The sequence below is a fragment of the Oxyura jamaicensis genome, chromosome 7, assembly GCF_011077185.1.
Source record: "Oxyura jamaicensis isolate SHBP4307 breed ruddy duck chromosome 7, BPBGC_Ojam_1.0, whole genome shotgun sequence".
Taxonomy (NCBI): Eukaryota; Metazoa; Chordata; class Aves; order Anseriformes; family Anatidae; genus Oxyura; species Oxyura jamaicensis.
The window spans coordinates 468,515-540,413 of NC_048899.1; the positions used below are offsets into that span (position 1 = coordinate 468,515).

The 71,899-nt window shown below is 39.1% G+C and overlaps 3 protein-coding genes and 1 long non-coding RNA gene across 4 annotated transcripts; 1 reads left to right on the plus strand and 3 right to left on the minus strand.

Annotated features, from left to right (window-relative positions):
• Nucleotides 1–10,256: 10,256 nt before the first annotated feature.
• Nucleotides 10,257–16,841, minus strand: MAIP1 (matrix AAA peptidase interacting protein 1). The gene is made up of 5 exons (XM_035331149.1): nucleotides 16,485–16,841; nucleotides 15,138–15,209; nucleotides 13,295–13,421; nucleotides 12,212–12,362; nucleotides 10,257–10,400 (listed from the first exon to the last, which is right to left on the minus strand). The coding sequence occupies exons 1-5, from the start codon at nucleotides 16,827–16,829 to the stop codon at nucleotides 10,322–10,324; spliced, it is 774 nt and encodes a 257-aa protein (XP_035187040.1). The 5' UTR covers nucleotides 16,830–16,841; the 3' UTR covers nucleotides 10,257–10,321.
• TYW5 (tRNA-yW synthesizing protein 5) lies at nucleotides 16,797–25,468 on the plus strand. The gene is made up of 8 exons (XM_035331148.1): nucleotides 16,797–17,064; nucleotides 17,733–17,887; nucleotides 20,579–20,648; nucleotides 21,499–21,543; nucleotides 22,050–22,187; nucleotides 22,804–22,891; nucleotides 23,415–23,531; nucleotides 25,073–25,468. Exons 1-8 carry the CDS (start codon nucleotides 16,828–16,830, stop codon nucleotides 25,327–25,329), a joined length of 1,107 nt encoding a protein of 368 aa, XP_035187039.1. The 5' UTR covers nucleotides 16,797–16,827; the 3' UTR covers nucleotides 25,330–25,468.
• Nucleotides 25,469–31,850: 6,382 nt separating this feature from the next.
• Nucleotides 31,851–45,736, minus strand: LOC118169673. The gene is made up of 3 exons (XR_004752223.1): nucleotides 45,724–45,736; nucleotides 38,413–38,423; nucleotides 31,851–34,809 (listed from the first exon to the last, which is right to left on the minus strand). It is a non-coding gene; the product is annotated as an uncharacterized LOC118169673 (long non-coding RNA).
• On the minus strand, nucleotides 32,327–37,058 carry C7H2orf69 (chromosome 7 C2orf69 homolog). The gene is made up of 2 exons (XM_035331145.1): nucleotides 36,733–37,058; nucleotides 32,327–35,873 (listed from the first exon to the last, which is right to left on the minus strand). Exons 1-2 carry the CDS (start codon nucleotides 37,030–37,032, stop codon nucleotides 35,037–35,039), a joined length of 1,137 nt encoding a protein of 378 aa, XP_035187036.1. The 5' UTR covers nucleotides 37,033–37,058; the 3' UTR covers nucleotides 32,327–35,036.
• Nucleotides 45,737–71,899: the final 26,163 nt, after the last annotated feature.

Sequence of the window (71,899 nt, forward strand, 5' to 3'; positions counted from 1 at the left end):
AAAAGTTTGGTTCAGAACTTATAAATATGATGAACCTTTGAAATAAGCTATCAAAGAAGAGAGCTTGCAAGAGAATGAGAGCAGTATTCTTCTATTTTGCCAAGTAGTATAGTACACAATTCTATCCCTAAACCAAAATACTGTGTTACAGTAATTCAAGATTTGCCCCTTTACATCAGTGTCCTGCATATACGTCCTGCCCACCACCTTGACTGCCAACAACTCTGAATTTGGCCCTCTGCACATCCCAGAGGGCTGTTAAATAGGAAAGAGAATTATAATGTAGAAAAATAGGCCACTGATACTTAAGTCTTTAATCAATATTAGAGCAGGAAGCTTTAGTCTGGTATATAGTTCAGCAAACTATTTGAAGCACAAACATTGGGCAATTTGATTCATGAAGAGGGCTGGCTCGGAGCCCTCTGCTGCTCTCAAAAAAACACAGCATACAACTGCTCTGGGCAGCCAGGCTGTGGCCACGTACCACCTTAGAGGACATTTTAGTGTTCCAAGACCATGCAAAGGTAGAATGGGTCTGGTTTCATGGGAAGCTGAACTTTGAACTGCACTCAGAAACAAGAGGTAAGTCATTGTTCCTGGTCTGTGACAAATCCACATGCACAGTAAGACCGGAGAACATGTTCCAAGCAGTTCTTAAAACATACCAAACTGGGAAACAGACTCACAAAAGCAATCTGAAACTAGAATTATAAACCCTTCAATCTGAGAACCCCTCTGGTCAGGGGCAGGAGTGTGTGTATGGAACAAAACACCAACATTTCTAGACATCTGCAAAACTTAGCTCAAAACTATGCAAACCATGGTAATTCTTCTGAATATTTGGTAGGACACCTTATATTGTTGAGTGCTCAGGCTCCTCAGTGAACTGTAGCCCATTCTAAAGCATGACAAAATCAAAGGGAGGCATTTATAAGACTGAATGGGTATTGAGTCATGTCCAATGTGAGCTGACTTTAGCAGTGCAACTGCGTAATACCATTCACTAAGTCACTGAAAAACCCTACACGCTCATGCCTTTGGAAAAAGTCACATGACTTTGCCTTAACTTTTACAAGGAGAGTCCACAGTTAACATTTTGAAAGGGTATAAGCAATTTAGAAATCCAAAATGCTTTGTTTTACAAGTCTGATTACTATATACTTGCTTTCAGCAACTGGGATTTGAGTTCTTGTATTAGTGTTGTATTGAAAATTTTAACTTAGGTCCTACAGAAAAGTTTAGAGACTTAAAAATGTAAAGTTTATCTTTGTTGCCATACACACTAAAAATACAAGAGACAGGTGAAAAATCATTAAAAGACATGACAATGATCAGACTTTCACTGCCTGCAGCACCTAACAGAATGCTCTCTAGAAAACAACACATTTTATTTCCACCCTGTAAGAACAATATCTGAGATTATATTTGGTGTTAGTTGCTGCAGATGTGAAGAAGTAGGTTTATTCCAATACAGAACTGTGATTGAAAATTATGTTCTTGCAGTGTGCTATATTACAATGGTACATGGTTTTCTCTTTACCACCCCTCATATCTTGATCAAAAATAGAAAATACTGTATTGAGAGCCTAACTCAGCACATAGGACACATCTAAACTTAAAAACAGCTCAAAGAGCACAGTGTGTAGTGCAATATCAACATCAGAGTCTTCAAACATGACTGACAGCTTGCTTTAACAATTGCCAGTAACATTTATTTCCTGCTTCCTTTCCCAGGAGATGCTGTGTGATTCAAGTTTGAGTTTGCTGTAGCCTGGTTTGTAACAGGTATATTCCAATCCATCATGGAAGGAAGTCCAACTAGGAATGCTTGATTTGAATGGACTAATTCAGGTACAGTTCTGATTTGTTTGCTTGATTAGGACTGAATGCCATCTATGAAGTACACCTGGCATTCATCAAACTAAGCAAATACTTACCTTCAACACGTAATGCAGTCCCCCCATAAGCTACTTGAAGCCAGGTGTATATTTAAGCAGCTGACTAGATGAGGCCTTTGTGTCTAAGGATGCCAAGTACTTTGGAAAAAAAAAAAGTCTATTTACAATTATTACCTCCTCTGCAGTACAAGGTATCAAGCTATACATACCATGGACCTTAGATGTTACTCTGAAAAATTCCTTCCATGAAATACTTTATTATGTACAATTTCATAACCACAGAACTAAATTAAAATCACTTAGTAAAAGGAGAAAGGTCAGGAAGTTATAGAGATCTGGGTTTCTGTCTGGCCTGACAGAAAATATGAGGCAGTATAGCAAACACAAAGTACAGCTGCTCTTTTGGAATTTCACTACACCTGAGAACTTAGCATGAAAAAAGTAAGCAAAATGAAACAATGCTTAAAAGGCAGTATTATTTTGCCACCATGTCATGTATTTACACATGCCTCCTGATCCCTTTGAAGAGTTAAAAAACGGGAAAACGTTTCTGTGTGCGATCATCAGGACTACCAGGTTAGGAATATCTGAAGTTACAGCAGAGCCACTTCTCTTCAATACCCTTATGTTGCAAATCACTGTGGACTCGGTCAAAGCACATCACAATAGCACTGTCAGGACTTCATGAAGAAATGCAACAGAAATGTGGCCATGGAAAATGGAAATATGTGGAAGTGCACATGTGGATTTCAAAGCTAAGAACATGGAGAGCTGACACATACTTGGGAGAGGGAGGTACAATCTGGATAAAATCTCCAAAATAGTTCTTCAGATCATTCAGGAAGGAAGCAAGAATGGTAAAACAACTACATATGGTGCTGTTCACAAAGAAAACAGGAAATATAGTCCACTAGGGAGAAATATAGAAGACTACTAAAACAGACAGCCTGTTGTGAATGCAAATAAGAAACCACGTTTAGGAATACATACATAAATGTACAAAATATTAGAGGAAATTATTCCAACACCATATAAATATAACAGGCTTATCTGGAGCATAAAGGCAGCTCTTGTTAGGCTGAGATACAGACATTTGAGACAAGATAATCAAAATTCTGACCCTCCAAGGCACAAGACTGAGTATCACCAGCTAACTTCTAATTAGCCACTGTACAAGTTCTGTTGCAAACTCCATATACTGGCCTCATGAGAAGGTAATGACTGCAGCTAAAAAGAAGGAACAGGATCTTGCAAATGAAGACTTCAGCAAACGTCTTCACATGTAAGTTTTCAGAAAACTTCCTCAACTTGGGCAAGTCACAGTAAGTCCTCGAGGAGCTTTCTTTCTCAACGCAAAGATTATTGTATTTTTATCATTCAGTCACAGATTCTGTTTCTTATTTAGGTTGCCAATCAACTAGCGGAAAGAAGAATTTCTCATATGATTCTGAGGCAGTATCCAAACAAGAAGTACAACACTGAAATTTGAGAAAAACACTCAAGTGACTTTTAGCAGAGATCAGCAGCTAGAGAACAGCATCCAGTCAGAATGCTGACCCTCACCGTATTTTTATTTTGTTCAGTTTTTCTAAACTTGCTTCCATCTCTGGGCTGTTACAGCTTCTGCTCTGGATAGTCAGAATATTTATGGTTTCTTCTTTATTTGAATCTCTCACATTGCCAGCAACCTTTGATCCCCTTCCTCCCTCTACTTCTGCTATCTCTACTTCTGCTATTATAATTTCATAGCTTTTGCCAGAAGGAGCCTTAAGGAGATCTCCAATACAATCTAGAGACTGTTATATCCAACTACTCCTGCCCCAAACCCACATACTTAGTGAAATGAAAGCAAGAAGTTAAGTTGTGAACCGAAAGAGACCCTGGGGAACAAGCTGTACCCAGGGACATTGTATTGGCAGGAAACTAACTGGGAGAGATACACACGGATTATTCTATGAGGAAACAACAGCCTTTGCTGCAGAGAAAGATAATGAACCTTACCAATCTGGCATTCAGTAAAAAGCTCCTTTCCAATCCAGAAGCTGAAAGTATAATCAGACACATGAAAACGACTTACCAGACAAAGAATCCATCAAAGACAAATAACCCCTTAGATGTCTATATTAGCAGCAGCAGAACAATTTTTCCAGCCTTAACTGTAGGTGTTTAGGGGAATAAACAACAGAAGCAAACAAAAAAGCACATCACAAGGATAGGATAACAAAATACCCTCCCTTACAATAGAAGGCAGGATACCAAAGGTTTTATTATAATTACTGTTTTAATGGAGAGCTCTCTGCTGAGACAAAGTTGAACGTTGATACGAATTCAGACCTGTTCATTTGTTTCAGAAAACTGCACTATGGTACAACATTTAAGTACACACCCAATCTAACAGCTTGGAACCCAAGCCACAGTGAGCTCACTGTCTTTACAAGTGCAAATATTTTATTCTCCTCTGTGACCAAGAGCTGGAATGTCACAGCGAGAGTGCAATAACAGAGTTTAATTCTCTCAAGGCTGGGTTGCCCCATGATTTCATACGCTGAGATTGAATGACAGCAGCACGAATTATGCCTTTTGACAAAAGCATAGGGAGCAAGCTAACAGCTGAGAGGGTTCTGCTAGAGGGGCACGAGCCTGAACCCACCCCAATGGTAATTAAAAAAGCACAAAGTGCCTGACTGAGCTCATTACAGATATTAATATATGCAGTTTGAATATGTAAGAAATGAGATTTCATGCAGCTGCCAATCCACGATAGGCCTCTTCGTGACTTAATTTCCACCCTGAACACCTGTAATTAAACATTCACTTGTTCAATGCCTTGCACAAGTTATGAACTACACAAATTCATCTTCATTAGCTTGTTCTTCATTTTATATTGCAGTCCCTCAACCCTGTTCCCTCCAAAAATTTATATAAATCCCAAACCATTACTCATATTCATCAGTTTTTTGAAACCATATATGCATGAAAAGAACTAATAGAAGTTTAAAAAGTTTTGTCTTTATCAATCAAAGTTTTGACATTTCCAATGTCAAAAGGGCAGATTTGTCCATGCGGAGAATCTTGACCTGACAACCTTACACCACTGTGATCTGACCTTGCTTACGCGTGTACTTTACTATGCCTGACCTGGTCATATCACTCAGTTCCTAAGCACTACCAAACCAAGCTCACTATCAAGAGTCCTGTTCTGTGACAGCAGAGGAGAGAAGAAATAACATGTAAGAGAAACTACAGCATGTCTAATTTTAGTTCACCTCTATTTCTGACAAAATAACTTGAAAGGCAGCAAAAAAGCTAGTCCCATTAAAGTCCATGACAGTTTTCCCATCAACTTCAATAGGAAGACCTTAGATTATGAAAAACATACATCATTTAATTCAGACTAAATATGCTTAAGAGACATCGTCATGAAGTAGGTTGTTTTCAACTGTGTCACAGATGTACACAGTGACTTATTCAACCTCCATATATGGCAGGGTTGAAAGAAAAAGAGCAGTACATCAATAGTAGAAAAGGTGAAAGACAAAGAAGTAAATCCCTACAATTTACTGTGGTCAGTACTCACTGAGCAACTCCATTTAAACCAGCTGCCTTTCCCTTAGAGGAATGAAAGTGCAGCTGCGGAGGCAATGCTTACTTTCTGAACAGCTAAGTATCTTTTCCCATGCCTGGTCCAAGAGACGAAGCTGTCATGTCCACATGTGAAAGAGGGATGAAGCCAGAAGCAATCCCCTTGCATAAGCTTATATCCCAAACCCATGTAAGTTAGGAGACATCACCTGCACGCAGCCTGCAAAGAATCTCATAGACCCCTACCAGCCCCCAATGAGGCTGGAGCACATGGGATAGAAAACAAGTTGCAGCACAATACCACTAAAGAGAAACACTGCACTAAGTTTTGAAAGACAAAATTAATTTTTAATACTAAAAAGTTTTTCAGCTATAAGACCTGAAAATAATTAACTAAGTATAAACTCAAGTGAAGCCTGAACACATTTTAAAGACTGAAGAAAGTTGAATATGGACTCCAAATTAAACAGGAAAATACTGGGACAGAAAGGAAAGGAACCACAATCAACATGATAAACGTTACTTTAAAATGTGAATACAAAACTAAGGTTTGCTACTGTCAGACACTAAGGTAACCTGCATGAATTCAGATATACAACTCATCTTTTCATGCTGCTAACTCGCCACTTTAAAAAGGATAGGCACTGCACAAACAGAAGACAAGACGCTATGGCTGATAGGATAAAAGCCAGTAAGAACAAGACTTTAACACAGTAAATCTAAATTAAACAGCACTTAAATGGGAATAAGTGCCTATACCATTTTATCCTTTATGCCTCTTACAGTCATTAATGTTAGCTACCTCTCAGACATAACAGCTGTGTGACCAAGGCCATCTACTGGTGAGCAGGGTGTGCAAATTTTTGTTGGCCAGAGTTAATTACTGCTTGTCAAAATTTAGACACATGAATTGAAATGTGCTGCTACCAAGCAGCTGTTTATAGTTGAGCAATGTCAGTAACTAGTAAACACAATCAGTTTCTGATGAATGAATAAAGCCTTCCCCAACTCCACATGAACCAAAAGAAACATGACTGTGGTATTTCACATCTCCAAGCCCGGTTCAAGCACTGCGTCAAATGTGCTCTGCATCAAGTAAATCACTGGTGTCAGCCTTGCTAATAGATGTGAGGATTTACCCTAAAAATCACTAACAAAGCTAGTTAATATTGTTTTCAAGAAATACAAGGGCCTGAATGAAGAAGTTTGCAGGCAACTATAATTGTACTTGTCATCCCTAATTTACAGCAGTAGAAATGGAAGTCAGGCAAGGAGATGGAAGGCAAATAAAGCACAACCAAATCCTCAGACCTCACCTTAGAAATCAGTGCGCAAGACAAAACAGCAAGAGAACTTGGAGGCAGTAGGCATGCTGTGACATAGAACCCCATGTCATTGACCATAGTTCAGCATTCTCGGGGGGCAGTAATTTTTTTATTATTATTATTATTTTTTAAGTCAGGATCTAACCATGGATTTTTTTAAATTATTTTTTCCTATATATTCTCCTTCAACTTCACCTGTAAAGTCTTGGATCAAGATGAAGCAGGCAATCCTTTACTCCTTTTTGCCAGAAGAACTTGGGACAATCTTTATGGCATATAGAAATGTATTCACTAAATCCATTTCTTACTTTAGATAATAAGAGGTTGGAGTACCTAGTTTTGGTTGGCAACATAAAAACCAGAAGTTCTCATTTTGCCTTAGACATCAAAGAAGTATTTCCACAAGCTAACACTGTGCACTAAATAATACTGGTTTAAGAGCAAGACTTGCAATTAACTTACTCTTGAAGATTTTCAGACAAGGGAAAAGAGGTAGACATTTAGGATTACTGCAGTATTGGACGTCTCTCTCTCTCTCTCTCTCTCTCTCTCTATATATATATATATACACAAATGACTGCAGTGAATGTTAAAGTGTATTTCTAAGCCAGCTATAGTTAATAAAAAATGGAAAAAAAAATCCCTTAGACAACTGAAATAATTAAAAAGCTCAAGCCCAAAGACAACTGTCATAATACCACATACATCTTTATCTCAATTCTGGTTAGAAAAAAAAATGCAAAAGCTTGGTATGGTTATAATATTCATCGATACTGTTGTATGCAGAACAAGCATTCTGATATTTTAATTCTTATGCTATCCATCATAATTCAGGCAACAGCAAATATTAAAAGACTAGAAAAGTGTCTATATTTTTTAGTAGAATACTAAGCTAGGAGCTAAGCTTTTTCATTTTAGTTCTAAGGTTGCTCTAATTCATTCACAAGGAAGTTTTACATGTATTATGAAAAATAAGTACTTACTTCAGGAATGACAGCAATGGAACACAGGCTAAAGACATGACTTGTATTACAAAGTCATCCCATAAAATTTTGATTTCTCCTGTAGAAATACTTAGTTGAGACGTGACAGAAAATATATTCCCCATAGTCTCAATCCCTTAAAACATATTTATTTTATCTCATGCCCACAGGAAAATCTGTTCTTGACAGCAAACAGCAAGGTAGCCATTTTGTGTTATGCCAAAACACAGAGAAAATGTGAAAAAACAGTATCACTGTACAGTAATATTTCCCAACAGCACAATGACAGCAAACAGCTTGTGCCCACTGCCATCTAAAAACTGCACAAGACAAGTTTTAAGGGCATAGAAAATCTGAAATGCCTTTTTTTGAGTTGAGGAAAATGCAAGGTAATGATATAATAAATCTAAAAGACTAAACAGTTTGATTCCTCCTGTAAAATTTCAGTATTTTGAGACTCTTTGTGGGGTTTAAAAACAGGTTATCCTGAAAAGGGAACAAATTATTCTCTGAAATTAGCGTATCAGTTGGTTACAGCTTCCATTTCCTTAGGAGCTATTGACACAACAGTCACCTGTAGATCATACAAAGCTACTACAGGTCTGAGATTTATAGTCTCCAGGACAATTTTGTTAATGGAGATTAAAGGAAAAACAACCCCAAAAGTCCCCCAAAAACACAAGACAAACTCCACTTGGAAAGCATAGAGCATGCAGATCTCCAATGACATCTTATTCCTCAACAAAACTTTGTTATCAGCTTTGGACGTGTTTACACCAAGTCACCATTTTACAGTGGAAGAAAATCAAAGTGTTAAAGATGACATTTTTTTCACTGTTAAATCATATGGAAGGGGCTGCTCTGCCTTTGCTATCAAAAAAAGGAGCACTCAGTAATAAAAAGGCAATCCCTCCTCACTCAGGACAGTCTGCCATTCTGATACGTCTAATAAAGTGAAAGATATAAATAAAATAATCCAATTCAGAGAGATATACCAGAACTTCTAGACAAACTCTTTAATGTGAAAAACAGAGACTCCTGAATACAGATTATTTCACTTAAAACAGATTTGTCTTCTTTTGCTCCATGAAAATGACTTCTTAGAAGTGCACCTGTGCCCTTCACTACTGTTCTGCTTATTTCTCCTGTGACTATGTTAAATAGAGCTGAAGATTGCATCTCCTCGCACCACACCATTGGCTAGCCAAACTGGACATGTTACCACTTAGCATCACTCTAGCAAATTGCCACAGAATAAACAATTTTCTGTTTCTTTCAAACTTCCAGACTGACCACCTACAAAACAATTACATGCAATTTTAACACAGGATTGTGTTTCTCCCCTGAAGACAAGGCTGTCAACACTGAATTTTGTCCAGATGCTAAATTAAAATCCTCCATTATAAAGTTAGGTTGCTGCTGCTAAGAGCAAAATACTGTTACTATCTTGTCAGTATTTGACATGAAAACTTACTGATAAGCTTTAAACGTTCTCACCATTAAGATACTCCAACAACCGATCTGAACTCTGAAGCTTTGTTTACTGTGAATCACACTAATTATACCTTACATTTTTAAAGCACTGAACAAATGTCTAAAACATGCCTGGGTAGAAAGTTAGCTTTATCATTAAAGCTGAAATGAGGAATATGAAAACTGTTATGAATTCCTGTTGAACTACATATAAAAATCTCAAGCTATGAAGACCAGGGATTGCATTCCACAAACAGATAATGTGAGAACTTGGAAACTGGTAATTTGCAACATCCAATTGTAATGATTTGCTCGTCTCTTCTACAAGCATTTCCAAAAGAGGACTTAATTTAGCTACACTGACAGGTCCTCTTAAGTTTTAGACTGATTATTCTATTGTAAACCTCTGAACTTGGAATTGTCTGCATGTTACTGAATTGAAAGGAATGTTGTTTTTATTATCAAAAAACTGATCTATTTTCCCAGTGCATTGTTAAAAGCTTTTTCTTATTCCAGTTTTGCACCGAACATTAACAGCTCTAAGTTTCTTAATCTAAAATACATTCAAGAGTAAAATTACCACAAAATGAACTGCTGAAGCTAGACAACCTAAGAAGTCCATCTACCTCTATCTCATCTTGCATATTATTCAGTTACATACTGTACAGTCCCTAGGGAAAAAAATACATGAAAATAACTCAGAAGGGCCATTAGCCATGAAAGTGCTGTTTATCTTCAAGTAGTACCATTTCTTCTCAGAACATAAGTCAGCATACCCATGACACTGGCTCACGTGAAAGTGCACCATCTATGAGGAAAATGCACCTTGAATGAGCAATAGTACCAATTAAACCTGTACCAGCCTGTTCCAGGGAAAAGGCTTTATTGTAATTCTTCAGCATAGCGTAAATTTCAGAAACTACTTTGGGAAATTAAATATGTAATTTATTTTTCTCTTTTGGGGGGAGAGCAAAAAAGACACCAAAACCATCTGATATTTGTTAAATCAGAATATTTATAATTAATAATGGTCATAATGTAAAGACACTGTAGAAGGTATTTATTCTAATAGCCTTGGATGCTCAATCCGTGTAATTGTCCAGTCTGGTTTTGCTCCTTCTGTAAATTCCCTTTGGAACCTGGAAAAGGCAACACAGTAGGTGAAGAGTTATTAAAATCTACTTAATCCCTGAAGAGATAGTAACAGCAACAAGAAATCATGAAGAAATATTTTACTTCAATGTTATTTCTGTGAAAGCTCTTTAGACTTTAATGCTTATGCCCCAAAATGGAAGATCAAAATTAATTCTTTAGCAAGAAACAAAGTGCACTGACTTCAGTGTTTTGGTTCAGGTCCCACAGACAGGATCAAGCAGCAACAGTAATGACCTTGATGTCAAAACAGCACTCAGCTTTTATACCAGTAACCAAGATTATAGCTTTGTGGCAGCTCATCTCTAAATAAAGGGTTTTGATTTAGTAAGATGGAAACTGCATTATAAAGCAAAATCATGTGCTAGGCATTCTACCTTAAAAAAAAATAAATCATTTTCACTGAATTATGCTTTAAATACTAATAAAGTAATACATTTTCAGAAACACAAAGATCCAGCTAGCAATAGTACCGAACCTAAGAGTAAATTCCACAGTGGACAGGAAAATGAAGACATTCGACCCCTATTTTCAAAGAATCTTATATCTTCCTTTTGTAGTCATTAATGCTTTCTTCCCTGAGCATGTCAATTTTGACTGCTTGCCATTTAACAGTAAGTCTGAGCTTCAAGCTGAATATTCACAATCCCAAGTAACATGCATGTTGTGAACAAGAGCGCTCTAACATCATTGCTTTACTGTTATATGCCAATCCACTCCACAAAACTGTCTTCTCCAGACATCCTAATACTTATTGCTAGGCTTCCAAAGCTTGAGGTATCTTTGCTAGTTTGAGTTTAGGTCAGCATAGTAGATAGAAGGATTATCTACCTGCAACGACTGCTCTGCTGGGAATTAGGAACAGATACTTTAGGCCTTAAAGTCAGGCTCTTGAGATAAACGGTAGCCTCAGAAACCTCCAGTTGTTCAGAAATTGGGTAATAGATGGATCCAGGAAAATCCATCCAGGCAAAAATTTCTGGTATCCTCAGAGCATTTCCTTTGTTTTTGAGCTTCTCATCGTATAGACCCCCACAGCCTCTCCATTTCAAATATGGGTGTAGAGGTAAACTGATTATACTGCATTTCTCACACAAAAATCCTCACTTTTTCCAACTTCTGAGAATTATTTTCAGTACATTTCACAAACTGTGCAGATATTTCCACATTGATTTGCCATTAGTACACTAGCAGAGGCATTATTTATAATAATTCCTATGACAATACATCCATGTGACTAACATGAGCTTTAAGGGCTTGGATCAGTGGCATGAATTACCTGAATACCAAGTGATGCTTGCTTTGCTCTTTCTGCAGAAAGCATTTGGCTAAATAATTTCCTCTTCCCCAGGCTACTTAATTCAGCTAACTGCTGACTTCTGTGCAGGAAATAAGTCAACAGCACTGCACTTGACTGCTTCACTTGACTGCACTGCTGTTACTTGTGCTACAAGAAATGGGAACCAAGGACTGACATTGGCCTTTTTCCTGAAAGCTGCAGGAGCAGCACAGGAAAGGACCAGAAGATTCATACAGTGCTACAAATATTGCTCCTCCTGACAGAATTCCAGTTAATCTCAACTCAGAAGCAAGACAATAACATAATGACATTAAAGGGTATTTTAAAAGTTTGGCCCTACAATAGGGACTGGAAAGCTGGATCAGAACTAGCTTCATTTAGAAACAAGGTAAACTAAAACATACCAAGTTCTGCAGTGGCACAGTGTGAATGTTTTCAGTTGCCAAACTAGCTTCCATACAACTAGCCCACGTACATAAAAGGGGCAAGGAGACTTACTCATAGTTCGCTGTTAAAAGATGTCTTTTTTCTTTTGTGCTTTCATCTCCAAACACAATTTGGAAAACTTTGGTTTCACCTGGTACTTCATCAGGTAGGTTAGCTCCATTCAGATACCAGAAACGCATCAGGATACTAACAAACTTTCTGCCTGTTGGAAATAAAGCATAATGTAGATGTCATTTTGGTCAAATAGAAATATTTGCTGTGTAGCATATATTCTGCAGAGGAAGGGTTTCTGACTTCAGCCAGAAAGAATGTGTAACAAAATAATGAACAATAAAGCCATTTATAACCATATTCCTGCTGTTTAGCAATAAAAATACACTCAGTAGAAAAGTATGTAATTTATGAGCTTTGCCTAAGAATGTAAACAATAGAACTGTATAAAAAAAACAGGTTATCACAACATCCAAAGCCAATGATTGATACTACAAGAGTGAGTAAAGGAATTGATTCTTAGAAGCAAAGTGGAAAAAAAATCTCTGCCCAAAAGCAAGAAAAAAAGCTCACTGGCTTTGAGAATTTGAAACGTTTATTGGAAGACCCATGGGTAGACTATGAACCACCTCAACTGTGCCTGACAGAACTGAACATGTAATACTGGCATGTAAACAAGAGAAACTTGTTTGAACTCACCACTTTAAATAAATAAGATCAATGCCCTATAAGTATATTCCACAAAAGCAGAATAGATATGAAGAGAAAAAAAAATATTTATCTAGACTTCATTATTATTCCTGGAAGATATATTTTCACTGCTGAAGCAACCAGCTTTCTGTATATAGTAATTTGTCTGGCTTCAGATTAAGAACTAAAAACTAAACTTGAAATTAGCTAATAGGCAGGAGCAAAACCTACAGAAGTCAAAACAGTACCTCAGTAACAAATGGTAACTTACTAATAACATCTCAAATTCCAGTTTAGAAGGAAATTAGAAAACTATATATATAGATGAACTATAAACAGAAGAACAAGGAATGAGAAGAATTCAAAAACACCCCTGTAAAGAGAACGCCTGCTGTAAGCAAAACCAGGAAAAAGACTGCCCATTGCTGAGACGTTTTAGAATTCTAAACATACCATCATCATCGTAGTAAATGCGAATATCTCCTTCTGTTGTGTACATGATTGCATCAACGTCAGCTGCTAAAGCATCCCTGTGGTTGTCAGAGAGAAAGGAAATCTTTTCCTTCAGCACCTGAAGTACCTAAATTCAGAAAAACTCACTTAATTTTTCCACTAGGAAATTGAAGTAACAACCTTATCTACTACAGTTAATAAAATGAAACATATTGCTATGGCATTTGTGTAACATTGTATAACGTACAATATGGGAAGTGAAAAAGCACCAGGCTCTCCCAAGCCCTAATTAACAATATTAAACAAGATTCATTTAATACTCAAACCAATGAGAATATTTTAAAAAATGATTAGAAAAGATACTGTCAAAACAGAAGTTTCAACGCATGTAAACCCAGAAAATACCAGTTAAGTTTACTTCCACAATCATACTTACACTCTGCCTTCGCACTGCTGACTTCTCTATATGGGATATTCTTTAGCTTTTGATTCAATCATTTCTCAGTTCTCACAAATTTCTTTGTAAATCTGTTCCATTACCACTAAGTTTATCTTTGCCACTTCAGGATCCACATTCCCACTGGAAAATGTTTAGACATTTGCCCATCAGAAAAGACTGGAAAACCATTCCTCTAGGACTTAAGTTGCACATCACATTCACAGCCATAGTATTTGAGCATCCTAAGATCTACACAACCGTGTTAAGTAGAAAGGGTGTGGTGCACTACTTGAATAGAAGCATCACCAAGAAGGATGAAGCCATGCAGCACGTTTTTAACCTGTATTCAGTTTTTAATCCTAACTTCAATTGCCCCTTTGGAAAAATAGGCAAATCCAGAGGTCATGTGGAAGCAAGAGGCATCTTCACTAGAAGACACTGGCTTCTAATGCATGCTAGGTATAAATTCCACTGGACAAAGCAATGAAGTAGTGTTGTATCAGAGCTTCACCTACTTCACACATTTTGAGTGTCTGAAGCAATATGACCCCTAATCACCTGAAGAATTTAAGACAAGCAGAGGAAGAGAAGATGTTCTTTCAAAACAACTATTTCATTATTATTACTCACATTTTATTTCTATCTCTGCTTAAAGAGGAGGTTAGATTGTCCAGTAGGGATGTGCTAGAATGGTGACAAAATTTTTGTTGCAAAAGCATGAATGCCAATAGGACAGGCCAAGCTGACATCCATTAACAGGGCAGAGACAGACCTGAGGCATCTCCTCCACTTGAATCTGATGCATCTGCTACCTCTGCCCTCTGGGAAGGCCAAGAGAACTTCAGCAATTAAGAATTCACAAAGAGATAGAACACAAACAACACTGTTATTTAACTAGCCAGGTCAGCCATGGCCATGTGACCATGACAAAAGACTGCGGCCCCCCAGCTGAAACCAAGAATTGGCTATATTATATGCCTGGGATGGGAATGTATTGGGGCAGCAACGAAGAACACAAATTAGTTCCTTCACCTGAATTCTGGTGCACACACTGGAAGTTTCAGCTATCTGCTTACACCAACAGGGGTATGCAAATCCAGCTGCAATCTAGAATCCATCACCTTTCAAATCCCTTCTGGTACACCAGCCATCTTTTTGGCAATTGGTCCCTATGCTTAGTGGCAAGGACATTATTATTATTTTTTTCCTATACAGTAACTCTAAATTAATTTTCATGCCTTGAAATTAAACAAAAAGCTACAAGACAATCACCCTATTCAATGTTATGCTGTTTTTCCCCAATTAAACCAAACTGACAGTGCTTGTAGATACTGGCAGGCTGAATACATGTTGCTTCATAATGGAAAACATCAATTGGCAGAATGAGAGGTGGGAAACACTTACCTCTGCTGACACAAGCCCATCTAGCAGATCAAGTTTACGCTGAGACAGCAGCTGTGAAACAACAGAAAAGGCCTACAAAAAAAAAAAAAAAAAGAGAACTAGTACATGAATTTTAGATTAGCTTATTTTTTCAAACAAATCCATCATTATAGGACAGGCTATCTAAATGTTCCATGATTTAAGACTTCCTTGCTTGCAAAGTATGTCAACATTGATATGGGACCCCTCCAGCTTTAAAAAAAAGTAAGTTATTCTATTTGCTGACAAAAACATAAGGTTTCTTTTCCACCTTATTTAGAGCATGAAACTTTTTTCAGACAAATGAATGCCTTAATAAAAAAAAAAAATAATGCAGTAACCTATGAATAGTTTTTATTCTTTCTTTCTTCTGATAATTCAAACACTATGTATTTCCTCTAAATATTCTCCTTCTCAACCTGCACCTTTTCCCAGTCCAGTGTCAGTCAAAACAGAAGCTCAGATCTAAAAAAAAATAAAAATATTTATAAATCTAGTCTAGTCCCTAAACCTCAGAGGAACACAACATCCCTTTTTCCTCAATTCTGTAGGTATAATTACATACAGTAACAACCCTGTGCGTGCAAATATTGTGCTTGTTAAATGCTGACAGCATGTTTAAGGCCTTAAAGTAAACATAAACAAGAACAGGGCAAAGTAAAACAGGTAGTTCTCCACACACTGCAACATATGTGTTTTTTTAAAGGTCTCAAGCATATTAACGTTGTCCTCATCATCTGTTTTTTTGTTTCTTTTTTAATCAAACACAGTAACTTACATTTCACTGCTAACAGTACTAGTTTTCCACGACTAACTTTGAGAACTGATGCATTTTGCTGACAGTGGTTGTTAGGTTCACAAGCTTGGAGAAGCAGATGTATGAAACAATTCTACAACCACCTAAGCTTCATAATTTTACAAGAAAAACAGCTAAAATGACCTATATAACAACTTAAAGTCCCTAAAATGTTAAGAAATGTTTTTCTTCATACTACTTCAGGGGATAGTAGAATGTATGATTTGGGGATCTAGAGAAATAAAACCCTGCAAACTCTCAGATGAGGAGAAAACCCACTCCTCTGGCCACTCTGGCTTCCACCAGCCGTGAGGCACTTCAGGACAGAGGCAGAAAGCCGCTTGCACCTGACGGGTGAACTGCAAAGCAGCAGGGCACCGCCAGCAGCCAGCGGGCCTCGGGACAGGGCTCGTTGCGGGGCTCTCCTCAGACTCTCCTCACTGGGCGGCTGCCGCCGTTTTTTGGGGCTCTGCTAACGACGGGCGCCCTCCACGCAAGACGAGGGATTCCCGGCAGACCGCCCGCCCCCTCACCTGCTTGGCGCCCCGCGTGAACTCCTCGACGCTGAACTCGGGGTCGAAGTAGAGACGGATGAGCAGGTAGTAACAGCGGGTCCGCAGCCAGGCCAGCGGGCTGGTGATCCGCACCACCAGCACCCGCCGCCGCGGCCCCTCGGCCTCCGGCCCACGCCCCTGTGTGCTGGCGAAGCGGGCGGCGGGCCCGAGCGGCCGGGGTCCCGCCGGGCAGCGGACCCAGCTCCAGCCCGGGACCAGGCCCGAGGCGGCGGAGGCGACCTGCGGGGCCCGGGCCACCCCCGGAGCCGCGAGCGCCCGCCCCAACCAGCGGCCGGGCCCGGCGGCCCCGCGCAGCGCCATCATGGCCGCGGCCGTGCCTCCGCCCGTCCCTCAGGGCGGCCGCTCCGTTCGCTCAGCGGGAAACAGAGGCGTCTCCGCCGGTTCCGCCGCCGCGCTGCGCTCCAGGCGCCCTTTGCCGGGGGGACCGGCGGACACCGGACCGGCAGCGAGCATGGCGCGGCGGGGGCAGGAGGCGGTGGCGGTGCCCAGCCTGGGCGGCGTGGGCCGGGAGTGCTTCCTGCAGGATGTCTACCCCCAGGTACGGCCTCTCAGTCCTCCCAAAGGGGTGCCTAGGTCACGGCTACGGCATTTTGTACGCGGCCTCCTCTTTCGCAGCTGCTGGGGGAAGTCTTGGTTCAATCCCTGTAGGGGGCTGCTTGCAAACGGAGTGGGGGCTGCTTGCAAACGGAGTGTGGCCGCAGGTGTTTCACTTAAAGCCATCTGCCTCGGGGAGGTGTATGGATTCACGAGTAACATACACTACCTACGGAGAAATGAACCTGCTTTCCAAAGCAATTAGTTGGAGATAGGATGTTCCTTGCAGTAAGGGAACGGAAATAGTTTGGGTTAGAAGCCTGGTACTAAAGATAATTTTTTACATCGTGATCCATTAAAATGAATGTAAGCTTAGGAGCAAGGAATTTCTAGAGGCAAATTCCTACCAAACTGCTGAAAAGCTCTGGCATGTGATTGGTGATGTAATTTTATTTAACAGTGGTTTAAAAAAAAAAAAAAAAGACTGCTCAGCATTCTAATTCACATTGTTCAGTTGTGAATAGTTGTGACTGTGTATCAGATTCTGATATTCAATCGAGTTGTTTGCATATATTTAGTTTTAAAATTACTTTTTTTTTTTTTTTTTCCCCCACTGGATGCAATCATCATATTTTGTTTCCATTTTTGTTTGTTTGTTTATTTCTTCCGTAGAGAAAGCCAGTAGTGCTGAAAGGAATGGAACTGGGCTCTTGCACAACCAAATGGACAGTAGATTACCTGAGCCAAGCTGAAGGATCTAAAGAAGTAAAAATTCATGTTTCTGCAGTACCACAGATGGATTTCCTCAGTAAGAACTTTGTTTATAGGTACTTCAATCCAAAATCTTTTATATTTAAAGGTATACACTCGTAACTGCCAGAAATACAGTGCATAGTTTCAAGTCGAGGGTGAGAATGTGAAGCTAGTTTGTGAAAACTTTCAATAGCATACCCAAGTGCTGTCCTTGATTTCCCCCTCCATTCATTCCACAAATATCTCAATGCCATGAATAAATACTGAGTAAAAGAAGGTGGCAAGCAGGACCTTGAAAATGATGACATGGAGAAATGTCATGTAAAGATTTTGACAGAGCATTCCTGTAGGAAATTTGAGATGGGCATTGATATTAGATGATATGCTAGTCTGTTTTAATTGTATGGTGCCTTTTCAATGTTACTGAATAGTGCCAATTTCTGATTCACTATATATCTGAACCTCTTTGGATGCTGGCATGCAGCAGGCATGCTATTCCACTCTAGAGGGATGTTAGTAATTAAATTAAGATCATTTTAAAATTAGCCTTTGCAGTTCCCATTATGTTCAAGCTACTGGATACCATACCTCTTTCACCAGCTCTTTAATGTTGCTAAAACTCACATAAACCCTTGATCCCCTTTGAAGTTCCTCTTGCATAGCTGACAAAACTTGTCTTCAGAGTTCACGTAATCTTACTTGTTGTATTGTTCTTCCAGCGTAAATGCCTTTATTTTTTTATTTTTTATTTTTTTTTCTGAAGAAGGAAGATGATGTGTCCAGTTTCTTAGACTTCTAAGAAGGCAGAAGCATGTGCTGTACATGTAACAAGCTACAAGTCCCTATGAGTGTTACCCATTGTTCAGGGGAAAAATACTGTTTAATCATGTTATATTCTGCTCACTGCACAATGAACTTTGAAATCAGGTCGTACCAAATAACTGTTTCCTTTCCCCTGCTCTGTTTTTTTTGTTGTTGTTGTATGTCTTACTGTGAGTTGATCGGCTGTGCTAGTTCTAGCAGTTTTGTAGACAGCTGTGTGGAGGTGCTTTGATGGTGCTTCATTATAGCAAGTGTTAATAATTTAGTGACTTTAACCTAATTCACTACAAATTCAGGAAGCTTTGACCCTTTCCAGAGCAAGCCCCCTATATTAATATAGAGGGAGAAGAAATAGAACTAAAAGAAGAGCAATACTGAAGACTTAGTGTGGGGTTCCATGACTTTAAAGTGATGCAAGTAAATACAACTGCAGTCCTGTTGTAAACTGTATGCTCCTGTTTTGTTTTTGTGTTGGTTTTGGAACCTGTTCAGCTGTATTGTGATGTAGTACAGAAATGTGTCTTTCTGTTGTTTTACCTTTGTGAACAGGTTCACTATTAGCTCAAGCAACTGCTAGTGGAGAACAGGTAGGAGATAAAATAACTAGGGTGAATAGCAAGGGAGTGCCAGCATACATCGCTTTAATCTGTTGTGGAGCTGTGCTCTCACTTGTCTTCAGTAAAAATGTAAATAGGCAGGATATAAGTGCTCAGCTGAAGTCAGAGGTTTTTTTATATTATTTTATTTTTTATTTTTTTTTGTGCTGACTTAAGTGTTTTTTGGATTTTATTATTATAAACAAGCTTAAAGCGTTTAGATAATTGGTCTAAGTACTGTGAGATGCGGGTTGTAGTCTGGTGGAAGGTATAAGTAGAGGATCATGAGCAATTTTGTTTGAAGAGAGTCTTTCCTTAATCCTAGGCAATTGGTGGTTGCTCTGAGACTTGACATTTATATGCAATGTAGTTGTTATTCAGTGGCACTTAATGTGAGATAGTAACTTCAGTGAACATAACACTGAATTCACAACATTCATAACAACTGTATTACTTTGTGTGCTTGGTTTACTACCCAGCCACCAACTAAGGACAGAATCTATAGCCCTTATGAAAAATTGCTATTATTTATATAAATATGTAACAGTAATGTTGATTGCAGTGGGATGAGCTGTAATGTCTGGTGTGGTTTTTTAAATATTCTGAAGTAATGTTTAATAAATTCTAAGAAATTTCTAAATAAATCATCGAAAATACTGAAAGTCCTGTCTTCTCCCCAGCTGAGGTAGCAAATATAGCTGTAGAGATATATTCAGAAAACAGGAATAGATTTCATAGCTCTACAAATGGCAATATTTATCTGCTCATAAATAAATTCATAGAAGAAAATGCATATGTATACGTATGCATAAGTAAACATGTATATCACCCAGTTTCTTCCAAAAGAACTCTTGAAGTTCAGCTTCTGTTTATATACCTAAAACTGTTTGGGACATAGTGGCTTCCCTGTAGCCCAGCTGTAGTTTTTTTGATGCTGTAGTTTTCTGCAGAAATGCACCACAAATGAGCAGAAAAATGACATACTGTAAGAGAAATTGTCAAAGTATTTTTGGGCACATCTCCATCCTTGGAGATAATGAAAAACCTAATTTGATGTTAAATATTTCCAGAGATTCCTTCCAGGCTAAACAATTACATGATTCTGTTTGGATCTATAGTACGGCAATTTACTAAAGCAGAAAGATTTGTAGCACGGGATTTCAGTTTTAGTTCTACCTTCAACATTCACTGTAAACACTTAGTCATCATGTTAAATAATTTTTTAAAAGTGTACTGCATCTTTGGTTAGAATAGGTATGGTAGGAGAGCTTATCATTTTAAGCCTATGATGTAGGCCCTGTGTTGTTGCATTGATTCACTGTATGAATTTGAATTTTTGTATTTCAGAACTCTGCCTTTTAATGAATTTGTACAAAGAGCAGCTGAAGTCAAACACAAGGAGTACTTTCTTTCTGAGGTAACTTCCTTAGTGTCATAGCTTCTTCTATTAGTTTTGCCAATATATGGAGGAAAAGAAAAATTAATTTTAAGTCTGGCTGCACTAAAGCACTTGATCTTAGATTTAACTGGTTTGTGTGGCTTGGAGCCAAGGGAAAAACTTGAGGGAAAATAACTTCTCAGAAATTGTTTTGCCTGTTTACAGTGTGATTAACGTCAATGATCCCGTTTTTGTTATCAAAAGCTGTTCATGTGAGAAAAAGTTCCAGCACAAATTAAGAAATCAAACCTTGCTTTAAAATAAGTGTAAAATTCAGGTGTTTTGTAATAAAAAGTCATGAAGTTATTTTAGAGTTTGATTACATCTGCTATCAAATACGGATTTATTGTAACAACTTCTGAGTAGCAAACTTTAGGCAATCTTTATGCAGTGATGTTCAAAGTGTGGATTTTTTTAGGTAACTAATTAGCAAGCAAACAGTTCTGAAACCAAACATGCTTTTCACCTTGTATGCTAAATAGGATGCTGTAAGATTTGAAGCCAACTGAAAGAGCTTTTCTGCATCAGCATTATGAGGAATTTAAGTTATAATCTGTATTTGCTTTGAATACATTAAAAGCAACGCTTAGACAGCTGACAAGTCTCCCACTTCTACTAAGTTAATAGACGTTTCCCACTTACTGAGATGAACAGCAGGGAGCAGTAGAGTGAAGGCAGTATAACAAAGTAGCTGAGTTTGTGAATGTCAATCTATTTGCATCGTAGTTTAATAAAACCTCAAATTAGATTAATGAAAAAATGTAAGGCTTTAAGTGTATTTGTAGTTCATATTAAAACCAAAACAATTCTCTTTCTGTATTATCTACAGGATGAAAAGTACTACTTGCGATCAGTGGGTGAAGATGCTAGGAAGGTGAGTTACTTGAGATTGCAGTTCTAATATTGTGAAGTAGCAGTTTAGGAATATATTTAAAAGTCTGTTGTCATCTACTGTCTGTGTAATACAGGCATAAAACTTATTTATTATCACTTGGGCTAGGAATCTGCCTGGATTTAGGTCAGAATGTTTAAACCGAAGTGTCCAAGAAGTTGGTGTTATGAGAGTTTAGCTGATCACCGAAGAGTACAGCCTTCATGTCCTATTCTCTAGCTGTTGTAAGCTAATATAAAAGGATTTCTGATACTCACTTCTTCAGTGTGATTTCTAGCAGTAATGGTTGAAAGCAGCTCTCTTAATTTTTATTAATACTGGTGACCAAGTCAGCACTGAAAGAATGTGACGCATTATTATTTTCAGTTATTTGCTAATGCTGATGTTCTAGCCCTATGTTCCCTATGATGGAAAATGATATTAAGGTGTTCTCCTATTTTAGTGTGCACAGATAATTCTCTAAGAGAGAAATGTCCTTTTTGATTTAGGATGTTGCAGATATCAGAAAGCAGTTTCCTGTTTTGGCAGACGATGTTCAAATTCCAGAGTATTTTGACAAGGAACAGTTCTTCTCTAGTGTATTCCGCATCAGCTCAGCAGGATTACAGCTATGGACCCATTATGATGTAGGTAATAATGTGATTAGCATAAAATTTTGCAGATGATGTTGAGGGATTGAGATACTAAGTTACAAGTTTCTGTTGACAAAGATCTGTTTAATGAAAAACATCTCATTGGTAATTGTATGATGATTTGGGCAGTCTGTTATTTCGGTGTGGTAGGCTCCAAATAACAAACATCTTCTAACATTATACAGTGCAATTCTGAATAAATATTTAGAAGAAAAATAGGTGTTTTTTGCATTGTTAGTAGGAGGAAAAATTCTTTTAATATTGATAAAAAAAAAAAATCCAAATATATTTTGCTGGTTTATGTTATCTAAAGCACAGTAAGTTTGTTTTAAGATATAAAAACTTGAACCCTGTACAAGGAAAAAAGTAAAGCTTCGGAAGGTATTTTTTTTCCCAAATAGAGTATTTGTGAAGAATGCGCAGCTAAGAGAAAAAGTAACTCTCATTCTTGAGGTTTCTTTGGATTAGCTATATGCAGAAGCTCTTTTAGCTAATTCTTAATATATGATGGTTTTAATGCCCTTTTTCATATTGACGCTATTTTAGATTATTTGCAGACTATGTATTCATTCTTAATTTTTGGCTGACATCTTTACTATGCTCATTTCAGGTAATGGATAACTTCTTAATCCAAGTAACAGGGAGAAAACGAGTTGTTTTGTATAGTCCTCAAGATGTACCATATTTATATTTATCAGGTATGTATGCTGTGTACATCTCATTTGGACTTTGGTGATCATAGTTGGCTTTCCGGTTTAAAAGTGTTGCACTATAGGAAAAAAAAATCACCAACAACTTAATGTAAAAAGTGATATGGTCCCTTAACTCTGATGCAGTTTGCTTTAATCAAAGCTAAGATTTGTAATGGGGCAAGCTAGGGAACTTGAAAATGAGCACTGAAGCATTACCTGGTTCTCTCTCCTCCACCTACCTGTGGAGTTCAGTGCTCTGTCCAGATTTAAAATGACATTTTAAATGTCAGAGGAAATGTCTTTTAGCCTTAATAAGGGTGTGGTTATAGGAGAAACACAGAGAACAGGAGAATGTGCCTCTTCAGTAAATCAGGAGTGCCATCAGATTTGCCAGATTTTTTGAGGAGTTAAAGAACAATAACCCAATATTAAACTGTTCAAGAACTGCCACTTCCAGCAGTGTGTAAATGCTTTGTTACTGTTTGGAAGAGTCAGACTGTCTATTCATTACTTTTGAAAACTTTCCTAGGCACTAAATCGGAGGTGCTGGATGTCGATAACCCAGACTTTGAGAAATACCCACTTTTTGTGAAAGCCAAGCGCTATGAGTGTTATCTAGAAGCAGGAGATGTGTTATTTATTCCAGGTATGTAACATAGTTCCTGACTGTATTGTGTTTTTAAACAGCTTTATTTGCAGTTTGCAGCTTCTCATTTCCAGGCATGGCATTGCTAAAGCATTTTTGTCATAAGTAGGAGCATCTAAGGATTTTGGCAAAATTTGTCTATTTTTCCAACCATAATAATTGACCTAACAAAAGATAAATTACTTCTGTGATCTGAGTTTTCTAATGACAGAATTTCAGCTGAGTGCCATTTCTGTTCTTCCCTCACTTAGAAACTGTGAGGCATGTGACTTGTTAGTACCTTCCAGCCATTTATAATCCACTCTGAGGAATGGAAAGACTGGTCCTAATCATTTTTCTGCACAAACAAAATACAAATCTGCTAAATCTGCTTCCAGGGTTGAGACAACATCTCTGGTGATGAGGGAAATGCATTTGAATCAATGCTATTGAGCTATTACTACTTAAGATTTTAATTCGACATGTGCTTGTGGCAGACACTTAATCCTATTCATTTTCATATTATCTGGGCAGTATAAACAGGCCAGTAAACAAGGTAGTAGCTTTCTATGAAGATTTAAAAATAGATTCTTAGAACTGAACTGGTTACTTAATTTTGAGCTTGCCATTTGTGTTTGTTTCCTTTGGAATAAATCTTGTTATTGCAGTTAAAGGTATATCTATTGTTCACAGACATCTTCTGTGCAATACATTTACTCATTTATCTTTGCCAATAGGTGTGCTGGTCCAAACTTAGATGCACTCAGCACTCTAAAAGCTACTGAGGAGTATAGGGATTGTTAAGTTTAGAGAATTGTGCTAGCTTTGTTAGCGTTCCGGGATATTTAATCTCATTTTTTCAGTGTTATCTTTTAAGAAGTGATGTGGCTATTATAGAGATGATAGATGCAGCCCCACTTGCTAATCTGACAGCAACTTCTTGGTTCATTTCTCAGAATAAAAGTTTCTGATGTCTAGACATCAAGAGATTAAGCTGCAATAAGCACAACATCCTGTCTTTTAGTTTAAAATCGATGAAAGGTAGATATAACATTAAATTTATCCTGGAACTATACTAGGTGAGGCAAAATATAAATGTATCTTTAAGCACACCCATGATTCAAAGGAAAAGCCCCATGATTTTACCATCCAGATATTAGTAACTTGCATGGGTGACTTGGCTGACACCAGTAGTTTGCATTAATGTTTGGACAATCTCTGCAAGGTTACGGACTGATTCTGTGAAAACAGATATCTGAATAGAGATGGGTGAGGTGAACAAGGAAGATGCCTTACTTTCATCCTACACAGTTACCACTTGTTTGAGTATTTCTTTACTTCAGTAATTATGTTTGCCTGATATTGTGGATGAATGAAAATGTCTTGAAAATTGGTACAATGTGATATACTTAGAGATTTATGGAAGAGTATCCATAAATAACACAACAAAGTAGTTGAGGCTTTTCCTCAACTAGATTTAATTTCGGTGATTCTGGTACTTGTCATGTGTCACAGGGAAGTTTTAGATGGCAATCTTAATTTTAGACATTTTCTTTCTGCAGCTATGTGGTTCCACAATGTAATTTCTGAGGAATTTGGAGTGGCAGTGAATGTCTTTTGGAAGCACCTTCCTGCTGAGTGCTATGATAAGAGTGACACTTATGGAAATAAAGATCCCACGGCAGCCTCTAGAGCTATACAGATCTTGGACAGGGCCTTGAAAACACTTGAAGAACTACCTGAGGAGTACAGGGATTTCTATGCTCGAAGAATGGTGTCACGGATCCAAGAAAAAGCCTATAGGAATGATTATGGATAAAATAACACATTGCAAGTCGCAAGGTCCTGTGAGAGCAGAGAACCATATATTAATACAGAAACTGGCCATGTGTACATAAATAAACTTCCTGCAGGGCTAAAAACCAATGTTGATAAACTTTGTTATATATAAACATCTACCTTGTAGATTTTTTTTCTTGGTTTTCTTTTCCTCATGTGATGTGCACAATCTGCTTGACTGGGAGACGATCTCTTTTCTGCAATGAGGCGTCTAGCGCCTGCACTTTTAAATCTGCTTTTTTGAAGTTATTTACTTAAACGTTTCTGAATGAAAGTTTTGGCATCTGGATGGAGCTGATGGAGTTTATGCTTAGAAGTAATGATCTTCCTGAATGCTCTTGTTTACACTGAAGTTTTAGGAAAGCCACAGATTTCTGTGGAGGTCTAAGAGATCCACTGGTGGAAATGGTCATGGCTTCTTTTTGAAGGGCCTGGAAGTGTGGGGAGTTTCTGCTCCCTCTTGTGGTGAAAGAGAGAGAGTGTGAGAGTGGGCATGGCAGGGGAAGCAAAACCTAATCCTTTAAAGTTAAGTTTGGAGTTCTGTAGCAGTTTGAACACAAAGGAGATAATTTACCCCCTGCTAGCTGAATAAGGTATTGTGCAGGAAACCGTGTTTGCTGCAACAATAGTCACTGCCCCAGTGCACTCAGGCAGTGCTTCTGTTTCTGCAGCTGTAAAATACTTGTAAATAACATGCCCAGAAATCCATCAACCTTTAGCAGGAGAATCTGAAATGAGGATCATAATACTGAACTAGATGTAGAGTCTGTTGGGAGCAGTATATGAGCTGCATTATGTTAACATATGAAAGGAGGTTGCATTGCATCTTTTGTAGGTGCAATGTTTGTAGGTTACTTTTTGGCAGCCTGTCGTGCTTACAGAAGCCTTGTAAAATGAAGATGCGTAGTTCATAAAAAAAGGTTTTGCTTGTCCCTTTGAAATTTGTTACCATGCTGTTTGGGAAATGCAGTATTTACCTAACATTTAGGTCAGTCTGCTACTTCCAGCATTTTTTTTTTGTTTGTTTTATCTTAAGAACTGTAGTTCTTAGACTAAAGAGGTATGCAGTGTTAATAAAGCACTGGCTGGAGGGGGGAAAAAAAAAAAAAACAACAAACAAACAAAACACTCTTCCTGAGGAGCAGGGGCTTGCAACACTGCATATTTTTCCTCTAAACCTGTTCTTCTTGGCAGTGTAACAGTAAAAATAGTGTGCTGCCATGTGAATAGGCACCCAGCCATCGTAATGAATAGGCATGAATTGAACCAGCCAAGCGGTTCTGATGGACATAATTGCACATTCTGTGGTCAGAATTTAAATCTAGGATCACAAACAGGTCTCTCGAAACTTCTTCTGTGGCTAAAGGATTGCTTGTGCATACTGCTGAGACAGAATCTGTGTCTGTTAGGCTGGAGAAGCCTCTTGGTTTGTCAGGTTTGTAATGTTGAGGGCACCTTAAGAATTGTTCTGCAGAGATGTATGTAATAAAGTTTTTGTGTGTGTGTGCTAGGACTTAAAGGAAAGGCTCAAAGAGCCTGCAGGGTTACAGAAAGCTGTGTTCCAGCATTGTGTCTGTGCAGTTTCCTCTGTTTTTAGCCACCAGCAGCTTCTCATTAAGCTAGTACAGAGGAAGGAAATACTGTGCTGATCCCTCACTCTGCTACTTTTTGATTCTCCTTAAAGAGAGGCACTAACTAGCATGGGGTTCTCTGGTCCCCTCAACACTCAGGCATAAGCAAGGAAACCCTTGTATCACTCAGTCGCAGGTATTAGTGTGGAGGTAGCCCAGCAGGGAAGTTGCAATGCACTTGTTTGGTGAACATGAAGTTTGGATTAGCAAATATGTATCTCTCTATGAAGAGAGAGTCATGCTGAATTATATGCGAGCCAAGTGCTTTAAGAAGTGCAGCTATTTCTGCTTCATGCTACCAACTTTTAACTTTATTTTTATATGACAGCAAATGAGATCATCTCAGCATGATTAGCTGGTGATAACATAGCCCTGTTTGTGCTTCCCTTCCAGTGTCCCATGAGAAATCTCTGCAAGGAAAGCTTTTTCTTTCCTTCTCCAGGACTTAGTTTTCACTTCTCTTAGAAGCCTCTCAGTAAATCCTACCAGATGTGATGTAAGTGCATATCTGAGAAAGATCAACAAATAGTATTCTGTCAGTGCCACCCATTTTTCACGCTGAAGAAACTTCTTCAATTACTTATTTTCTGTAAAACACATTGTTCTGAAATGCTACCAAATTAGAAACCAAGTGGTTTTAAAATGGATTTTCATCACTTGAGCATGTGACTACTGATTAAAAAAATGCTGGAGTTAGTGTTTAAAAAAATAAAATGAAAATTTTGTGCTTTCCACCCAGTGTGCTACACTGTGTGAAATAAGCAGTAGTGATGAGTGACTGGTGAAAGCACTGAAGGAATAACTCAGCTAACACAATGAGAGCATCCATTTAGCCACCCTTAAAACCCATGACTGAAATAACACAATTACAGCCACTAATGTTTTGTGGAAGTTTGTCCCTTAGAGACCTACAGCAAAATGGCACCATGCCACAATAAAACAGATGAAGCTGTGCTAATGGGTATCATAAATGCTGACCATCTTAAGCATTCAAAACAGTCACTTCCAGCAGTGTATGCAGCAGACTAGTTAGGTGATGCATACTGCCCTGGACAAAATACTCAAGTATAGACAGTATCTGAAAGCAGTAGTACAAATTTTACAAATTTGGTGACTGATGCTTTTAAAATGTAATAAAGTTCATTGCAAATCAACAACTAGGAACAAAAAATATTATTGGTTATATGTATGTAATATAGTATGATGACTTTAAAAGAAACATACCTTGTGTTTTTCTTTATGTGGTTGCTATTAAAAGAATCAAATGAAAACTTGTGTCAAAATATTCTTGTGTCAAGCTCTTAAAGAGGTCATCAAAAATCTGCCCATCATGTGCATGCTGAAGGTTTGATGCACCTAATTTGAGAATGTTTTTCTACAGGAGCTATGTAGGGTGTAAGTTAAATGCTTAATGCAAAAAGATTGGATTGTGAAGCATCAGAAATAGTTGCAATCCCTTTTTAAATAGGCAGGATGAAACTATTTGCCTCATTTACACAATCAATCCCACCATGGTACTACTAACTTGAGGACAAACTAGGATGATTTTACCAGTGTAGGTTATATTATATAATGATACCATTATGTATTATTTTACATTTTTTTTCCTCTGGCCAAAATGTACCTTTCCAAATTTGGGATATATAGAAGTTTCTATCTGGACAACACAGCTGCTGAAGACACACACTCAGAGACAATTAACTTCTAAGGAGTTTTCTATAAACTAATATCAATCCATAGCCAAAGATTCCAGTATTACTAAAAGATGTTAGTGGATTTTTGTTTGTTTGGGGGGGGCATGGGGAGAAGGGGGCTGAGCAGTTATCGACGGTTGAAATTGAATGGTGGTGTTTTTTGGTTTGGGTAAGACTATAGGCCAGGATGGACTCTGATCTCTGTAGGTGTTCGTTCCTGAAAGTAATGATCTCTTTATTTAGTGATTCCTGAGAACACCAAGAGCAGATTACTTCCTTTTCAATCATTCAGATTTGTTCTTAGTCAACACTTTGAAGAGTAGATTGAAATGAATAAAAGAACTGCTCAACCGTGTAAAGTGAGCAGTCCCACGTGCGATGTTATGTTCGGACAAAAACACTCAGAAGCTGCTGCTTGCAGTAGTAATGCAGATCTCAGTAATAAATAATTTTTGCTCTAAAAGTGCTTGTATTTCAGGTGTAAAGCAGTATGTGCATTGCTTCAACTTTCCATCACCCAAATTCAATGTATTTCTAATAAAGACAAGAAAGGAGCTGTGCACAATCTGTAAAGGATGCAATAGCTTCATCTGGCACCAGGCTTCGGAGTATTCCTCAGCAGGTAAATTCTGTGGTGGGAGATGGGAAGAGCCTTGTTTCACACTTCAGCACCACTGCTTCTCCTGACAGCTTTCTGTCTTGCAGCAGTGGTTTCTTTAGAAACAAGTGATCTCTTAAGTGCCAAGTTTAACACAGGAAACTAACAATCCTGACTGAAGGTGCTGTCTGAAAGCCTCCTGGAAGATGGAAAATCTATACTGAAAATTGGAGTAATGGCATTCTGCTGCTTTTTAAATACATGAAATCCTTACAGACATAAAGAAAAAATACTCTTCCTTTTTGTTTTAATAGAAGCTTTTCTGGTCACTTAGACTTGGTGCTTCCTGGGTCGCTTGGAAACAAGCATAATGAAACCCTAATGATAGGAAACTACTACACAGCCATCTCTGTTTAAAACCTACCCTATACTATGTGCATAATGACTTCCTTAATCAGTTTTTCCATGGTGAATCATGATGTGGAACAGCTGCTATGTGCAAGTGTGATGTTTTGTTTTATTCTTGTCAGTGGGAGGGGTGAATTGTGCTATGTTAATACTGATAAAATGAATTTAGTCAGGAAAGCCTGTCCGGCAGTGGGAGAAATGGTGCCTGTCGCTGCCGCTTAGGCACACTATGATTTTGGAGTCTTTGCTTAATGGCTTCTTACTATTTTATTCAAGTTAAGAGCAGTCATCTTGCATTTTAACAGATTTAAGAGATCAATAAAATCAAGAGAAAGCTAGCCTTTGCCTCAGGGTCTCGATCAGTAATATTTAGAAGTCAAGTTATGGTCAAGTTATGAACATCAGAAATAACCTTTTTTTCCCCCCCTTCGATATACTAGCCTTACAAAATGAAATTAGATTTCAAAATAAGATTAAAAGATTCTTAAGAAGTAACTCCAAAATGTGATTTTAACAGGCTGTCTTTTGTAGATTGCAGTCTGAGACATAGGCCTGTGCTTTTTGTATTAGATAGGGACACCAGAACCAAAATTCACGTTCATGGATTCTGCTAGGCGGTACCTAAAGGCATGGCTCACAAAACAGCACACAGATTACAACTGTTTTTTTTGTTACAATTCTTCAACTTCTCTCTTACATTAAGTACAGCTTTGCACAGGCAGCTACGCTGCTTAGATGAAAGATGGAAGCCAAGACCCTCACAATAGAACTAGAAATCAAGGGAGAGCTCAATACAGGTTTTTATGCTAAAGCAACTGTGTTGGTTTCCACCTGGCAGATTACCAGTAGTAGACTACACTGACTTATGCTGTCCTATATTAAAACACACATGGCACTATAGCTATTTCAGTGTTATCAAGACACAGTGCAATAATATCTTGATCGCCAGTCAAGATCAATATATTACACAGTTAAACCAGTACAGTATGTAAACTCATATAGAATATATAGAATGCATACAGAAAGAATACAGACTGTCAAATCACATCCTCTGACTCTTCATAAAATACGTCTCTCATCCTTGCAATGCTTTTTATCATTATTACAAAATCATACAAAACAGCTTAAGTTACCTGAATAGAAAATACTATACAAATCCAAAATAGTCTTATAATTTTATGAACTCTTTGAAAGAGACCAGACAAAAAAGGATTATTCTCAGAAATATGAAACTAAAAAAGTTAAGGCCACTTGGCAGGGTTGAGAGACATAGGCTTATACAAAGACAAGAAGAGGAAAAAGTAATCAACTTCTGATTAAGTTTCCTTGGAGAATTTGACTTTATCCATGTCTTTCCTTTTCTGCTGTGCTCCCACACGATGACATAAATTGATAGGTTTTTAACAGATAGTTTTCAGTTATTTTGCTTAGCTGAAAAGTGCCCACTTTAAGGCCTTAGAACCAGATCTCAAGAAAATAGTGAATATACACTGTTCCACTGAGCATATGAAAAATAAGACCCGCATACAAATAAGCATTCTAGGTAAATGGATGGGTATAGTCTCAATTCAGTGCTTCAACTTCTATTCTCTAAGAGAAGACAAATACTGTCTTATCCACAGAGCTGGCAAAGTAACTGTTAGCTTAGGAAGGAACTGTTAGCTTAGCACTGCGCGAGGGAGGGGAAAAGAAGGTGACATTTTCTTTCTGCAAATAGCTCAAAAAAATCTATTGAGAAATATCAGTCGCGTTTACCCATGAATATCCAGTTGTAACATACTATCCTAACTCCTGAACTGACTTTACAATCTTAAAATAGCTTCCATGACTATTAAAATACATAGCATTCCCATTAGTTATCTCTGTAAAAGCAATAATGTTAATTTAGCAAGATAAAGCAGTGTACCATAAAATGCAAGTGCTAATATACGGGAGGCAGCAAGACACTGGGAGAACTGAAAAGATTGCTCCTTCCAGCTACATGTTAAGACTTGGACCCTCAACCATCTTTCAAAATTAGGGCCCAATTTATTAAAGACGCTTTTACAGAGATGTGATTAAATTAGCCCTAGATAGGAAGAAAGCTAGTTAAGTTTATAGTACTTAAGATACACACAAAGCAGAATCATTTAAGTCATATGGAATTTGGACAATTTCACATAGCCAAGCCTTGCTTTAAAAGGATTTTTAATAGATCTGGTTTAAAGAATTTTAGCATTTCTCAAAATCTGAAGAATGTCTTTCCTGCTGTGCAAGAAACAAGCATGTGTCAAAGAATATCAGTTATTACATACCAAATTGCACTAAGGACAGTGTAATAATGTTCCTTACTCCATTCAGAAACATAAGTCTTGAACTAAACACTGTTAACTACATGCATTTACATCTAAGCTTATTATAAAACTGCCTTTATATTTCACATCCAGAAGCAGCTATATACAAATTATGACCCATTTCATCCTAACATAGAAATGTTCACATCCTTGGGTACTTCACACCAGCTTTCCCATGTATAAAAGCTCTTTGAGAATTACAGATGCCAACTACACTAATACAAACCCTGCCTTGAAAGAAGATGCTACCAAATATATCATTTTTTTTAAGCCAGGTCTCCACAAACACGTGATAAAGCATAATGCAGAGAACTTAACTGCACATTCCTTGTTTAATCATTTTACATTCACATTGAAATGTTCTCACCCATTAGAAATGGTTTATTTTCTACAATCATTGCATAACATTTTTGCATGCAGTATGGTGAATGATAGAGGCACATTCCAACTGAGAACTAGAACTGTTAAGAGAGTGAAAAACAACCAGTCAGTTTTCCCTCCACAACATTAAGTCTCATGACAAGATTAGCAACAAGCTTTAAAGAATAAGCACTTTGTTGTAAAGGAATACAGCAAAAATTGAGCTGATTTTAGCAGTTATTGTAAGGTGCCTCCATCAAACAGATTAATATTATTTTCATAGGACAGCCATTCAGAAACTTCTGGAGATGATTACAATATTTTCATAACTGTTTTCCAAAGCTTGCAACAACCAGCTCCTGGTGTTTTGGCTAGCACTAAACTGTTTTGAAATTGGTCTGTGATCTGTGCTGCCATTGGATAGGGCAAGTCTTAGCATACCCAAATTAGTCTGGTTAATTTTGAAAATATTGAAATTGAACTGTCAGGGAACAAGAGCAGTGGTATATTTGTTTACCTTTTTTCAATTTAATTATGGATAATCAAAGATATTTCAAGCAATTTGCAGGCATGTGTAGGCTATTAAAACTATTTCTAAGGTGATCCACATTTCCTATACAGGAAAGAGTCCTGGCATATGCTGCAAATGTTATCAAGAGGAGAAATAAAGGGAAATAGCATCCCTTAGAACAGATAAGTTCTTATAAGCCCACTATCGGTAAAGGTAGGTAATCCGTGGGTAAATAGGGTCAAATGAAATCTCCAGGAAAGTTTTTTTTTTTTTTTTTTTTTTTTTAAAATGGAACTACATTTCAGATTCTTTTACAAAATACTACAGTTGGTTTGCATGTTGCTCTTTTCTCCATCAATTAAAATAGATTATTTCCACTTTTGATAAAGTTGTTACATATAGTCTAATTATTAGTGATAGAGCTCCCTTTTACATTGTAAGGTACATACTGTATGCATAATCTTTTTACACTCAAAATAATAAAAGCAGTAGAAAGAAGTCTTCTTAAGAGTTCAACACACATTTCTCATTCTTCAATGGTCATTAACATGTTCACTACCCCTGCAAGAGATGTCAAATACCGTCTCCAGTGAACCCTATAAATTTAAAGGGTGTCAGCAAAGGAAAGATGACACAGGTCCTTCCTTCCACAGTGTAAGAGTAAGAAGCTGCAAAAAATATAGGGAATGTTTTGCTAAATAGTGAAACACAGGAACAAAGTTGAGTATAACACCTTTTCTTTTTTTTTTTTTTTTCAGAATTGAGATGTATTTGTTTGTGTGATCTTCACAGAGATTTGCTAATTTGCTTTTGTGCTTTCAGAAAACCCAGAACCATTTTAAGCTACAGGTTTATTGTTGAAAGCTGCAGTTGTTATACAAGGGATTTCCTAAGATTTATTTGTAGATAAATTGAAAAAGTTACTTACAACAGTAGAAAAATTGTGGTAATATCCCCATGTGTCCCTGTTTCGGTAGTTTCTTTTTCTGAAGAACTTTCAGGTTTGGGGCCTGAAATAGATGACACATTTTGCATCTAATTTGTCTAGCTTTATATTTAGAGTTGTTGAGTTTTTGTTTTTGTATTGAGCACTGAGCTCTGAAAATAGATTTTTTGGGTGGCAGTATTAACAGCTACTGCAGTACATCTAAAGGAGAGAACAGTTCTACAAATGGGAGCATTATTAAACAGCTACAGTCAACAGAGTCTAATATTTTTTATGCAACTTCTCATCATGTACTTATGCCCCGATTTAGATGAACACCAATGCCGCAATTTGGAAGAAAAACCTCACCAGTCCAAAGTCAGAAGGGATAAAGAGACGTCTTGAGTTGAAAATGCAGATATTTCTGCTGGTCCTTATAGAAGTTAGTCAAAACAATAGCAAGGTACGTTGAAACAGCGACAGACTACACCCTTATGAACATTCTTGGTCACTTGACACAATTATGGCAAAATTTTCAAGCTCCTCAGGCAAACTGGCTATTCACTAGAAAATGCTAGGCAATGAGTTAAGGAAACTTTATAGCCACAGAAAAGGCAAGGCGCTCATAAGGAAGAAAAACAGATTGGCACAATTATTCCAAAGGTAAACTTGAGATTTTGTTTCTGTTAGGAGAAATGTAGCAAAACTGGAAGATTTAATTAACTATTGAAAACAGTTTTCAACAAAATACATACCTAAGACTACCATAACAATCACCACTATCCTTATGCTGAAAAATTAATGCTTTACCTGCTATTGACAGAGACCAAAATTTTCAGCCCTGGAAGCTACTAAATTGAAGTATCCAGACATTTGAAGGTCTTGAGCACTTAAAATTCCCATTAGAGGCAGTATACAACTTTGGACATCCAGGACTAAAAATTCTGTCAACATTTTGTCAAGAAATGCTCACACTTAACACAAAACATATAGAATAATTCTTCATAACTTTTTTTCCTTCCAGGAATCAAATGACATCTCCTGTAGTTAGGGGGTCCCAAACCTCCTTTTTAAGCTATTGAAATGCATATATAGTATCCATTAGTAACACAGGGCTGATTTAGTATTCTCTTCAGAAAGCATCTGCTCAAAGTTGTAAATCTAGATGTCAGGACTTAGTATCAAAAGTGCTTTTGCAATGAATATACTACTCAGATACATGCAGTCTCAAAATACTTCATGAACTCTGAAATGGTTATCTAAGGAGGGAACTTCATCAGCAAAATGTATTTGATCATTTATTTCCACACCAAGTTCTTCAAGTGTCTGTACAAATTTCTCATGCTCTCTCCCAATCCATGACCTCATTGTGTCAAATACTTGGTATGGAGTAACATGAGCATGAACTTTAATTCCTGTCTGTGCAAGTTCTTTCAGCACTTCAGGGTAAGTAACCCAAGTATTGCTTCCTCCCGAGTGACCACCATCCAACCAGTAAATTGCTTTTATGTTTTTTACGAAGGCATCTGTATTCTTGTCTTTTTTAGCTTCCTTCAGCTCATAAAGCAGCTGGTTCAAAACCACACAACCTTTACTGAAGCCAATCAAAGTAAATGACACCGCACCTACAGCAGACGGCATAACGAAGTCCATAGCAGAATTATTAGAGCATTCATAATCTCTCTCTTCTGTGGATGAGCAGCCATTTGCTGTAGGTACAGACTGCGGCTGTGATTTACAAGCAGATATTTTTGCATCCTTGTTGAAACCATGCACGGTTTTCTGGGACAGCAGAATATTCTGAGAGAATCTGAATGCATTAACTAGCAATGCATGGAGATGCTTGAAAGCTCCGAAGTCGGTGCTGTGCTCTGGTGCTCCAAACATGTTGCTAGCCACGAAGTTGTCATAACAACTGAATTTGTGCAGGTGCATTCGAGAACACTTTACAACCCAAATAAAGCTATTAGGGAATCGGCGAGCAAGTATGGTAGCAACATTTTCAAAACTCCACTGCTCCCACTGAAAGTTTTCTGGGTGGCAAGACATGATGTCATAATAGTTCTGAAAAATTAGAAAACAGAAAAGACGCATTACTACATTGCAAAAATACTTCAGCTCCATCTAGTGTATATACTCATAAGAAAGGACCAAGGCGGAGAGAAACATGCATTATGGAGGTGCAGTCTTGCTAGGCTCCCAAGAGAAGAGGTGCATTAACGAAACTGCCATATTTAAATTCACTTATTCTATTGTAGTATTTTGCCACACGTTTTTATACCCCCAAAATCAACATAGTAACAGTATGAGCTTAGTATGTAATAATTAAGCTTAGTATGATAGAGAATGCATAATTACACGGTATTTTCTCAATCTACAGAAACATTGATTGTCTTGTAACTGGCAAACAACAGACTTAAAACTTCAGTAGCAACGTTTCTCATGGTTCTCACCTCTGAATTCATAATGGCAGTGAATACTAATTAGCTACTTTTATTAAAGACGAGACAAGACATACCCAGGAATGCTAATCAGAAGGGTTTTCTCAGACCCCGCTAATCCTTAAAATTAAAGTTACGTCCCACCCGTTGTGCACAGTTACGGCTAGCCGCGTACTGAGACGGAGCACTTCAGTGCGTCTCTTTCCAGTGCCGGTCCATTCGCAGACAACACGTGCCTTTTCCAGCCACGAAGCCAGCCTTATACCCGTATAACACCCTCACCTAGGTGCCTGCGGTACCCGCATGCCTGCACAGATGCCCAGTGCTCCCCCCAGAGCGGAAAGCTCGTGTTTTGGCAGCCTCACCGTCGCCGGCCGTCCCGCCGCCGGCAGCGCCCACCCGAGGCCCGTCCCCAGGAGCTCCCCCCACCCCCGAGAGGGGCCGCCTCCCTCAGCTGCGGGCTGCCCCCGGCCCCGCCGTACCTGCACGTCCCCCGGGAAGTACACGACGTGATGCTGAGGCGGGGCCGGGCCGCGCGGGGCCGGTGGCACCAGCAGCAGCAGCTCGTTGGCCCGCTGCGGCTCCGCACCCGGCACCTCAGGCAGCCGCAGCCACGGCGGGCTCAGCCGCGCCGAGAAGGAGGAGGAGGAAGAGCCGTCGGTGCCGGCGCCGCCCGCGGCCGGCGCCCCGCAGAGGCTCATGCTCCTGCCCAGACTGAGGGCGACAGGGCCAAGGAGCCCCCGCAGCAGGGAGGCGGCGACCGCCCGGCAGCGCCCGCTCATGAAGGCGCCGCCTCACAGCCGCCCGCGGCACCTCCCGGCCCCGCACCGCGCCTGCGCGCCGCCCTCTCAGCGCCGCCCAGCACCCCCTCGGGCAGCAGGCAGCGGAGCGGCTGCCCGCCCGGCGGTGACGTCACCGCAGCCTTTAAAAGGAGAGCGGCGGGAAGCGGCAGCCGTTGTGTGCGGCCGTTGTTTGGGGCTGCACTTACTGCTAGCGGCCGCCTGCTTCACCAGGAGGAGCCCTCATGAAGCAGGGCTGCGGGCGCCTGTCAAGGCTCTCCTACTGTTTCCCTCGCCGTAGTTCTGGGGCCCCAGCGGCCCCCAGCCGGGCTCTGCGGAGTGAGGGGCGGCTGAGGCGCTCCCGGTGAGCCCACTCCGTTGCTGGCTCCTCACGTACCAAGCCGAGGTGGTGGTGCCCAGCTGGTGGTCTGTCTGCATAGCCTTAGCTTGAAAATAATGCTGTGCTAAAGATTTCTGAGGGAAGGTAGGACGGTATTAGCCTCTCAATTTGATACTGTGACCAAAAGAAGTCTCCTGAATGAAGTAAAGACCCCCCAGAGCATGCTGCTGAGGCATAGATTCAGCAGTATGAGGTATCTTACATTCTACATAGAGCAGTTCATTTCAAACCGAAGAGAGGTATGTGGACTCAGTTGTTTCCTAAAGGTGCTGGTTGTATTTATCAGTGTGATAATATGGAGTAATAATTCGTGTGAAGAAGATGGCTGATGTTAATAAAGAAGGGGGAGATGTGGGAGTGTGGCCATGGGGGTCGACAAGACCCATGGTTGGTGATAACATCAGACTCTTAACGATGAGGCCATCAGGAATACGAAGAGTTTAGAGGGAACAAAGAAAGATGATTAAGGAGACGCATTGCCATCTCGGGTTTCTTGTTCTGCCGTTAAGGCATGGAAGTTGCTGGGGGTTTGCTGGTTGCCGGGCAAAATTGTTGACCAATGAATAGTTGGTGGAAAAGAGCTGCTGTGGGGCAAAGGGTATAAGAGGGGAGCATGTCCTCAAGATGGCAATGCAACGCGGTACAATGAAGTTATGTCGTCAATAAAGAAGTAGAAAAAAAAAATGAATGAATGGGAACAGGCTAGCTGAACAGGGACCAGGGCAGGAACAGGGACATTGATCGTCTCATGAAGATAGGTTTGGCCAAACTCAGCAAACCACTCGAAGCTTGTATAGAAAGTCACTGGAAATAGGCACAGCGGTGCTGGAAAGAAGCTCAAACTGAGAGAAGTGGACCTATGCACACAGCTGGCCCTCACTGGCCGAAGGTAAGCAGTTGCGCATTATGGGGAATCATATGTCCTTAGTAACAAAGACTATCCTAGTAACCTTACAGCTTATTCCCTTTCTTAACAATCAGACAGTTTATGATCCTGAAACATGGGAGGACCAAATTGAGGTCAAGGTGTGGGCCTCTACTACTAAAAACAACAAGGTTGCAGTGGGATTGCTCAGTACCTGGCAAGCAGTCTCTGAGGCCTTAAAGAGCCATATGGGACCACAATCAGAAACATGTGGTTTGCCAGATAGTGAGGGAGCTGCGGGCTCGTCCACCAATCCTTCTGCTACAGCATCGGCCCCCCACCGTTACTGCAATCTCAGGCCTTTGCTGTTACACCCCCGGGTGACCTGAACGTTCCTTTTGATCCAGGCCCTATAGGCCCTGAAAAGGAGCCGGATCTGTTTCCCTTCCATCTGGGAAGAATAGGATACATAAGCCCCGAAGGCCGAGTTGCTTAACAACTTAGTGATACATACTGTTCCCACAACTAGCCTTGGAATTCTCCGGTGTTTGCAATCAAGAAAAGGAATGGAAAATGGAGGCTGTTATATGATCTGAGGAAAAACTAATGAAGTCGTGGAAGATACGGGAACGTTTCAACCTGGATTACCAACTCCAACTATGCTCCCCCAGTCATGGACATTATTAGTAATAGACTTAAAGCATTGTTTGCTAAACACTTGCCAAAACTTGGAAAACTTTGCCAGGTTTATGTTTCAATTGATACATTTTCTGATTGTACATATGTATAGGCATACTCGGGCTTCTTATGAATATGTATAAGCAGTGTTCTATATATTTTGAAAATTAAATGGGTGTGTGTGTGTGTGTGTGTTGCTAGACCGTAGACTCACCGCACACCCAGCGCTCTTTAGGTACATGCTGGTAGAGTGTAGACTCCCCGTGCAGCCAGCACTATTTGCTTGCCATTTTTAAATGTTACTACATTCAGTTTGAGTCGTATCCTCATTTATAGAAAGTGTTATAAATGCATAGACTCCCCACACAGCCAGCGCTGTTTAGGTGCGTGTTGGTAGAGTGTAGACTCCCCGTGCACCCAGTGCTGTTTAGGTGCGTGTTGGAAGAGTGTAGACTCCCCGCGCACCCAGCGCGGTTTAGGTGCGTGTTGGTAGAGCGTAGATTCTACCAACACGTACCTAAACCGCGCTGGATGCGCGGGGGGTCTACACATTTATAACACTCTTGCTATAAATGAGGATAAGACTCAATCTGAATTTAGTAACATTTATAAAAGGCAAGTAAATATCGCTGGGTGTGTGGGGAGTCTACATTCTACCAACACGCACCTAAAGATCGCTGGATGTGTGGGGAGTCTTCGCATAACACTCTCACTATAAATGAGGATACGACTCAATCTGCATTTAGTAATATTTATAACAGGCAAGTAAATTGCGCTGGGTGCCTGGGGATTCTACGCCCTACCAACAATCACCTACACAGTGCTGGGGGTGCGGGGAGTCTATGCTCTACCAACACGCATCTAAACAGCGCTGGGTGCCCAGGAGTCTATAATCAACCAACATGCACCTAAACAGCACTTTGTGCGCGGGGCGTCTACTCTCTACCAACACGCTCATAATCAGTGCTGGCTGTGCGGGGAGTCTACGCTCTACCAACATGCAACTAAACAGCGCTGGGTGCGCATGGAGTCTATGCTCTACCAACATGCACCTGAACAGCGCTGGATGTGTGGGCAGTCTACTCATTTATAACACTCTTGCTATAAATGAGGATGCGACCCAATCTGAATTTAGTCAATTTATAAAAGGCAAGTACATAGTGCTGGGTGTGCGGGGGGTCTACGCTCTACCAACACGCACCTAAACAGCACTGGGTGCGTTGTGAATGTATGCTCTACCAACATGCACCTAAACAGCGCTGGGTGCACTGGGAATCTATGCTTTACCCAAATGCATGTAAACAGCGCTGGATGGGTGTGCAGTCTACGCTCTACCAACACACCCCTAAACAGCGCTTGTTGTGCAGTGAGTCTACACATTTATAACACTCTGGCTATAAATGAGGATACGACTCAATCTAAATTTAGAAATATTTATAAAAGTCAAGTAACTATCTTTTGGTGCGCAGGGAGTCTACTCTCCCAACACACCCAGTGCTGTTTAGGTGCGTATTGGTAAAGTATGCTATACCATCATGCACCTAAACAGTGCTGGGTGTTCAGGGAGTCTATGCTCTACCAACCTGAACCTAAACAACGCTGGGTGTATGGGGAGTCTACTCATTTATAACACTCTTGCTATAAATGAGGATAAGACTCAATCTGATTTTAGTAATATTTATAAAAGGCAAGCAAATACCGCTGGGTGCGCAGGGAGTCTATGCTCTACCAACATAGACCTAAACAGTGGTGGGTGCACAGGGAGTCTACTCTCTACCATACTGCACCTAAAGAGCGTGGTGTGCGTGTGGAGTCGACGCTCCACAAACACACCCCTACACAGTGCTGGGTGTACGGAGAGTCTACGCTCTACTAACGCACACCTAAACAGGGCTGGGTGCGCTTGGAGTCTATGAATTTATAACAGTTTAGCTATACATGCGAATATGAGTCAATCTGAATTACGTGATTTTATAAAGGGAAAGTAAATTGTGCTGGGTGCGTGTGGAGTCTATCCTCTACCAACATATACCTAAACAGTACTGGGTGCGCAGGGAGTCTACACTCTACAAACATGCACCTAAAGAGCGCTGGGTGTGTGGGGAGACTGTGCTCTACCAACATGCACCTAAACAGCGCTGGGTGTGTGGAGAGTCTACGCTCTACCAACACGCACCTAAACAACACTGCATGTGCAGGGAGTCTACGCTCTACCAATACACACCTAAACAGTGCTTTGTGTGCAGGGAGTCTACACTCTACCAACACACACCTAAACAGCACTGGTTGCGCGGAGAGTCTATGTGTCTATAACACTCTTTCTATAAATGAGGATATGACTCAATCTGAATGTATTAATATTTGTAAAAGGCAAGTCAAAGCACAGGGTATGCGGGTAGTCTACACTCTACCAATACGCCCCTAAACATCGATGGGTGCATGGGGCATCTGCGCTCTACCAACATGCACCTAAACAGCGCTGGGTGCGTGGGGAATCTACGCATTTATAACCTTGTTATAAATGCAGGTATGACTCAATCTGAATTTAGTAATATTTGTAAATAGCAAGTAAATAGCACTGGATGCACAGGGAGTCTACGCTCTACCAACACACACCTAAACAGCGCTGCTTGCGCGGGGAGTCTACGCTATACCAACACGCACCTAAATAGTGCTGGGTGCGCAGGGAGTGTATGCTCTACCAACATGCACCTGAAGCAGTTGATTAATATAGGCATTACTTCTAATACTGTTAGAGTAGAGCTAGTACTCAGTTCCAAAGTCTATCGTTAGAGCTGCAGTTCCTCTGGAAACTCATATAATAGGAAACTCTTATAATAGATATCCTGTCTGTGCACCCAAGGTTTTAAAGCTCTGAGCAGTTTAGAACCACGGAGTGGTTAAAGTTGGAAGATGCCTCTGAAGATTGGCTAGTCCAACCCCTGTGCGCAAAGCCGGGTAAGCTGGCGCAGGTTGCTCAGGAGCATGCCCGTCTGTGTTTAAAGAATCTCCGAGTTTGGAGACTCTACAACGTCTGTAAATAACCTGTTCCAATGTTTGATTATGTTCCCAAGAAAAAGTGTTTTTAATGGTTAAACAGAATTTCCAGTGTTTCAAGTTGTGCCCATTGCCTCTTGTGCTGTCACTGGACAACAACTGGGAAGAACTGGCTCCATCTTTTTTATTCCCCCATCAGGTGTTTATTGTTATTGTTGCATAGGGTCTTTCTGATCTTTGTCAATCCCAGTTCTCTCAACTTCTCATATGATACATGCTCCCAGCCCTAAATCATGTTGGTGGCCTTTCACTGGACTTCCTCTGGTACATCCATGTTTCTCCTAGTGGAAAATCCCAAACCGAACACTATACTTCAGATGTGGCCTTACCAGCCCTGAGCAGAGGGGAAGGACCACTTCTCTCAACCTGTAGGTGAAGCTTTTCCTAGCACAGCCCAGAATGCAGTTGGCCTTCTTTGCCATGATGGCATCTTGCAAGTTGCGTATCATATACGTATCACTTATATTGCATATTTCTCATAAATATGTATGTTAAATATTAATCATTTTCTTGTTCTGTACATAATCTAGGAAGTATCAGTGCTTAATCAATTTACACAATTCTCAGGATAACAGACTCCAAATACCCTATTAGAACCACAAAATAAGTCAGGTATAAGAATTTACATCACTTTTTGGTGGAATTCTAGGCATGTTTAAAAATGGTAAAAAATGAATGCCTAAATTAGCTCCGAAACAATTTGAATGAAGTTCTATTTTACAAAAAAATATAATTGTGTCTCTTAGCATGCCACCCATACATATTAGAAATCAAACTGCAAAGGTCCAAATCTGTCACATACTTAGAAAGATGCTTGGCTTTCCTATATTAAGCAGCAGTAGTAAAGTTAGATAATAAACATCAGGTAAACTGTTACAAGTTTGGATTCCCAGTACCCTGAGCTGGTGGAAGGGGATGGGGAGCAGGATGTGGCCCTCACCATCCACGAAGAACTGGTTGGTGACCTGCTACGGCACTTGGATGTGCACAAGTCGATGGGGCCGGATGGGATCCACCCAAGGGTACTGAGAGAACTGGCAGAGGAGCTGGCCAAGCCACTATCCATCATTTATCAGCAGTCCTGGCTATCGGGGGAGGTCCCAGCTGACTGGCGGCTAGCGAATGTGACGCCCATCTACAAGAAGGGCCGGAGGGCTGACCCGGGGAACTACAGGCCTGTCAGTTTGACCTCAGTACCAGGGAAGCTCATGGAGCAGATCCTCTTGGGAGTCATCATGCGGCACTTGAAGGGCAAGCAGGCGATCAGGCCCAGTCAGCATGGGTTTATGGAAGGCAGGTCCTGCTTGACGAACCTGATCTCCTTCTATGACAAAGTGTCGCGCTGGGTGGACGAGGGAAAGGCTGTGGATGTGGTCTACCTTGACTTCAGCAAGGCTTTTGACACTGTCTCCCACAGCATTCTCCTCAAGAAACTGGCTGCTCTTGGCTTGGACTGGCGCACGCTTCGTTGGGTTAGAAACTGGCTGGATAGCCGGGCCCAGAGAGTTGTGGTAAATGGAGTCAAATCCAGTTGGAGGCCAGTCACTTGTGGCGTCCCCCAGGGCTCGGTGCTGGGGCCGGTCCTCTTTAACATCTTCATCAATGATCTGGACGAGGGCATTGAGTGCACCCTCAGTAAGTTTGCAGATGACACCAAGTTAGGTGCGTGTGTTAGGGTAGGAAGGCTCTGCAGGAGGATCTGGATAGGCTGGACCGATGGGCTGAGGTCAACTGCATGAAGTTTAACAAGGCCAAGTGCCGGGTCCTGCACCTGGGGCGTAATAATCCCAAGCAGAGCTACAGGCTGGGAGATGAGTGGTTGGAGAGCTGCCAGGCGGAGAAGGACCTGGGAGTGATAGTGGACAGTCGGCTGAATATGAGCCAGCAGTGTGCTCAGGTGGCCAAGAAGGCCAACGGCATCCTGGCTTGTATCAGAAATAGTGTGACCAGCAGGGCTAGGGAGGTGATCGTCCCCCTGTACTCGGCTCTGGTGAGGCCGTACCTCGAGTACTGTGTTCAGTTTTGGGTCCCTCGCTACAAGAAGGACATCGAGGTGCTTGAGCGAGTCCAAAGAAGGGCGACGAAGCTGGTGAGGGGCCTGGAGAACAAGTCCTACGAGGAGCGGCTGAAGGAGCTGGGCTTATTCAGCCTGGAGAAGAGGAGGCTCAGGGGCGACCTTATCACTCTCTACAGATACCTTAAAGGAGGCTGTAGAGAGGTGGGGGTTGGCCTGTTCTCCCACGTGCCTGGTGACAGGACGAGGGGGAATGGGCTAAAGTTGCGCCAGGGGAGTTTTAGGTTAGATGTTAGGAAGAGCTTCTTTACTGAAAGGGTTGTGAGGCATTGGAACAGGCTGCCCAGGGAAGTGGTGGAGTCACCATCCCTGGAAGTCTTCAAAAGACGTTTAGATGTAGAGCTTAGGGATATGGTTTAGTGGGGACTGTTAGTGTTAGGTCAGAGGTTGGACTCGATGATCTTGAGGTCTCTTCCAACCTAGAAATTCTGTGTGATTCTGTGTGAAGTGTGGGACCTTATTTTGCCCTTGCTTCTGTACAGACTGTGCTACAGTGTTTCTTGCAGGAGGTTGGGCTGCCATGAAATTAGTGGGCCTCTATATTGAAGGAAGTTTCATTTAGGATGAAGAATTAGGGTTGGGGTTCCTAAAGATGTTGTTAGGCAGTTGTGTGTGTTGGAAGTGCAACATATTGTGCTTGGGGCCACCTAGAAATATTCAGGTGTTCACTTTGGAATTTAGCCAAGCAAATCTTCATTTTCCTTCTGGTCTGAAGTTGTTGTTGTTGTTCTGTTTTTGTACAGTTGTAGCATGTTTTCTAGATTTTTTTTTCCCCCTATAGTTAGAATCTTAAAGTGGAAACTTTCACAGAACCTCTGCTAATGAAGCAAAATTATTATGGAAAAAATCCCTAGCTACCTCTGTACAACTGCATATTCTAGTTCATGCAGGCACTTTCTCTTAATCCAATTTTGAGCAGATCTGGTCTGTGCTGACACTAAAACTTCTAATTAAAAGAGCTAAGGAAACATTATTTCTGTGCTTTATTGGGTACTGTGCAAAGGAAATACAAGACCTGTTCAATGTGTAAGTACAAGAAAAAACACAAGTGGCCTACTTTTCTCCTATGAAGTGGACATTTTAATAAAATCAATCACAGAGGTAGAGCAACAGTAATATTCCTGTGCTCTAAAAATCTAGCTGCTTGGATCTTGATTGCTGAGGTTTGTTTACACAGGTGGAGCTCTTACAATTATTGAAATCCCCTGAAGTAGTAAGGATCCATCTAAGAGAACTGGTTAGGAGAATGAAAATTTCCATTTTAGTAATTTTTGAGTAATATGAATAGTTACTTGTCAGTAGCATGAAAAATCTGTTCTTAACATCCTGTTGTTGATGTTCCCCCTTCTGTGTTTTCCAGATGAGTGATTAGCTTTTCCACAAGGGTTTACAGACATTATTAACATTTTAATGGCAGTTACAAACACTAACAGAACTTGATGGTGGTACTTCTGCCAGGTAATCCTTACACAATTGTATGTTCGTGATGCAGCTTTAAAGAGATAATTACAGTTAATATATAAGATGCTATACAGGCATTCATCTTCACGTCAAATGCTACATGAACCTTATGAAAGACCATTAAAATTAGTTCATATCTTAGGCAGAGTTCAGGCACACAAAATCATAATGAAATAGGTTCTTCATTATAGGAAATGACAGTATACATAACATGTTCACGCTTAAAATGGAAGCACCAACCTATTCATACCTTCAAGAAAATGCAAGAAATTTCCCTTCCATGGCATACTATAAATGTTGATGGTACATAGAGCTCTGAGTTCACTTCTGATCTTAGTGATGTAGCTTTTGCAATACATAAGCAGCTTCAATGAATCTCAATTTCATTCCTCAGTCAAAAGTGTGGAGGTGGTAATTTTTGCAGCTTAGGTTGCTTAGCTACTAAATAATTTATTAAATGAGTGTGTGTTTAAAAGTGGAAAATGGGAATAAATGCAAGGCTAGAAGATAAAACTTTTGTTTATTTGTTTGTTTCAGGAAGTACAAACATCTTCCTCAAGAGTGGACTTCTGTTCAGCCAAGGTTTCTCTATATATTTCAGAAGCCAGAAAAAGGATGATAAACAAATGTGCTAATAAAGGTAAGGCTATCAAACTATTAAGTGTAAGTGACAGCTCTTCAGTATGGTATTTGCTAGGTTCTTACATTTTATAGGTAGGTTAGCATAACTGTTTTTTTTTTTTTTTTTTTCTTCAGATACTCTGTGCTGTTGTATTTGCTTCTCTTACCCCTTTCTTTCCTGGTTCCTCCCAGTACACTATTTCTGCACGCATAAGCCTTCAAGCCTATTATAGTTCTTAATTTTTCTTACATCTGAAGTGAATGATAATTAGAATACACTGAAGGTAGTAGTCACAACATGAGAAAATGCATCTTGTTCAGGATGTGAATGTGTGATGTTTTTATGGCCTGCAGGAACGCACCTACAGTATTTTGTAACAGTTGTCATACCACATCTCAGAGTGGTACAGTAACAAATAGTCCTTCCAAATACAACATGACTGAGGCATGAAATGCTACTTTGCAAGAGGACTTTATCAGCCTTCATTTTTGTCCTGTCTGTGGTGCCTCATTCCTGCATTACTCTATTTTCTTATATTTTCTTTACAAATTGGTTTGCCATGCTCTGTATCCCAATGTAAAAAAGAGCTTTTATTTTATCTTCTTCTTACTTCATATCTATTCTTCTATCCCTGCAACAGCCCTCACCATCTTCATATGCTGAATGATAATGAACCATCACTGTGTTGCTAGCCTATCCTGCATTAGCTCAGTGCATTGCTTAGTTTTGCAACTTATTGTAAGTTGACAAGGGAATTCAGGAACATAGTTTTTCTTCATGATCCTGCGGGAGTCTAACCATAGATTTCAGGGATTTTGATAGAAAGAATGTGTATCATGGTTGATCAGCAGTGATGAGAGATTGGCATATCGAAATTCTGGAGAGAACTAATGGCTTACTCTCCACTCCAGGCTCCCTGAGCGCCTTAATAGACCTTTGCGATTGCCTACAGTCACAAATTAATTAGTTTCATCTTTCAGAGGCTACTACATCTGCAGTTTGAGTAGAAAAGGTACCACTGCAACAGTAAGCTAAGTACAAGTAAGTACAATCAATGTGCTTTTTCTGCAATCAGCTGTTTCATTGCCCATATATAGCTCATACTAATTCTCTGCTTTCATTCAGAGCATATTCAAACAGCAACAAATACAATTTTGGTTTTATTTATTTTTTCAGACCACTAAAATACGTCATTTTTTAAAATTATACCAATTAAATTAAAAGATTTTAATAGGCACTTAACCAAAATTCTCGGTGAAGGAGAATTGTCTGGTGATGTGACAATATCTTTAGCCAAGTACTAATATAAATGATTTTCTATCCATATGTAGCAACTGTAATATTTCATGGTACTTCAGAGATCTTCAAAAACACGCTTCCTATGTATATGCAAGGTGTGCGCGCGCGTGTGTGTATTTATATAACCTTTTATATTTGAATTTCCTTTAAAGCTTTTTTCAGCTCCATGTGTATTCAATCTGCTTGCTAGCAGGTTGGCAGATGATTGGAATAGCTATGGAAACACCTGTTAAATACTGATAGGAAACTCCTTTGTAGCAGCTGTGTCTTTCACTATTAAGAGAATGTGCCAAGCCTGGCTTCATTCAAATTCATTCTTTCAGGTGTAGTAACACTTAAAGGACTGAGTTATGTGTGTCTGTGGTGGTGTGCATAGAGGAATTCCCAGTGACTATACAGTGATGGATGGCTAGGTCTTGACTCATAGTTTTATTAACATATTAGTGGCAACAGCTCCAATGAAATTACATCTATTATGCTCCATTACAAGTACTAAACTATATACATCTGCTGAAATTCCTACTGACAGCTCTGCCTTCCAGCAACCACCTTTTGTGTGTGGAAGGGTGTTCAGGAGAGCATAGGGGAGAATAAATTATACAATCAACAATTTATTGAGTTGTATGAAAGTGAGAGTAAAAGCTTTTCAGCATGAAAAATAAATCCATTTTCTTTTTCCATCAGAGCTGTGTTGAGAATCTCCTAAAATTGCAGATTATATGATCTCATTTCTGTTTTTTCACTGCTGACAAAAATTAGTATAAAGAATTAAGAACTACTGGTGTTGTTTAATACATCTCTTGTGCTATTTTTCTGTGGAAATTGGTTTTATTTAATCATACAATCTGCCTGCACTACAGATGATTTGCATAATCTGTCAATTCCTCCCAATAGCCTTTTAGACTACTTCAAATGAAGAACAGGGGTTTTACAGCAAATACCTGTGGGTGTGGGGAAAGCTGCTGAATTAAAAAATGAGGGTGACTGAAATGAATGTCCTTACTGAAGGAAAGTTGTGAAGAACTTGGCCTTTGTACATTATGTTTGGAAGCAATTGCCTGAAAATTTAATATGTGTTGGCTCCACGTGTTGTAGCCAGCATACGCTGTCTGTTGCCTAGTCTGATTCATCAAGGATGCGATGGGTAGGAAAGGATGGAATTACTTTAATACAAGTAATTAGGACAAAGTTGAGGACAAAGGACATGAGTCTATTTAAAAATAAAATAAAATTTTGGTTGTTCTGTTCATGGAACACCTAGTTATATGACATTTTCTGTGCATTGCAATTTGTTTAGGTATACAAGAAGAACTTGTGACTTAAGGAAACTGTAAACTGGTATAAATCAATATAAATTGGGAAATATAGTTGGTATTTAAAAGAACACAAAGTGGCCTAGGAAGTGGAATGGAAGATTTTATTGCTTAAAATAGGCCCAAGCTCAGCCTCTCATCATTCCTGCAGTCTGAGGTTTGTCTGGCAGTGAAATTCTGAAATTCTAGCTTATGCATGCCTGCATCTCAATTTCCATTCTCTCTTTATTTCCTTAATAATCTGGCTTTGTGGACGGGTTCTGCTATGTATTCAACATGAGACTAAGTTCTGTCTTCCTTTTTATTAACTTTGATTGCTGCACGCACAAAAATGAGGTCAGAATTTGGCCTCAGATGGTAAATCTGCACCATGGGTTTCTGGAAATTTTGCCACATCCTCTGCTCTAGCTTTTCTTTCTGGAAGTGGTTTGGGACACTGCTTGCATGGTATGTTACACAAATAGGAAGGAAATAGGTCCTCAACGTGACAAACACCTCTTTATTTCAGTTTGTGTAACAGTATTGATTTCTCTGCATGCATAGCAAGTTCAAGTTGCTGTCTAAAAATTGAGCTTTGGACTCTGTATGAATCTCTGTAGTAGGAGGCCCTGAATTTTTTTCAAAAATCTTATCTGTCTTATCTGTATTTAAGAATATGGCTTTGCTTTGGAGACTTTATCTTGCATTGTCATCATTTTGCTATTGTAGGGAATGTTACAGCATGTACTGATGAACAAAGTTCATTATAAATAACCCTGTGTTTAATAGCTCTCTAAACTAAGCAGGGATTACAGTGAAACAAGCAATCTGGGATGCAATATTAGTAAAGGTATAACGGCCCAAATTGCATTTTCTGTTGAAATACTATTTCAGGTTGCTCCATTTAGATCTGTATGGTAAACTTTAGACTCATTGAATTTGCAGGTAATTTTGCACTGATTTTAGTAGAAGTAGGGTTTTAGCTATAGTATGCCTCACTACTAGGAATTTCTGTGACTTCCATTTGAATACCTGACTCATGCTTTTTAGTATTAATGCTGTTGCTGGCTTTAATCTTTTGTGTGAATGTTTACTTTTATTTGTTGTTTTACTTACGTCTGTTAAAAACAGCTTAGCTAGAAAAGCTTTAACACCTGGTTTAGTGGTATCCCTCTGACTAAAGTTCAGGTGAACATTTAGGGTAGAATAACAGAATTTAGGATGCAGAGGCTGCTAATGTACCTAACTGGCTAACAGTAGATGGGTAAGATGCAAGAGGTTTTAGAGAATACTGAATAATACAAGGTCCATATGATACAGGGTATGTATATACTTGAAGGTAAAAAAGTTTACCTTATTAGTCTATTGTAATCAGAGCACTTTAAAACCAGATTATTAATAGGGTTCTCTTTTTGATGATCCATTCTATTGACTTGTGCTATTAGATTTTGCTTCTGAATAGTCCTAGATCTAGCAATGATTTAGCAGTTGCTTTTAAGTACATGAAGTCCTACTGATGTCCAGAGCTCAGTCAGTTTGTTCACTAATTCCAGATAAAAATTGTTCTAATGGAGGAACATGAATGATTTAAAGAATTATTTCCTAGTTAACACTGTTAATTAGGCCTACTGTGCACAATACTGTGCCTAATAAAGGTTTTACCATACTTGTATTTCAAATTCAGGTTGCATAGCTTCACAGAAGCTAGCACTTGTTACGTGAACAAGATAGCCTGTCTTCCATGCACGTAGAAGGTTTAAGAGTTAGTATCAGTTATGAGAGTTCAAGAATAAAAGCTTAATAGTAAGAATTGTATATAATTTTATAACAATGAAAAGACTAAGTTTTTCTTGAAAGTGTATGTTATTGAAGAGCAGTGTCATACTTGCTACAGCAGTAGCTTCTTACTGTTGTGTATCAAATGGGTTTGTCCCCCAGCAGAATCGTTAGCATTTATTGATGTAATGCATCCTGCTTCAATGTGGTGATGTAGCTCATCCAGTGTATTCATTCATTTCTTACTGTTTCACAAAGATTGATCTTACCTGCTTCAGTACTGTTTCTGCCCCACAAATACTCTTTTTTTTTTTTTTCCCTGTCAAGCTAACAGAAATAATTAGGTCAAAACAAGAGAAAGATTTCTTATCTGCTTTTAGCTTCCAATTTGCTGCTGCTTTGTCATGCCTGGTACAAATACTTTTACTGAAGTCCATTCTGTTTAAGTATAGTCATTACTCCGGTATTTTCTGCTGGAAACATGGATAGCAACTGTGGAATAAGCCCCCCACACAAACAAACAAACAAAAAGATTTTCATGATAAATGCATAGAACAAGCTCATGAGTGATTTTGAGTGCTTAACTAGCAATAATTGAAGAGTTTAACTTCTTAACGTTACTCCAGTATCTGGTAACTCAGATACATTTTATATAGCATGATATGATTACTCCAAAATTAAGCCATCAAAAAGCATTTGTAATATTTAAAAGATACAGTTGTAAAGAGATGTAAATTATTCTGAAGTAAAACTTCAGAATTCAAAATTTGATGTAAATATTCTTTTCTGAGAACAAATGATCTTATAAATCTCTACTGAAATCATGCTCATTAGAAAACCATGAAAACTTTGTGGTTTTCATCTCCTTGTGTTTCATATTTTCCAATTGCCAGAAAAGCTAACACTGAACAAAGGCTGATACATTTTTTTTGACAGCTTTGGCTGAAGCAAGTGAAAAGCAGCATAATTCATAAGAACAGCCTATAGGGAGATATTGAGTGTTGTCATAATTGTTACCACACAGCTGATCTCAAGACTTGTATTACCCAGCTTCAAGGGCTGGATGCATTTTGTGTCAGACCTTATTCTAGAAGTAACATACAGGGTAGTGGAGTTCTTATCAGAAGACATGAAATTGAAGAGTAAAAAGTAAATATTCTTTTGTGATGTGTGACTCAAACTTCTAAGTGCCAGTCCTTTATGGCAGTGCTGGGTTTTCTGTAGTTTTATTTCATATGGCTAAATTTATCCTATCTGCATGTTATCTTAGTTTGTGATCTTTCAGTTTACTTTAAGCATTGATATCTGTAGTTGCTATTAACATATTTTTCTAAAACTAACCTGATCAAGAACATAATTACTGCGATCTCCTAGACACTTGTGTTTTTCTGTTTCTTCATAAGAGAAGCAGAATGTAGCTTTTACTCCCTAGTTTCCTAGCTTAACCAAATATAGTAAAGAAAAATACAAAGTGAGCTGTTAGATCCATCTGAAGTATATGCTGTTAATCATGCCAGTACTTTTCCCAGTGTCCTGGCCGGAGTGGTGGTCTCTGAGGCTGCATTGTCAGATTTCAAGTCAAGTTTTGTAAAAGCATCTTTCCTTTTCAATGAAAATGATTCTAAAATAAATTTAGTGAGCAGCTAAGACGTCCCAAATTCTGTTGAATGAAAAGTAAAAAGAACAGCATGCGAGATGCACAGATGGCAAAGATACAATTTGGAGCAAGCAATTCTGCTTTTCCCTCATCTCACACTGTGAACAGTCTGTTTTTTCTCCATCCTATTTGTTATTCAGAACTATTCATCAAATAGCTATGGGCATTTGTTCGTGGTATTTTTATGTACATAAGTGATTGACTGCATATATTTGACAACTCAGATTCTTTTGATTGGATGCTTAGGTCACATGATTTTTTTCCTTTCTCTGACTTGATAGTCTTTTTTTCTGTTAAGACTTTCCGAATAAATATTCAGCTTCTAAATTATCTGCCAATAGTTTTTTGTACTTATAACATTCCCTGTTCTCATCACTTTCACTAATACATTGGAGTACTGGAGTACCTATAAACAATGTCCATACTCTGAGACTGAGATTTTTTGGTTCAACTTTTCCATTCTTTCTCTATCTGAATTTGAAAGAGAATGTAGATGAGTGAGGGTGGAGCAGGGTATTGTATTTGTATCATTTTGGATTACCTTCTCTAGCTGTGTAAAAAAAATAAATTGTTTAGAGAAGGTCATTTGCACTTTTAAAATTAAATGTTTCCAAAGGAAACTAGGATTATCTTCTTGTGGAGTGTTCTAGTCCTGCAAAATGTTGTTAGGCAAGCAGTCTGTCCTTCTGTTCTAAACCATTTCCTGCCCATGAAACACTTGTAAATTGGAGTAACTTCATCTGAACACTTGAGATTAAAATGTCTTTTGTAATATTTGCTTCAAATATTGCTGTTATGAATTCTGTTACATGCATGTTGTCTGCATTCTTCACATCTGTCACTGCAGGGCTCTCTGCAAAGACACTAAGCTCTGATATAAAAAGTGGGGACTATCTCTACTTTCTCTTCACTTAGCTGGAGCTTAGAGCATTCCTATGCTTTTGCAGAGCACTACAAAATGAAAAGTACCATGCTATCACTATTTATTCTATGGATAGTCAAAAGTTATCACTATTTCACTGACTTTATAGGCTTTGAAGTATAAAATTTCAGTAAAGTGTATGATTATGTATTAATTTTAAAAAATGATTTATGTACGGCTTTATACTAGGTCAGTGGGATGATAAATTTTCTATATAAGAAGTGCCAAAATGCCTACGTGGTATTCTGGGAGATTCATAATAGCAAGCCTAAACTTACAGCTGTCTTGTAGGAAGGAATGCTTTGTACAGTTTTGTGGATATATTTTATCCAAGCAGAGTTGGCTGCATGCTGACACTTATGTCTGGGGAGGATGGAAGGTGGTCTTCTCATGTTGGCCCTTCTGGTGAAATTTGGTCATACAAGCAGTTTCTGGAGTGTGTTGCTGCTGCATGATAAGAACATTTTGCTTGAGAACATGACACAATACTGGGGTTTCTTATTTTTTATCATGTATACAAGAGTAAACACTCATTTTGATATGGTGCTTGATTTTGCTTGAAATTTTAGTGTATTTTGATATTACACTCTTGTTTTGGTATTACTTTGAGGGCTAAGATGTAAAGCAGTAACCTTTTTGGTGGAATGGTTTCACTTTCTTCCACACAATACAGCATCTTTCCTTTATCCTTCAGAGGTCTTTACAGGTTTCTCATCTGTATTTCAGAATGAGATGCCCTGCAGCTTTACAACCCCATCTATTACTGTAATTGCTAAGTTGTAGTGCATTGTGGAGAGAGGAAGAAGCTGTTGAAAAGCATTGAGTGCAGTCCTGTACTTCTGATCTATGAGTTTGGAGCAGATTGACAGAAGTCAAAGAAAGTGATATAGAGGCATACTGTCTTAATTAAACATAAGCCTTTACTTGCTGTTGTGACAGAAGCTTTACTACATCAAACTTCAAAAATTGCTTTAGTAGTAATGGAAGAAATCATGGTTTGAAGACAAAGAAGAATGCTGTTCACATTCATATTTTACATACTGTTTACATTTAGTACTATTGCCTGTGACAGTAGAGCATTCAGGCCTGAACCACAGAAGCAAAGTTTGTCTATAAAGGGTATAGTGGTGGTAGAAGAAAAATGCATGTTAAACATCTTATTTTAACTCTGGATAGTAGAGAGATGACTTAGTTGTAATAAATCCTGTGTTTTAAGTACTCTGGTTATTGTTATTCAGTTTAGTGATTCTTCAGATTTCCTCTGCTGAATCTTCTTTCTTTTCTTTTGCAGATGTTTGAATCTTATCCACACAGCCAAAGTACTCTGTAATAGAAATTGTCATTATAGACCTGTTTCCAATGTTACAGTAATGCAGCTTAAGCAACTGTTGATTTTATTGGTTTGTAAAATGAGACTAGACCTGAGTCACTACTTCGTGTTGTTTTTCAATATGGTATTTCATTTTAGGAAATACAAGAGTGTTGGTAGCCGTTGAGCACTTATTTGGAGGGAGGTGAATCTCTCACCTTCTCCTTGTTCTTCCATTCTGTTTGCAGATAAGATTTGACCGAACAGATTTTTAAAGAACAATCCTGGTAACAGGGGTCTTTAAGTTAGTCTGGCATGGTACATTGCATAGTTCTGGGAAGTGGAGGGACATGCAGGGAGCTAGCTCTCTAGATGAGAATTTTTGTATTACATCACCTTTTTTTGGTGGAAATAATTTCATTCAAATTATTCTTTGTGGAAAATACTTAGAAATTTTCATTGACAAGGGTTGTTTTTCTTTATTCAAAACAAACAACAACAACAAAAAAACAAAAGCCAAACAACTCTCCTCTACAATTGCAATGAATCCTTTCTTGTGTTTTACTTAAAACTGGAACTCATCCCACCCCATGGGTTTGTATCAAGTTCAGCATTCTAGGAGTAAGCATTTAGAATTAGAGAAGCTCAGCAAGGACTCTATTAAAAAAAAAAAAAAAAAACTTGAACTTTGGCTTCTTCTGTCACCTATTTTTCCATTTACCTGTTTCGTTCATGCCATTGAATTGACTTTTTCCTCCTGATTTCTCTCTCTGCAGATCAGCATTTGGGTTATATTTAATTATGTCATACTTCACTGAGATTGTGGAAATTAGAGTCTGCTCCTCTTTATTCTGATCATTCATTGTGTGTTTTCCTTTCCAGCACTAAGTAGCACTGAACACTTAATCAGGGTGCGGGAAGGTGGAGTGGCATGTAATTTCAGTTGCAGCACAGACTGCAATATAAAAACCATGTCTGTTTTGTCTGTTACATTGATTAATATGTCTATATGGATTTCTAATTAGCTTTAGCCTCTCACAATATGCGTTTTCAGGATTGCAAAATGCTGTCAATAGTCTGGAGTTTCAGCTTTTAAGGAGCTGTTACTATTTTCACCGCTACATAGAGGGCAGCAGCTGGATACTAATATGTGCATCTCACAGTTAGCATTCTTTTGTTCTTATCTTGCCACCTGGTGGCAGAATGTGGAACCCTGCTTACATGAGTACAGTGGACTAAGTTCTGGCTGTTCACCAACAAATCCAGGCCCTGTTTTCAAGTGAATCCTTTTATTTTTAAGTGAATCCTATTTATTTTGGTGAATGGAGTCAAATCCAGTTGGAGGCCGGTCACTAGTGGCGTTCCCCAGGGCTCGGTGCTGGGGCCGGTCCTCTTCAATATCTTCATTGATGATCTGGATGAGGGCATTGAGTGCACCCTCAGCAAGTTTGCAGATGACACCAAGTTAGGTACGTGTGTCGATCTGCTCGAGGGTAGGAAGGCTCTGCAGGAGGATCTGGATAGGCTGGACCGATGGGCTGAGATCAACTGCATGAAGTTCAACAAGGCCAAGTGCCGGGTCCTGCACCTGGGGCGCAATAACCCCAAGCAGAGCTACAGGCTGGGAGATGAGTGGTTGGAGAGCTGCCAGGCGGAGAAGGACCTGGGAGTGATGGTTGATAGTCGGCTGAATATGAGCCAGCAATGTGCTCAGGTGGCCAAGAAGGCCAACAGCATCCTGGCCTGTATAAGAAACAGTGTGGCCAGCAGGGCTAGGGAGGTGATCGTCTCCCTGTACTCAGCTCTGGTGAGGCCGCACCTTGAGTACTGTGTTCAGTTTTGGGCCCCTCACTACAAGAAGGACATCGAGGTGCTTGAGCGAGTCCAGAGAAGGGCTACAAAGCTGGTGAGGGGCCTGGAGAACAAGTCTTACGAGGAGCGGCTGAGGGAGCTGGGCTTATTCAGCCTGGAGAAAAGGAGGCTCAGGGGTGACCTTATTGCTCTCTACAGGTACCTCAAGGGAGGCTGTAGCGAGGTGGGGGTTGGTCTATTCTCCCACGTGCCTGGTGACAGGATGAGGGGGAATGGGCTTAAGTTGCGCCAGGGGAGTTTTAGGTTGGGTGTTAGGAAGAACTTTACCGAAAGGGTTGTTAGACATTGGAACGGGCTGCCCAGGGAAGTGGTGGAGTCACCACTGGAGGTCTTTAAAAGACGTTTAGATGTAGAGCATAGGGATATGTTTTAGTGGGGACTGTTAGTGTTAGGTCAGAGGTTGGACTTGATGATCTTGAGGTCTCTTCCAAACTAGAAATTCTGTGATTCTGTGATTTTAAATACCACAAGAATTTTCACAGGGGTCCAAAGCACTCAGCTTGAAAGGAGAAAAAGACTTCCTACCTCCTTTTCTCAATCCCATGTTAAAATACTTTGTACTCTGTCTCAGAAGCACAAATGCTTTGTGCTCTGTCTCAGAAGTTTGAGGCTAACCGCTTTTGCTGAAGTAAACAGTAAAACTTGTATTTATTTACATTTTTGTGCATGTTGTATGCATTAGAAATAAATGTTTATGCATATTTAGCAACTTCAGTGTTGTTATAAAGTGGTCACATTAAATCTTTTCTGTTTTTTAAAGAGTTACAACACAGTAGCAGGTGACACACTTGAACAGTTTCTTCAAATTGAAGCAGACAACAGCTCTGGTGTGTTGAGAAGCACAGGGTGAGTTTGCCACTAATTTTAAAATTCTCATAACTGTTTCTAAATACTTTTAAAATGCAACTTTCAGTTCACCATCAGTACTTCAGAATATTCCAGTGAATCAGTATCCTCAAAATTAATGAATAAAAGCTAATACACAGTTGATGACAGGAGTTCTAAGCCAGGACAACTATTCCAGGTACTCCTGTGTCATTTCTTAAAAACTTGTTTGCAACATTTTCTTGTTTGGCATTTTTAGAGTTTTATGACAGGATGCTATTTTTACATAATTTTCAGCAGTTATTTAACCATGGAAATAAGATACGTACATATATCCTTAGTTTTTAAATGGCTTTTTGATATATTACTTCTTGAATAATGCAAGCATTATCCCTCTTCCTGAAGGACACCATTACTGAGGCAGTTGTATTATGAGTTTTAAAGATTGCTTGTAGTAAATATATACGTATCTCATTGAATTAAAAATAAACACTACGTAGATTTCTTTCCAACATTTTTATAAGTAAGGTTGTATTTTTTGAAATTTTAGTGTAATGAATACTATGAATACTTTGTATTTCATTACAATAGAAGTTGAACTTCTATTTTTGTATATGTATAAATATGAAGTATATGGATATATGTACAAACATTCAAATATGCATCCTTCAGCGAAAACGATTACTTCATTGTATGCTCAGAAATGCTGCCTTCAGTTAATGCTGTTTTGCTGTTGGTTCTGTCATGATGTTTAATTTTTAATGAAATTAAAATGTGCTTCTTCCTTTATTCTTGGACTGTTTCACATTCAATTCCTCAAGGAATTGTGCAAGCGAACATTAGACTTGCATTAGTGTCATTTTTCAGATTATGCACATTTTGCAGTCATAGAGGGTACAAAGCCCATGACAATTTAAATAAGGTGGCCATTTAAATTGTAGACCTGAGAGCTATTCAATTTTTAATGTTTGTTTTCTGAATAAGCAGATGCTGGTATAATTTAAGATGCTTTATTGAATGGAACACAGTGAACTGCTCACGATGAAGCAGGCTTTACTGAGGTAACCTTGGCAGTGGTGTTGATGGGATTCATGCCAGTTAATCAGTCTAAGTATATGAATCAGAATATCCAGTTGTGCACTGAAACCTGGACACTGGCTTTGAATAATTTTTGGTTAGAGATACCTGATAATTGCATACCAGTTATCAGATAGGTTTCGTATTTACCAGCAATGACTGCCAGAAGGTCATTTATCCCTCCAAATCATGTACCCAGGCTGTGAATCTCTTAGATTTGTGTAAGCAAGGCTACAGTTGCTTCCCAAAGTACTTTAAAACATATTCAACATGCAAAATAACTTCATAGTTCCACAAACTGATTAAGCTGACAGGAACAAATGCTGCAGTTTGAAGTAATCATACTTTCCCCCATCTGGTCATTCCAGCTATTTTGCTCTCCCTTTCTCTGTTCCAACTCAGTAGTTTATAAATATGGTAAATGAGGTCAGAATTTAAGCCATTTTTTATAAAAGGTGAATTGGTTAATCCCATTACAAAAGAAGCTAGAGATATCAGAAACCTTCTAGCCTGAATGGTTGAGTGATGAGTTGACTTCAACATGTAAAGACAGTGAAGTAGCCAAATTTTGAGTCATTTATGTAATCACCAGCCTCTGTTCTTAGGAACAGAGTATGATTAAACAGTACTAATGCCACTCTTAAAGAGACATTTATTAGATAACTAATCTAAATGATTTTTCAATAAATGCATACAATAGTTGGTGATTCAGTTCAATGGTGCAAGTTCTTAATGTTCACAATCTTCACAGACTTCACTTACATAAAAAAGAAAAAGAATTCCCCACATCAAAATAAACATAACATCACAACACCGACGAGCTGGACAATTTACACATACACCACACCTCAACCCTTCACCACACTAATATGAAGTATATTGCTTCACAATTACTGCTTTCTTAGATTCTTCAAAATTATTACATTTGTAACAATCATCCAGTCCATGTTTTGCCCGTTATCTCTCTCAACTATCATCCTCAAGGATGCTCAAGGGTTGAGATAAGGACAGGGAGATCATGCAGTAATTATCATTACGGGCAAAACAGACTCAACGTAGGGAGATAGTAAGATTTATTGCCTATTACTAACAAGCTAGAGAAGCGAGAAACAAAGGAAAGAAATTAAAAGAACCTTCCCACCCCCATCCACCCTCTTCCACCTCCTCCCCCGAGCAGCACAGGGGAACGGGGGAGTGGGGGTTATGGTCAATCTATAGCAATTCTTCTCCGCCGCTCCTTCTCGGTCACTCTCGTCCCGTGTGCTGTGGGTCCCTCCCACGGGATGCAGTCCTTGCTGAACTGATCCGGCGTGGGCTGCCCACAGGCAGCAGCTCTTCAAGAACTGCTCCAGATATGGGTCCATACCATGGGGTCCATCCCTCGGGAGCAAACTACTCCAACCTGGATCCCCCACGGGCAGCAGCTCCTGCCAGGTCACCTGCTCCTGTGTGGGCTCCTCTTCATGGCCTACAGGTCCGGCCTGGAATCTGCTCTGGCAGGGGTCTTCCACAGGCCCCAGCCTCCCTCAGTGCAGGTCCACCTGCTCCACCATGGTCTCCTCCATGGGCTGCAGCGTGGAACTCTGCTCCACTGTGGTACTCCATGGGCTGCAGGGGGACATCCTGCTTCACCATGGGCCTCACCACAGGGGACTTCTGCTCCGGTGCCTGGAGCACCTCTCCCCCTCTTCTTCACTGACATTGGTGCCTGCAAGGCTGTTCCTCACTCCTCTTACTCTCCCAGCTGCTGTGTAGTGCAGCGTTTTTTTTTTTTCCCTGTCTTGAATATGCTCTCACAGAGGCGCAGAACAACATCACTTATTGGCTCAGCTCTGGTCAGCAGTGGGACCCTTACCAAACATGGGGCAGCTTCTAGATCCCTCTCACAGAAGCCACCCCTATGGCCCCCTGCTACCAAAACCTAGCCACGTAAACCCACAACAGTGATTCAGTTCAATGGTGCAAGTTCTTAATGTTCGTATGGTTAAGTTAGTGCCCATGGAAGCTGTGTGTAAAGCTCTGTCACCTTAAGCATCTAATTACTTCTGGCTAGAAAGATGTAATTTTTCTTGACCTCTCAAATGAACAACAACAAATCTGAGTTCTGTTTTCTCTTATTTCCTTGGGGGGTGGATAAGGATAAAGATTCATGCTAAAATGAAAACATTGCACATCTTAATTTTATTGGCCATATTTTTCCAGTATCCTTCCAAGTAATGAAAGAACTCTGGTGTAACACCTAATGTGTCAAAGATTGAGTGACAAAACTGCCTACTTCAGTGGAACACACTTAAATGAATAACTGTTAAGGGAATAGTTATTCATTTTCACTTTTACTGGCTGAATAATATAGTCATCTTTTTGATGCCAATACCAACTGCTAGCTGTGCTTTTCATTGGATGACGTGCAGCAAACCTTCATTTTGAAAAGGTCTGAATCACCTGCAAGTCCAGTTTACATCCTAGAATAAATTTCAAAAGTGATCCAAGATGAAAGCTTACTGTTTGTTGAGCTGTAGCCTGAAGAATAAAGAAAATGTTATATTGCATGGAGATGTAGAATAGTATGAGAAAGCTAAACTGTCACTGTAGAAAACTAAGACTTGTGTTTACTTGAACTGCTATGATCTGGTTACCAGTTGGCAAGAAAAGGTGGTACAACAAAAATAGGTAGGTTTGGTGACAAAATAGGTAGAAACTGTTAAGTTTCTCATAAGAGAAGAAGCTGGAAATATTGAAATGTTAATTTCAAATATGAATGGATAAAAGTATACGGTAAGCTGAAGTTAACTAATGACTAATAGAGATTGAAAAGGTAGGTGATTCACATTTCTCATTATGTCAAAATGAATCCAAGGAGTGAGTGTACTTAAAATTTACAGGAGTAAATTTATAAATAACACAAGGAATTCTGTTACAAGGTACTGAACAACTTGAGTCAGAAATATTAAAGATTTTTTGTAGCTATTAATGAAAATTACAATTGCATTTCAATGGGGGGGAGGGGACAAAGGAAAGAGATTCTTAGTTTCCAATGCATAAGCATAATTTTTAGGTCAAACTTTCACTACAATCACCTTTTTGTGGAATACTTGAATTCCAGCTACTTATTAGACATAATTGCCTGAATTATTCTTATTATGAGATATACATTCAAGCATCTCATTTTTATGCATATTCATATGCTATTTCAGTGCAACTGATTGACCTTTATCTCAACATAATGAAGAAAATAGCCTATAAAGCTACTCTTTTCTCATTAGTCAATTCACGTTGTTCTTTACTGTTATCTGATCTGACACAATTCCGTTCCTTAACATTTATGTATATTATGTGTGGGTATATTAGTGTATATTATTTTCAAATGTGCATATTTATTATATTTTTGTATATAAAAGCATATGTACTTAAATATTATTTATGGCTTGTTTAGCCTAGTAAAGTGAAAACAGAATGTGATAGCTTTACATATGGAGGAACTAGAGGTGGAATAAATACCTAAGCAAGAAAAGTTACTTAAACTGAAATGTAAGTAACAAAGAGCAAAATTCATTTATGGTTATAAATGAATTCCAGTAAGAACTTAGTTTATTGTATCTCAGAGGTCACAAATTAGCACACAGTAAGAGAGCTTCTCTCCTGGAGTATTTTCCAATCAAAAATGTATGACTGCAGGAGGGAGAAAAGAGTGATAACTGCCATTTGATGGAGGAGGATCTGAAACACCAAGGATTATATTCAGTATTTCTTCTATAGTGAGCAAGGTGAAGAGCTTTTTCTCAGTTTAAGATAGCTTCTATTTCTGGTCTTTGCACCCTTGTTCATTGAGACCTGTGATATGGAGAGAGTCATTGTGGTATGAGTGGGACATAAGCTATGTTGGAGTATGACCCAAAGCAATTAAAGGAGGAGGCAGTGAGAACTCAGACTTGGTTCTATGGAAAAATCCACAAGTTCTGAAAGCTTCAGAAGTTTATTCTTGGGGGGGGAGGGGGGGACACGAGAAATTCTCAAGCTCCCCACAGAAAGGGAATTCTAGAAAATTAACATTCTTGAAGGCCCTGTAAATAAAATAGCATTTCTTCTTTTGTTACTGAAATGGAGCAGACAGCTGCTCTCAACACCTGGGAGGCATCCTGTGAAATACGCCTACATAAACAGGTCCCCATAACAAATCTGTGAATCTGAAGAGTCAGGTAAACTGCCAGGGAAGTAACCAGTGTTACAGCAGAACTTTGTTGAATGTTTTCTATGAAACATTTTTATGAATCAGTATTTTCCATCAAAAATCTAATCAATGAGAAAATTTCCACCTATAATTAATTCCCAGTTGTAACTAGATTTCCAAAGGCCATTGTAGAAGACTGTCAAAGCTGAGAACTGAAACAAAACCTTTCTGGGTGATTACATTACTCACAAGAGTAATTCCAAACTACTGAAAATGAGTAAATAGCCATTGTGGAGCAGAGCTGCACGCAGTGTTCAACGTAAGGCCATACTAACACTTAATATAGTATGAGAATTGCCTCTCTTGAGCAGCTGGTGTTTAATGCATCCTAAAATGCAGTTTGCTCTCCTGGCTGTCAGGGCACACTGCTGACTCATGTTGAGCCTGTTGTCAACCAGCTTTGATAGATTTTCTGTAGGAAGATTATGTCTTTTAAGTGACAACAGAGCTGTCATCTTGTTTTCTAATAAGCTACTGTGTATTAGCTTGTTGTTTTTTTCCTGTAAAATAAAAACACTTCATGTGCTGAGTTTTGATTTGGAGATGATTCTTTCCATTGAAGTGGGAGCCTGTCTGAGGTAGCTTCCTTGTTTTTCTTGAAGACCCCCATCTCTAGCTGAAATTGTTCAGGTGACATTTTTTCATCCTCCTTACTGGACAATATCGCTATGTATTTGGCATGTCTGTGGACCCTTTTTTGGCTGTGGGAAAAATGGCTGCACTTTGTCCTGCATTCCTGATCTAGTCAGAAATAACTTTTTTTTTTTTTTTTTTTTTCTTTTTTTTTCTGTTATGAATCTCAAGAGCTTGAGTAATATGGTTTCTGGCATAAACACTTCCAAGTGTTTACATCATGGGCCTTTGATCAGTTGCATTGATAGGGCAATGCCCCAGAGCCTGTCTTGACTAAGAAAGCTCTGGGTCTAGCCAGTGTTGTTTCCTGAATGATGTCCTCAGAAGGAGGATTAACTTGTAAAAACCTCAAATCCTAAGCAAGATAGTTTCATATACCTTCCCCTGCCTGAGAAAACAGGTAGGGAAAGGCACATGGTTATTGCTTTCTGGAGGGCTTTATTGCACAGCCTTTGGCTCAGACTGGGATTCTTGGAGACTTAAGAGCAAAAGGTTTTGTGGTCTCTGATGGACCTTCATAAATTTAAAAACTTCTGATCTTGAATGTGAAAACTTAATATTCTCTTATTTCAAAGCTTACTTGTTTATTGTTGATTTTCTGAAGTTAATATTTTGACTGTAAGTTACCTGCAGTGCATATGAAGTGTTTTTCTAAAGGTTTACAGTACAGATGTTGAGTGTTGTAAATATTGAAGTGATATGAAAAGAAATAAGGAAGAAGAATTTCAAGAGAATCTTGTGCATTTATTTACCAGGAATCAATAGATTAAGTCCTGTTTTTATTGATGGTATTTAGAGAACTGGGCTGCAGCTGGAAATGTGACTAGTCATCTCTAGTTGTCTTAATCTCTCTGCCTACAGCAGACTACAGCAGCCTACGCTTGTCTTTACTTCTTCTTTCCTAGCATTAGCAGTTATGGTGATCAGCACAAACTATTCCAATTTTTTCAAGAATTGAAACTCTTTTATCAGAATGAGAAAATGTCCCCATGACAATGCCAATCAGAGAGGAATTCCCTTCCAAAATGTGAGAAGCAGTAGTCACCAGCTCTAAAATAGCACTCGCAACATGTGGCCCCTCCTTTTGCCATCCATTTCTGAAATGCCTGTTCCTGACTTCAAAGAGAGGCTAAGCAGCTACTCCCTAATCTAGGCATAGATGCTATTGCTGACCCTGCTGTGGCAGGCCTTCAGCCAAGGTATGAGAGAGAAATTGGTCTCTAAATGAGGAATAGGCTGTTGAAAGGAACCAGAATATCTAGCTACAGATGTCTTAGTTCTAGCCCTTCCCAAAACAGTATTGTCTCTTAATGAAATATCTCCACTGAGCAGAGAAAAAGTTCTTGTGCATAAACTTTGGTTCTGGGAGGATCAGAGCTTCCTTAAGAGCCCAGACTACATTCTACATCTAAGCACTGTTGTACATGTAGAACATACTATGTGTTTATACGTGTATATACATATATATACACTTACGTGTGTCTATATACACATGCATGCACATGAATACATATAAATCATGTGTATGTATTTATGACTCTTCCCAATCTGTTTTCCCAGGCTTTTTTCAGGGAAGGAGTGGGAACTGGGTAGCATTCTGAGACTGGCTTGGAGGAGCCATCTCTTGGCTCTGATCCAGTTTGTAAACACTTTTGTATTGTTGCACTGCCAAATGTAAAGCATGTGTTAAGAAAGTGACAGTCAATGCATGTAGAGTAAGTGCATTCTTATGCATAAGCTCTGCTTAATGTTTAATTTTGAAGCAAAATACAATGTATCTATGGCTATCCAGTATCCTTTTGTTAATCCAAATGAAAAACCATATATGACTATTTATATAAACTGTGGAAGTTCAGCTGAAACTATAGTACAAAGCTGGTGGAGCTGAAGGCATGTTATACTGGCTGAAGATCTCATCTTGTGGTCTCAGAACAGTTCACTGTCATGCCAAATGCATGGGTTGTTTGCTCAAAATTTCTATGCATAGTTTCAAGCTTCAAGAACTGTCTCAAACGTAATACTGTAACTCTGTTTGGAGGTAATGATTTTTAAATGGCTAACAAGCATCCAGAAGTACTTAAGAGCTTACATTATTTTACTTGTATTCAAATTATAGTTTACAGAGGGAGTTGGATATAATATGCTGCTCCCTCCCCCTTCTCAGCACTGCACAGAGAACATCAATAGTCAGTGCCTGGGAAGTGACAATGAACACTTAATCACTCATAAAAAAAAAAACTCTTCCCTTGACAGAGCAGAGATCAAAAATATTCGGGGGGAAGGGGGGAGCTTTTTTTTTTTCTTTTTCTTTTTTTTTTTTTTTCTTTCAGGATCATGAAACTAGTGCTTTTTGAGACTGCACTTGACTTCAGAGTTTTGTTTTCCTCTTCTAGTGCTTTGCTTATCCCATGGTTTTTATACAATTCAAACTTCTGACAAGTTTTTTGGTCGCTCATGCTCAATATGATTACATACACTGAAGTCTGAAAACTATTTTAATTTTGCAAAACCATTACAGTTTTAAGGTTTCTTTGAAGGCATCAGTCCTATCTGAATTTCAGCACTTGCACATTACCCACAGTGACAATGTACTTTTGGAGACACCTCCCTCTATACCAGGTTGCCCAAAGCCCTGTTCAACTTAGCTTTGAACGCTTCCAGGGATGGGGCATCCACAGCTTCTCTGGGCAACCTGTTCCAGTGCCTCACCACCATCATAGTAAAGATTTTGCTGATCGGGATACAGTGGTGATTTAATAGTGAAATCTATTAGCTTCCTGTTCCATGGTGACTTTAATTCCATTCTTCATAGCTGTTTTCTCATTACCTGCAGTATCTAAAATAAATGAAAAATGAGATCTCTGTTCTTCCTGGTTGCTGGTTACCTTCATTTCATACCATTTCTGAATACTACGCAGCTTTGTAGGGCATTTACCCCCAGCACTGGGCAAGCTGTAGAACCAGCAGTGATGCACAACAGGCAACTTGAGGACTGCGTGCCTCTGAAGTGCCTGCTTGTTAGACTGGGACTGTCATCTCCATCAAATAGCTGTTTAACTGTGATTAACAGTCACTATTTGAGATCTCATGTTAAACTGTATCCTATTGGACTTGTAACAGGCACTCTATTTATATTGGATTAGCAAATCTATGGCAAAGCTGTCATGGCTGATACAATAATTTTTCTCTCAGTGATGCTTGTGCTGTTTCCAGTAAATAGAATCAGGTGTTTAATGATGTGGAATCTAGGAATGATTGATGAATTTGTAAGTCAAGTGACCTTGGATCTCTCAAATAGCATAGGCTGTACAGTCTGCTCACCCTATGGAAATGTTGGAGGGGATTGTGATGGTGTACTCTACAAGATTGGTCCACAGGCTTGGAAGTCTTATTAAGGAGATTAAGTCTGCTTAATCTCCTGTTCAAGGTGAGGACAAAATGAAAAATTTGAATTGTGATGTTCTCAGTCCCAGCTGGTTTTGGGAAGGGGATGAAGCAGCATCAAAGGGCTGATCTGACACTGGTTTCAGCAAGTGAGAAAATAGTGAGTTGTTTTACTGTTTGGGCCTGAAAGTCCCAGTTTCTGTCATTCTCTAAGAGCAAAAATGTTCCAGTGGCCTGGAACATTTTTACCCTTTTACCCTTTTAGAGGGTTTTATTCAACATTTTTAAAGCCTATGTTACCAAAATGGATTGTGTACTGACAGTCTTAAGTGCTAATAATTAAATATACAAATGAAGATGACATACTTTTAAAAGGCTATAGTTTTCAAAGATACTATTTCTCAGTTCAAGTTATTCCAAAAAAAAAATAAAAATAAAGGCACATCTGATCATTCTCCATTACAATGTTTTTATCAGTTTTGCAAAGTTAAAGAACTTTCAATATAAATAAAGTCTATTCTATGAATATTCTATGAATTTTGGAACCTATTTGTACTGTCTGGTATGACGGCATTCAGACCACACAGTCTGGCAGGCACTGGCCTCTCCTAGTGGCTTACCTCCCTAGTGACTATTTGTTAGCTTTTTCACTTAAAAATTCAACTTGTGACCCGTGTCTTCTCTATTCTTTCACAGTACAAGTAGTGAACTTCATCAGACTAGATTCTCACACAATTGGTACTCAGGCTAGCTAGAAACCTAAAATATGCTAGAATCCTAAATGAGTTTATGAAGTTAATAATCCATGTAGAGTGTAGAGAGCTGGACTTTCCAGTTCTTTCTGGATACATGGACTACGTACAGGTTAATTGTGATCAGAAGCAGTGGAACTTTTTTCCTGTGCATGAGTAAAGTATTCAGCATGTAAGCACAGCGTGGATGAAAGTCTTTTCAGAACTGTTAGAAACAACTCCCTGAATAAATGTCTTTAAGTCACTTTGATATAGGTTTATTCACTTTCAATGTATTATAAATAATGCAAATTTAATGTCCATCTGGACAGTTGGTTTTTGCCAATCCCTACCACCAGCTGCAAAATTTTCCGACTACAAGCTATGCAGCTACCACACACAGTTAGTGCCAAGAAGGAGCATACTGCTAATGCTCCTTCAAGTGCCTGGGCTGGTATGCTGTACAGGAAAACAGATTAACTATGAGAGAGAAAGCAGGAAGAGCAAAGAGTTGTGGTCGGGGCATGCACCTTTGTTTTAAAAGTTCACTTGGCGGGGGAGAGAGAGAGCTCAACTAAGATCTAATCACCTTTGCTTACATTGGTAGTGACCTTCATGGTTTGTTTTAACTTGTCTTTTATCGTAATGCATGTTGTTGACATTGTCTGCAGTTTGTCATGTATGTTGTAGTAATAAGAGCTGCATAAGTGCATAAAATCACTGTGTACATATGATTTTTACGTATGTCTGGATGCTTTATTTTTTTACTTTGCTTAGTCTTCCCTGGTTTATAGGCTTCTTGTCTGAATGAAATGGTAGTCATCTTTCCCTAGGGAGAGCTCCCTATCAACATTTTCAGTCTGTTTTGTCCGCTATGCTTTCGGATCCACATTTCAGTCTCTAAATATTGAGGATCTCCTCCATTTCTTTAGGCAACCAGTCTGCTTTGTTTCTCTCACTGTTTTGGAATGCATGTCCCAGGGAACCTGAAGATGCTGATGAGGAGCCTAGGGTTAATGCTTGGTGAATTGCAATGGAGAGTCATAGCAAAGGCAATTGAAGCTGATGATGGGGGAAAACACAAGGTCTAAATTGGAGATGGATCCAAGTTTATTGCAAGTTTTTTTTAATATTTATTAAATTAGCTAATATATTTAGATTTCTAAGTATAATCCCGTGATTTGGGCACCCACAGTATACATTAGCTATATAAAGCAATGCTTAGTTACGAAGGAATATTGCTTTCTAACAAGGACTTCAGATGGACAAATGTAGTAGTCTTAAATTGAAGGCATCTGATATTCAGTCATGTCTTCCAGCTGGAAGGGGATGCATTCCCAAATATTTGTTTTTAATATCTGTGAAATATGTAACTAGCCTCTTCAGCAATGAATGTTTCAAAAGTCCTGCTTTGGGGAGGTCGGTGTGTTATTGGTAAGTAATTCAGAATTTACCCAATGTCAGTCACATTACAGTTCATAAAAAAAGGAATTTCATGTTCCATGTAATAAAAGAGCAAAATAAATTCTGGTCCTCCTTTGTCCTCTTCTCTGGTTCACGTGCACTCACGGTTGCTTTTTGAGACAGCCTATATAAGGATGTTGGATTCACTCTGAAAATAAATACTCTGATGGCAGAATTCATATTGAGTAGGAAGGAAAGCTATTAAAGTGAAAAATTACCATGTTTTTTTTTTTTTTTTTTTTTTTTTTGGTGTGTGTTTGTGTGTGTTTGTTTTTTAGAGATTGTCTCTGATTGCCTCTGATGGTGTTCCTCATCCATGTACTTATTGGAAGATTTTTTCCCAAATGTCTTAGGAGCCAGGGTGTCATTACTTTGGGAACAAGGTAGACAAACTGCAAAAGACTGAGTGTAGTCCCATTCATTTTTTATTTTTATTTTTTTTAAAAAGTATGAATAGTGGTTTCAAGTTTCCTTTTTTTACAAATGTTCCTGCAGGCAAGAGAATTTTCCCAATAAATGAATCAGCTCAACCCTCTAGAATTCGTAGTGAAGTCTCCTGTGTTTAAATCAATCAGAAACGTTCATACAGAGGAAGTTGCGCAGTTTCAGATGGGCGTAACTCTTCCTACAATACTTTACCACTATTACATTTACCCAATATTGTAACAGAAGAGACTGTTGGGGGAAATGTTCCTTTCTAATTAAGACATCGTAGAATGTGGACAGTTCTACTGTAATTACTGAATCCATTAGAAGCACTGCATAGAAATTAGTAAAATTCCTTCAAAACAGAACTCAACCTGGAAGTACATATCCCAAGTCCTAGATGTTAGAGCTGGCTGCTTTTAAAGATTCAGAATCTCAGCTACCTCCAGTTTTAAGGCTTTCTTGTTCAGCTCTCCAATGTCTTTGAAAAAATAAATGTGCTTTGGGATGGTCATTCTAATAGCTTGTTTACTGAAATCCAATGTCAAAACTACTAAACCCTCAGTATCTGTGCACACAGATTTTTTTATAAAACCTCCATGTGTTTATGATGGACTCAACCAACCCTCAAAGCTGAACTTACCCAGATGCATTCAGCTTGGCCCCATTTCTATTAGAATCCATTTTGTGATAATAGGTGCTAATATCAGCTTGTTACTGGGTAAAGCTAATGAATGGGAGACACCTGTCATAGGAGGGGGGGGGGGGGGGTTTGAAGGCTAATAATATTCTAGATGGCTAGTCTGTTGCTTACTGCCAAAATGTGCCATTATGGTCTCCAGTAAGTGCCCTAGAGGACTTCATTGCAGCTGCAAAATATGACTGTTTCAAATAGGAAACGTTTCTAGGAATTCAGAGATTCCTTCTGAAGGAAATATGGCAGTATGAAGCAGCCAAGTGAGAAATGTAAGCAGCCATAAGCACCTCAGGAAAACTCTTAATTAAAAGACACTTTTAAAGCTGAGATCTGTGTTTTTTTTTTTTTTTTTTTTCCTTCTAAATATTCCTGCCCCTAGTGACACCTTTCAAAAGCTGACAGGCAATAAGGAGACTGGAGACAGAAGTTTGCTTTCATGAAAGGAAGTGGAAAAATCCTATTGACTCCTATTGCTAGTTCACTTTCATAAAACAAGGAGATAGAAAGAAGAACAGACAGGCACTGGTGGAATGGGGATTAGCTTTTAGGGCCTCAGGAGGCTTCGTTTTTTTGGCTTTGTAAAGTTAACATGAGAAGAGGAAAAAAATAGAGTGCATGCATTATTTTTTTTCACTGCTCATTTTTGGATCTAAGTCTGTACGGCAATAAGAACAAAGATGATCATGAGATTAATGCATAAATCTGAGGAAATCTTGGCTGTGGTACAACCAGTGCCAAGTCTTTTTTTTTTTTTTTTTTTTTTTTTTTTTTTTTGTCCTCTGTAGTGCTAGTTCATGTGAAGTCAGTGTTTGTACCTTCTGTCAGCTTGTTTAACCTCTACCTCTGTCAACTATAAAAAGGAGCAACATGTAGCTCCCAGAAACCAGTTATCGTTGCAAAGTCCTCTGCCATCAGATGATGTTGAATGTGTATTGTTTCCACTGGGGAGTTCCTGTGAAGTGTCAAACAGACCATTAATCAAATCAGTGAATACTAAAGCTGCTCAAGATTACTCACTTTTTTCCTTGATCTCTCTGTTTGTCAGAGCATATTCCAAAAAGTGGAACAAAATGGTCAACATGTACATATTTTAAGTATAAAGCTGACTTCACACCTTCTAAATAACACTTGCTGAAATTTTACACAGTTTTCATGTTTTTATTACTTTAAAGCTTATTACTCTTATATATTAATTACAGTAGTATTTTAAAGTGTATTTCAAATTTATTTAAAAACTACTTTTCAGTTCTATTAGCTGTGAAAGAACATTTTGGGACAAAATGTATTGGGTTTTCATGTAATAAATAAAAAATAACATTAAGCAAAGTAATTTTTTTATGATACAGGAATAAGTTGGACAAATACATACTTTGAAAACGCTGACCAATATTGCTATTAATGGAAAATCCTTGTTGCTGTAGTGTACCAATGTAGTTACTCAGCCCTGACTTCTTTTGACATGGTTAGTGTAGTTCCTTACTTTTAAGGTTAAGGTACTTTTAAGATCATGTCTTTCCCTGGTGAAGCAATTCAGCTGATGATGATTGTGATAGCTCTTAAGACTGAGAGATGTGTAAATCACCCAGTCTGAGTTCTTCCAGTCTTTGCTTAGCACAGGAATGCAATGAAGGTCTCCATGGAAATCATTATTCACACTCTAACAGCTGCCATGGATATATTCAGAACATAAATAGAAGTTTTTGAAGCCCTTATGATATCCTGGTTCTGGTGTGATGGTTAAATAATTTACAATCAGATTAAAGAGATGATTTGACAGACTTGAGCAGCTATGGGGAATTGCTGAGATATTGCTAGTGTAATTTTACCCGTATAGTAGGATTAATTATAAATCCCAGTCAAGCTCCTTTTGGAGACAACGGAAGTTTCAGATGAGCCCAAAATGAGGCTAGAGACTGGGGCTGAGGTTTGCAATGCTACTTAAAGTAGTATTTGGCCACTCAGGTCTCACTGAAATGAATAGAAACTGGGCATCAAATACTGTAGGTGGCTTGCAAAACAGTCTTGAATTTTAACAATGATCTCTCTCAGTCCTACTGAGACTTCTAACAGGTTGCATAAAAGAAATAAACAGGATCCTGACCTGAGTCTGGCTTCTTTGTA

Excerpts from the sequence above, each read along its gene's own strand:
- TYW5 (XM_035331148.1), top strand. The coding sequence starts at position 16,828 with ATGGCCGCGGCCGTGCCTCCGCCCGTCCCTCAGGGCGGCCGCTCCGTT. Across the intron at positions 17,888-20,578 it reads AGTAAGAACTTTGTTTATAG|AACTCTGCCTTTTAATGAAT; the intron begins GTACTTCAATCC and ends TTTGTATTTCAG. Across the intron at positions 22,188-22,803 it reads AGCTATGGACCCATTATGAT|GTAATGGATAACTTCTTAAT; the intron begins GTAGGTAATAAT and ends TGCTCATTTCAG.
- MAIP1 (XM_035331149.1), bottom strand. The coding sequence starts at position 16,829 with ATGATGGCGCTGCGCGGGGCCGCCGGGCCCGGCCGCTGGTTGGGGCGG. Across the intron at positions 15,210-16,484 it reads TCACGCGGGGCGCCAAGCAG|GCCTTTTCTGTTGTTTCACA; the intron begins GTGAGGGGGCGG and ends TTTTTTTTGTAG. Across the intron at positions 10,401-12,211 it reads CTTTTAACAGCGAACTATGA|GTTCCAAAGGGAATTTACAG; the intron begins GTAAGTCTCCTT and ends TGCCTTTTCCAG.
- C7H2orf69 (XM_035331145.1), bottom strand. The coding sequence starts at position 37,032 with ATGAGCGGGCGCTGCCGGGCGGTCGCCGCCTCCCTGCTGCGGGGGCTC. Across the intron at positions 35,874-36,732 it reads ACTTCCCGGGGGACGTGCAG|AACTATTATGACATCATGTC; the intron begins GTACGGCGGGGC and ends CTAATTTTTCAG.